Source organism: Armigeres subalbatus, chromosome 1, assembly GCF_024139115.2.
Source record: "Armigeres subalbatus isolate Guangzhou_Male chromosome 1, GZ_Asu_2, whole genome shotgun sequence".
NCBI lineage: Eukaryota > Metazoa > Arthropoda > Insecta > Diptera > Culicidae > Armigeres > Armigeres subalbatus.
Genome location: NC_085139.1, coordinates 262547403 through 262619491, shown reverse-complemented (window position 1 = coordinate 262619491; position 72089 = coordinate 262547403). Strand labels below are relative to the sequence as shown.

The 72089-nt window shown below is 40.8% G+C and overlaps 2 protein-coding genes and 1 long non-coding RNA gene across 3 annotated transcripts; 2 read left to right on the top strand and 1 right to left on the bottom strand.

Moving 5' to 3' along the window:
- Nucleotides 1-22538: 22538 nt before the first annotated feature.
- On the top strand, nt 22539-53049 carry LOC134207170 (doublesex- and mab-3-related transcription factor 2). Its single transcript, XM_062682891.1, has 2 exons — nt 22539-23031; nt 52724-53049. Exons 1-2 carry the CDS (start codon nt 22581-22583, stop codon nt 53047-53049), a joined length of 777 nt encoding a protein of 258 aa, XP_062538875.1. The 5' UTR covers nt 22539-22580.
- Nucleotides 53050-53065: 16 nt separating this feature from the next.
- Nucleotides 53066-68004, bottom strand: LOC134207169 (syndetin). The gene is made up of 5 exons (XM_062682890.1): nt 67663-68004; nt 67284-67583; nt 64872-67115; nt 64695-64810; nt 53066-53704 (listed from the first exon to the last, which is right to left on the bottom strand). Exons 1-5 carry the CDS (start codon nt 67717-67719, stop codon nt 53359-53361), a joined length of 3063 nt encoding a protein of 1020 aa, XP_062538874.1. The 5' UTR covers nt 67720-68004; the 3' UTR covers nt 53066-53358.
- On the top strand, nt 58128-59568 carry LOC134213429 (uncharacterized). The gene is made up of 3 exons (XR_009979456.1): nt 58128-58742; nt 58799-58868; nt 58925-59568. It is a non-coding gene; the product is annotated as an uncharacterized LOC134213429 (long non-coding RNA).
- Nucleotides 68005-72089: the final 4085 nt, after the last annotated feature.

Sequence of the window (72089 nt, the reverse complement as noted above, 5' to 3'; positions counted from 1 at the left end):
CTTGGAAGGAGGCTTCTGAGCCTCTTGAAGGAGGCCTGAGCCTCTTGGAAGGAGGCTCTGAGCCTCTTGGAAGGAGGCTTGAGCCTCTTGAAGGAGGCTTGAGCCTCTTGGAAGGAGGCCTGAGCCTCTTGAAGGAGGCTCTGAGCCTCTTGGAAGGAGGCTTCCAGAGCCTCTTGGAAGGAGGCTTCCTGAGCCTCTTGGAAGGAGGCTTCCTGAGCCTCTTGGAAGGAGGCTCTGAGCCTCTTGGAAGGAGGCTTCTGAGGCCTCTTGGAAGGAGGCTTGAGCCTCTTGGAAGGAGGCCTGAGCCTCTTGGAAGGAGGCTTCTGAGCCTCTTGGAAGGAGGCTTCTGAGGCCTCTTGGAAGGAGGCTTCTGAGCCTCTTGGAAGGAGGCCTGAGCCTCTTGGAAGGAGGCTTCTGAGCCTCTTGGAAGGAGGCTTCCTGAGCCTCTTGGAAGGAGGCTCTGAGGCCTCTTGGAAGGAGGCCTGAGCCTCTTGGAAGGAGGCCTGAGCCTCTTGGAAGGAGGCTTCTGAGCCTCTTGGAAGGAGGCTCTGAGCCTCTTGGAAGGAGGCTCTGAGCCTCTTGGAAGGAGGCTTCTGAGCCTCTTGGAAGGAGGCTTCTGAGCCTCTTGGAAGGAGGCTTCTGAGCCTCTTGGAAGGAGGCTTCCAGGCCTCTTGGAAGGAGGCTCGAGCCTCTTGGAGGAGGCTTGAGGCCTCTTGGAGGAGGCCTGAGCCTCTTGGAAGGAGGCTTCCTGAGCCTCTTGGAAGGAGGCTTCCTGAGCCTCTTGGAAGGAGGCTTCTGAGCCTCTGGAAGGAGGCCTGAGCCTCTTGGAAGGAGGCTTCTGAGCCTCTTGGAAGGAGGCTTCCTGAGCCTCTTGGAAGGAGGCTTGAGGCCTCTTGGAAGGAGGCTTGAGGCCTCTTGGAAGGAGGCTTCTCTTGGAAGCAGGCCTCTTGGAAGGAGGCTTCCGAGCCTCTTGGAAGGAGGCTTGAGCCTCTTGGAAGGAGGCTTCTGAGCCTCTTGAAGGAGGCTTCTGAGCCTCTTGGAAGGAGGCTTCCTGAGGCCTCTTGGAAGGAGGCTTTGAGCCTCTTGGAAGGAGGCTTGAGCCTCTTGGAAGGAGGCTTGAGCCTCTGGAAGGAGGCTTCTGAGCCTCTTGGAAGGAGGCTCTGAGGCCTCTTGGAAGGAGGCTTGAGCCTCTTGAAGGAGGCTTGAGCCTCTTGGAAGGAGGCTTCTGAGGCCTCTTGGAAGGAGGCTTCTGAGCCTCTTGGAAGGAGGCTTCCTGAGCCTCTTGGAAGGAGGCTTGAGCCTCTTGGAAGGAGGCTTCTGAGCCTCTTGGAAGGAGGCTTCTGAGGCCTCTTGGAAGGAGGCTCTGAGCCTCTTGGAAGGAGGCTTCTGAGCTCTTGGAAGGAGGCTTGAGCCTCTTGGAAGGAGGCTTCCTGAGCCTCTTGGAAGGAGGCTTCTGAGCCTCTTGGAAGGAGGCTTCTGAGCCTCTTGGAAGGAGGCTCTGAGCCTCTTGGAAGGAGGCTTCTGAGCCTCTTGGAAGGAGGCTTGAGCCTCTTGAAGGAGGCTTCCTGAGCCTCTTGGAAGGAGGCTTGAGCCTCTTGAAGGAGGCTTCGAGCCTCTCTTGGAAGGAGGCTTCCGAGCCTCTTGGAAGGAGGCTTCCGAGCCTCTTGGAAGGAGGCTTCCGAGCCTCTTGGAAGGAGGCTTCCGAGCCTCTTGAAAGGAAGCCGCATCCTTATTCGGTTCTATGCCCTGATGCTGTGGACAAAATTTCAGCCAAATCGGTCAACGTTTGGGCAGAGCTGAACTCGTTGGAAGTTTATATGGAAAAATGTGTGCAGAAACATCGAAAAAGAGTGATTTGCAGTTGGACGGCACAATTTACTATCAAGAACCATGATAGTCATTTAGTTCTTGTAGAATTAAATACAGAATGTTATGCTGAAAATCGCGAGAAGATTAGAGTTTATTAGGCAAAGATATTAGCATTTTACTAGAGATTTTACTTTTCAAAGGTGAAAGAACCGAAATTTGCTCAAACCCAACGCTCAGAGAAATGCTAATAACTTCGCTGGACCAACTCTAATCTTCTCGAGGTTTTCTGCATAACAATCTGTAATAAATTCTGTAAGATCTGAATGGGTATCATAGTTCTTTATCGTAAATTGTGCCGTTCAACTGCAAATCATTGTTTTTCGATGTTTCTGCATACATTTTTTCATATAAACTTCCAACGAATCTAGCACCGCCCAAACATTGACCGACGACTAATAAGAGGGCGGCCCATCCAAAAATTCAAAAAAGTTTTTTACATACTAATTTGAGCCACCCTACTTCTTGAAAGGAGGCTTCCGAGCCATTTAGTCACGCAATGTTTTGTTCCACACTGTGCTGGTTATGATGGCAGGATTTATTAGGTTTTGATATGATGATTCGCTTTGCATAATACAAAGTTTTGAAATAAAACATTATATAATTATCAATACTTTATCGAAAAGTTTTGATTGGAATTGTTATTACGTATCTTTGTGCCATTACATATACCCCAGGTTAAGAAACACTGCTCTATGAAAACGCGTCTCCAGTAGCCTAGCGAGCAAAGGTGTAGAATTGCCAATTCGGAGATAGTGAGTTCGATTCTCGGTCCGGTTTGGGATGTTTTCGGCTAAGAAACTTTCTCGACACCCTGGACATAGTGTATCCATTGTACTTGCCACACAAGATACAAACTCATGCAAGTGCAGGCATAGAAATGCTTTTAATTAAGGTGAAACCGTTCATAAACCAAAAAAAAAAATACCTCGCATTTTTAGAGGAACCAATCTCGACAATTTATTTATATCGGACTAAGGCCGGAGTAGCCTGTACAATACATAAAAGTTTTCTCATGCTGCCTTAATTTTGTACCAGCAGTTTATGATCGCGAGAAGACCATTATGAAAGCGTTGCGTGAACTGTTAATCCGAACCGATTCAATGGACACGCGGATTGGGAACTACGTTGAAAACCTGCGTAAAATTAATAAAACGTTAAGCGGTTCTCAGCAACAATCGAAGATAGCAAACACCTCGCTGCAGCAAACAACGTTCCTACAAAGCATTGACGAGCTTAAGGCTTGTTCGCGACAAAATCTGGACACATAACTTTAAGAATAAAAATAAACTGCTGTTGGCTTATTTCGGTACGTTTTTCACTTCAAATGGTTTCATTCCTTATCGATGCTTCGATGTATACACGAAACTTGGTGACATTTGAATTTTCTAAGAAATAATACGTGCCGAATGATTTAACATCCTCAGTAGAATCTGTTTCGAGCTCGTATCCTTCTGGTGGCTCATAAAATCCATCTTTGATCAACTCTCTGATGCTTTAGATATTGTCAAATAAGCATCGACATATTTTAAAACGCTTTGAGCAGTGTTCACATGAAAACAAAATGTTTTTAGACAGTTTCTGAATCGAGAGACCCGAATTTCAATGGCGACTGCACACAATTCTTTCCGAACCTACAATTTCTTCGACGCCATTATTCACTACGAACTTGTAACACTTATAAGAAATATATTTTCAGAAAGTACACACATACATTCATCAATCTACGAAATATTTCACTCGTTGATGTTCTTTTTCAAAAGTTATACGTGTTTAAAGGTGTCCAGATTTTGTCGCGTACAAGCCTTAATTTGGATGATGCAGTTGATGATCCTATTAATGGTTCAAGATCGTGCGATGATAGTTCCATTGCACCTCTTCCGTTTGTTGTTGGGAACAATAAACGAGTAGGGGAGAACAGTGCATTATGCACCCGTGGGGCATAATGGCCTCACGCATTAAATCACTCATATAATCTGTTGTAGGCCATTTTATGAACAAATATTACCATTGAAATTCATAATTAGTTATCTATTATTGAGCTCCATTGGAAGAAGTGAATCCCTTCATATTCACTCAAATTTTACGATTTGCGATTTTTCCACCTCATCCATAAGATTTCAATTCAACACATTAAGAAAAACAAACTACCATGCGTTCACTATTTTTTTTACATGCAATTGAGTCATTTTAAACCACCATTCGGGCGTTTTGCTCCACGCCTATTTTTCAAACATTTTTTAAATGCATTAGAAAGTCATGAAAACCTTATTGTTTTGAATAGGAGAACATTGAGAAATGTAGCTGGTTTTGTAAATTTTGCATCTACACGTTGAAATGGTGCGATATTCTTTATATTGATGAAAACATCGAAAAAAAGGATGCATTTTGGACCGTTCTCCCCTACATATTCTTCCAAATCCTGTAAACGTAACCAAGTTGGTTCCACGAGACAAAAACATCAATGACCTTTCGTTCGTGTCATTCAAAGTGACCGTCGGGAAAAAACGTTGCAAATGTGGTCGGTGATTGCTGGTATTGGCCCGAAGGAGTCACTGTTCGTGCGTTCGCGCCTGCTCCAAAAAACGGGTCCGCTGTGCGCCTTCCAACTGTGCAGTAAATAAATACAGCGTAAATTTAAACGTCCCTTGTTTCATCAGGTAAGCTTTTGAATGGTATATGTCTCGCCGAAACTACATATGATTACACTAAATTTAAATTGAGGCTCACCTTTGCAGCTTAGCTTAGCTTAGCATAGACTGACCGTACAAGTATATATCAATGGTTGCTACTCCGTGATTGGTCAGAGCTGGTGCAAATTGGACTTCGATCCAAGTGAATATTGGTGCACGTTTCAGCCGGTGAAGTCCTTACAGTCAGATGGGAAAGGAAGGAAAAGTTAGTGTGTGGTTATTGTTGCTACTAGAGACAAAGAATACCTCTGCATCTCCACAATTATCACGGGAAGGGAGTTGTATTAGTTGGGTGGGGCTATCAGAAACATAGTTCGGGATTCACCGTGGACAGTGATGTGACCTATGCAACTTCTATTTTTTTAATGAGTACGATTTTTTCAAAATAAATAACAGTATTATCATTTCCTTATCTGATCTTTTAAAATAGGTGTTTAATTGTTCACCCATGGTGTGGATAAACAATCGATCGCTCAAAGTGAGCAATTTGAATTTGGACGAAAACGGCAACGTCAACATTATTTTTTCATTGCGAGGATATGCAACGCACATAGCGTTATTTTATGAGTCATCTATGAATACTAACCGGATACTGACGTTCACTCTTGAATGCATAACGTGTGTAAAACAGCCTATAAAGTTGAATAAAAAAACGAACAGTGGGTAATGTCAGTGACATAACCGCTATGTGGACGTAAGACTTGACTTGACCATGCCTTTAAGATACATTATTTAATCAGACTAAGGCCGAAGTGGCCTGTGCGGTATATAAGAGTCTTCTCCATTCGGCTCGGTCCATGGCTACACGTCGCCAACCACGCAGTCTACGGAGGGTCCGCAAGTCATCTTCCACCTGATCGATCCACCTCGCCCGCTGCGCACCTCGCCTTCTTGTGCCCGTCGGATCGTTGTCGAGAACCATTTTCACCGGGTTACTGTCCGACATTCTGGCTACGTGCCCGGCCCATCGCAGTCGTCCGATTTTCGCGGTGTGAACGATGGATGGTTCTCCCAACAGCTGATGCAATTCGTGGTTCATTCGCCTCCTCCACGTACCGTCCGCCATCTGCACCCCACCATAGATGGTACGCAGCACTTTCCTTTCGAAAACTCCAAGTGCGCGTTGGTCCTCCACGAGCATCGTCCAGGTCTCGTGTCCGTAGACGACTACCGGTCTAATTAGCGTTTTGTAGATTGTCAGTTTGGTACGGCAGCGAACTCTATTCGATCGGAGCGTCTTGCGGAGTCCAAAGTACGTACGATTTCCAGCCACTATGCGTCTCCGAATTTCTCTGCTGGTGTCATTTTCGGCAGTCACCAGTGAGCCCAAGTACACAAATTCTTCTACCACCTCGATTTCGTCACCACCGATGCAAACTCGCGGTGGGTGGCTCACATTGTCTTCTCTTGAACCTCTTCCTATCATGTACTTCGTCTTCGACGTGTTGATGACTAGTCCGATCCGCTTAGCTTCCCCCTTCAGTCTGATGTAGGCTTCCTCCATCTTCTCAAAGTTACGTGCCATAATATCTATGTCATCGGCGAAGCCAAATAGCTGGACGGACTTATTGAAAATTGTACCACTCGTGTTAACCCCTGCTCTTCGTTTTACCCTTCCAAAGCGATGTTGAATAGCAAACACGAAAGACCATCACCTTGCCGTAACCCTCTGCTGGTTTCGAAGGGACTCGAGAATGCCCTGAAACTCGAACTACGCACATCACCCGATCCATCGTCGCTTTGATCAACCGTGTCAGTTTATCCGGAAAACCGTGTTCGTGCATTAGCTGCCATAGCTGGTCCCGATCGATTGTATCATATGCGGCTTTGAAGTCGATGAATAGATGATGTGTGGGCACGTTGTATTCGCGGCATTTCTGCAGTACTTGGCGAATGGCAAACACCTGGTCCGTGGTGGAGCGTTCGCCCATAAAACCCGCCTGGTACTGCCCCACGAACTCTCTTGCAGTTGGTGCTAGTCGACGGCATAAAATTTGGGAGAGTACCTTGTAGGCGGCGTTCAGCAATGTGATTGCGCGGTAGTTGCTACAATCCAGCTTATCGCCCTTTTTGTAGATGGGACACACGACACCTTCCATCCACTCCTGCGGCAAAACTTCCTCCTCCCAAATCTTGGTAATGACCCAGTGCAGCGCTCTAGCCAGTGCCTCACCACCGTGTTTAAATAGCTCTCCTGGTAGTTGGTCAACCCCAGGGGCTTTGTTGTTCTTCAGCCGGCCAATCTCCTCCTGGATTTCCTGGAGATCCGGAGCCGGTAGAATTATGTCCTACGTGCGTTCTCCCAGGTCCATCACCATACCGCCATCTTCGTCTGCCACATCGCCATTCAGGTGTTCTTCGTAGTGCTGCCGCCACCTTTGGATCACCTCACGCTCGTTCGTAAGAAGGTTCCCGTTTATGTCCTTACACATATCATGCTGTGGCACGTGGCCCTTACGTGAACGGTTTAACTTCTCATAGAACTTTCGTGTGTTATTAGCGCGGTACAGTTGCTCCGTTTCTTCACGGTCTCGATCTTCCTGCTGGCGCTTTTTCCTCCGGAAAATCGAGTTTTGTCTGTTCCGCGCCTGTTTATATCGTGCCTCGTTCGCCCTCGTGCGGTGTTGCAGCAATCTCGCCCATGCTGTATTCTTCTCTTCCACTAACTGCTCACATTCGCCGTCATACCAGTCGTTTCTCTGATCTGCGGACACCGTTCCAAGTGCAGCGGTTGCGGTGCTATCAATGGCGGATCGAATATCTCTCCAGCCATCTTCAAGAGACGCTGCGCCTAGCTGCTCTTCCGTTGGAAGTGCCACTTCCAGCTGCTGCGCATATTCTTGGGCTAGTCTACCATCTTGTAGCCGCCCAATGTTAAGCCGCGGCGTCCGACTTCGACGCGTGTTGTACACCGTCGAGAGTTTTGAGCGCAGGCATACTGCAACGAGGTAGTGGTCGGATTCAATATTCGCACTGCGGTAAGTGCGGACGTTCGTGATGTCGGAGAAGAATTTACCGTCGATTAGAACGTGGTCGATTTGGTTTTCCGTTTCTTGGTTAGGTGATCTCCATGTGGCCTTGTGGATATTTTTGCGGGGAAAGAAGGTGCTTCGGACTACCATTCCACGGGAGGCTGCGAAGTTTATGCATCGTTGGCCGTTGTCATTCGATACGGTGTGCAGACTATCCGGTCCGATGACCGGTCTATACATTTCCTCCCTTCCTACCTGTGCGTTCATGTCACCGATGACGATTTTAACGTCCCGCAGTGGACATCCATCGTATGTCTGCTCCAGCTGTGCGTAGAACGCTTCTTTCTCGTCGTCGGGTCTCCCTTCGTGTGGGCAGTGCACGTTGATAATGCTATAGTTGAAGAAACGGCCTTTAATCCTCAGCTTGCACATCCTTGCGTTGATTGGCTGCCACCCAATCACGCGTTGGCGCATCTTACCCAGCACTATGAAGCCGGTTCCCAGCTCGTTGGTGGTGCCACAGCTTTGGTAGAAGGTAGCCGCTCGATGCCCGCTTTTCCACACTTTCTGTCCTGTCCAGCAAATCTCCTGCAGCGCCACGACGTCGAAGTTGCGGAGATGTAATTCATCGTAGATCATCCTGTCGCAACCTGCGAAACCTAGCGACTTGCAATTCCATGTTCCAAGCTTCCAATCGTGATCCTGTATTCGTCGCCTGGGTCTTTGCCGATTATATCGAGTCGCATTATCTCTTATATTGTTCGTAATGATTGGTTTTCTAGGCGGCTTATTGGGCCTGCGCAAACCTCCTGTCTCGTCGGAGGGCCGTCGTGTCAGGGCTGTTTAGCGTCCCACCTAACACCAGGACTTGGGCTTGTGCGCTTTGAGCGGCACACGGTCGCTTTGGTGGGGCCTACTTGCGGATACATGCAGCTTTTTATAGAGGTTTAACAGGGCCCACTGTCAAACCCCACCACATCCTAGGCAAGCCCCACAACTCGCAGATGGCCTGGGGAGGGATCGTCAAGCCCTTGGACATAGTCCCTGCTGCCCCCAAAGATACATAATATGTCCAAATTTCTCACATCAACTATTTTGGATAAATAATCGGCGTTGCATACCATTCCTTGGCAAAATCTTCTCATCAAACCGACACAGAAATCAAATCTACCTCAAAAAAAAATCATCAAAAAAAAATTCAGGAAGTATCTGTCCGGTCACGAAATATTAGCCTCGACAGTGGCAACCTTTCCACTGAAGGACTGCCTGAAATAAACCACAAGTTGGCTCAGCAGGGGATGTAGACTGTATCTCAGCCCTTCCACTGAAGGGCCTTCTAATCCGTGCGATAGCGACTGAAGGAGAACATTATTTTTAACGCTTAGAGCCTTGAAAAAGGCTGTTTGCTTCGGCTAAGTATAAAAAGTAAGAAAACAATCTTTCCAAATAACCGCGAATTTCTAGTGATGGTATAAAAAAGACTGAATGCTCTGCGAACGAATGCACTTTTCTTTTATACAACTTAATTTTGAATCTTCTCTGCTTCCCAATTGGTGGGCCAATCAGCTAGTGTCTTGTATCCCGCTTCTTTGTCAGCCAAAGCGTCATCATCATCAACGCGTTCGAGAAGGGCTACTTCTTTTTTACGCTTGTTGCTCGCTGCTGGCGTCTATTTCTTAACGGGACTTTCCGCTAGATACAGGCCAATAAGCCGGGCAAGCGAGCTTAGAATTGCAGTTCAGGTGGGAAGTAGGGTGTTCTTTTCTGAGACAACATTGTTAGTAGTAGAAGGAAGGAAACACCCGGACATGGGATTTCGGGTGATAAGATTTAGAATTGGTAACATGGGACGATCATTCAGTCACGTTCGCTTTGTGTGCGGTCAGTATCAAACAATGTTTTTCTACATATTTTTTATCAATTTGATGAAAAATCGATTGATAGTTTATTAATGTTTGAGCTGTTATCGGTGGTTTTTTATCCAAATAAGATTATGTGAAAGATTTGAACATCTTATGAATCTTTAAAGGCATGGTCAAGTGAAGTCCTTCGTCCACTTCGCGGTTAAGTCAGAAAAATTATCTACTGTTAGTTTTAACGCTATTTATGAAAATCACGCATAAAAATTTATCTCTAGAATATTGGATTTGTGACCCAAGTACAATTTCAGGATTGTTACGACTAAGCGGATTTCGCGATTTTCGCGGATTCGGCGCGGATTTACATAACGATTTTAGGACTTTGTGCGGATTTAGTTTTAGGAGTATTTCAACAAATGAAATTCTATATCTAAGGACGTTTATTTGAAAATTAGTTTTATGTCTATCTAGATGGGCTTTATTCTCGTTAGCAAATGTTTTCTAGAATAAAATTAACGTTTGTAGTTATTTAGTAACATCAATTTTCGGATAATAACAAACCCTGTTTGAATTCCATGGTTACACTCTTGAGCATTGATTAAACAAATGTTATGAGGAGAGGGGCGCCACTTGTTGTCATTTTCAAACCATTCTGAAGCATGGCACATTCAAAACATGTCTGTTGAAGGACATGAACACCCGTCTTTTAAGTGCTTCCGCAGAAATTGTTTTTGATGTTGATTTTGAAAAAAAAATTGTTGAAAATTTTTGAAAATGTTTTCCCGGAAAAGTTTTTGCAGAGATTCCCGAGAAATTCCCGCAAGAATTCACGTTGCGATTTCCTTCGAAGTTTATTTAGCTATGATCACAACAATTTCTGTGAAAAATCCTGAAGATTTAACAACAGATTTTTCGGAAGTTTTTCAGCAGGAAGTCACCAACCAATTTCTGTTAGAATTTCCCAAGCGATTTCTGTAGGAATTAATTAGGGGTGTCCACATACAGTTTCCGAAAATTTCCTGCATGTTGTTTTTGAGGAATTCACAAAAATTTATGAAAAAATTTCCACAGATGTTCTCGGAGAAACACCCGCAGACAATTTTGGAGCGACTTCTTCAGAAATTCCAAGAAGGATCATCTAGATGAGTTGTTATATCAACTGCTTTTTCCTTAATCCTATTTTCAATTTTGTACAAACATGTGTAACGTTGAAGTTAAAACATATACTTAAAATCAGTAATATTATATTATAAAAACGAACTCGAAAAAAGACGTTCACTAAATTGTTGTAATGTTCAGCGTAATATTTAACATTGATATTTAACGTGTATTTGCTTAGAATTTAGTTTTGGGTCACGCGGATTTGGCGCAGAATGGATTTTCATGTCGCGCGGAAATGGCGTGGATTTGATTTTAGTCGGTGCGGATTTGGCGCGGAAAATATTTCAGGATCTCCGTAACAACCCTGCAATTTCTATCCCGAAGGGAATTGAAAGCTTTGATATTGATCTCTATCATTGACTCTCTGAAGAACCGTTTGTTTTTTGGACATACATGCTGCATCATGTGGCTTTTCTTCAGCCTGTCTCGGCTCGACTCTGCTGCTGCTGCCGGTATCTGCTCAGCATTACTGCTTTGTCGGGTCAGTAGGGTGGACTGCTGCTGTACTGGCTAGGTTTCGGCTGATGATGATGGCTTCGATGACTTCATTCCCTGCTAAAAGGTGTGAGTGCTGTTCAATCGATGATGCGGTTGCTTCGCTTGTCCCGGTCAGAATGAAAGGAAAATATCGCGTTGCGCTATTTTATGGCTTCTCGGCAGACCCAGCGGCTGCTCATTCGCTGGTGTTCCGGTTTTGAGAATATTAAATATTTCTTCAATGCCGCTGATCTCCATCATTTTTTTTAAACGACGAAGTTGAGCATTTCCCCATGCTGGTTTAGGCGGTGGCTGTTTTACAGGAACATTTTCAGCTATTGCGCGATTGATTACAAGTGTAAAGAATTTCACACCTTCTTCTACATTCAGTGAGGTGCGAAAATACCGCCAATCAAATTGACTTAGCGTTTGTCTCAGTCTTATATTGGCTTTGCGAAAGTCAAGACAGTCCAGATCATCATCACTCTCGAAGCAGATCGGTACTGGCAAATTGACGTAGGTTGCCAATGCCGGTTGGTCGGCATCGAGACTAATTAGTGGCTCGACGGCTTCATTTATCAAACATTCCGAAACGGCTGGTTCGTTCACCAAAAGAAAATCAAGGAGTCGAGAATTTCTATTAAACACATGATTTAATTGTGTTAGACCATGCAGATTGAACCCATCAAGAAGAGCAGCACAGGTTGGAGATATGCTTGAATGTAGAATGTCCAGAGAAGGCGCGCACACAATTTTTTGCAATTTGGGGGCACAAATATAGGCATTTGTATCCACATATAAATTAAATAGCTGCATATTGAAGACCACACATACATTTTATTTGATTATAGATTCTATTTGTACTCCACGTGGAGAGTGGTTATGTGTGCACTAATAAACACCTAATTCATGAATTAATGGATTTTGGCCTATAAAAATGTGTGAAATTTTTGCAGTGTGATTGAATTTAATTTTAAATATGTAATTGCGTTTTTGAAGAAGTGCATCGTGGCGCAATAGACCGCCGGGAATGCCTGCCAATAACCTACGTTGGGTAAATCCAATTTCCTAAGAAAGCAAAGATCTCATTTCTTTCAGTATAACAAATATATATTTAGAATGTTGGCTCTTTCCTGCTACCGCGGAAAGGAATGGACAAACGTAGGATCATCAAATTCAATTGTGGAACAAGATATTGAATAACTCCGGAATTGAAAATCAGCAGCAGTGATTTCTATATTATAACTTTCCATTGCATTTATCGCATATTGCTTGATAATATTTCAGCTAAATTTATTAGGTGAGACAGAATTGTGAATTCGAGTGAATTTTCCCTGAATCATGCTAATCCCTCTCAGGTTTATAGATCTAAGGTTTGCATCTAATTTGCTTTTCTCCATCGTATACTACATAACCATACATTGAGGGTAATCACACATGGATTAAGAATCACAATTCCCCTGATATGCTAACTTGTTTTTTTATAATCTAGTAGTTCACATAGTAGTAAAAATTAAAAATAAAATATGAACTAAGGAATATGAAACATTTTGAAAATTGATTGGAAAGAGCAAAAACTGCGTCCTGCTTCCGTTAAAGTCAAAAACAGGTAAAACAAAAACGAGTACAATTAATATTAGCATCATTGGTCTCACCAAAATCCCATAAAAAATCAAATGGTTTGTTGATTAAAAGATAAATTGGAATAGACCCATCAAATTTCCGTTTAGCTATCCTCGCCTTGTGAGGTCTGCACGGTACTTTGGTGAACAGGACACCTTCTTCAGCGACAAAATCCGAAACAGAACATCGAATTTCTTGGTGACGACTCATCATTGCCTGCAAAATGTCCGGAAAAACGCTTCGGAGACTCTGATCCAATAAAAAGCCCATACTTGTGTGCTTCTTTACTTGTCCGCTCCATATTACCACTCATTAAAACAGAAAACTTAAAAATTTCAATTTAAAAAAACAGAGATAAAAAAAATCGGTTAAATTACGAAAAAAGCACCTCCGTCTCCAACCATGGCACACTTCTCTTTTCTGCATATGTCAATTAAACACATACTGTGGGTGAACTCTTAAATGAAGGCTCACCTTTACAGTACATTAACCGTGAATACATCAATCAATCTGGTCCTGTTAATTTCCTGATGTCGGCCGGTCTCAACAAATTCGGTGCATACCACTTAGCTGTACTTCCTGTCTTTTCAGGTCAGTTTGACAGTGGTATATGTCCCGCCGAAGCCGAGGAAGATGCTGCACAAAATTTTAATGAAGAAATACATCCCCAGCACTATGAATGCCCAGATGCCGATGCCAGTCATCATTCATCGTTCATACTTGCGGCTCATATTCCGTCTTCAGTACTTCAAGACAACAATCACTCAATGGAATCCATGCTGTTGGCCTATTACCAAAATATAGGCGGAATGAACACCAATCTAGCTAAGGGGCCATCCAGAAACCACGTGGTCATATTTTTGAAGATTTTCAACCCCCCCCCCCCCATGTGGCTTATCGTGGTCATTTGGCAAAACCAACCCCCCCCCCCCTCCCCCACCTATGACCACGTGGTTTTTTCCAAGTACAAAAATTAAAAATAAAACCTTATGTAACTAAAACATATGGTTAATCCGATCAATTTTGAAGATGGACAATTTCAATTGATTCAAAATTAAACTAAACCCAACATGGAAATTATAAATTTTCATGAAGTGGAAAATTTTGATTATGTTATCATGTTGTAATGCGTATCAGGTATTAGGATATCTAGAACTCGCACACCTTCAATGCATCAGGAGGATACAAAAAAATGTGGACTCGCGAATATCTATTAGACTGGCCCAGGATACAAAAAGTTGTCTAATTCCACGGGGCACCCCCCAGGATTGTGTCTTTTGGTGAGAAAATCAATCTCTGAAAATTTCAGCTCAATCGCTTGTTGCATAAGCTGGCGCATTTGATTTGAAGTTTGTATGGGGATTTCAGCCAAAATGTATAGGAAAATACACCTCCGTCACTCATTCGATCTGGAAATTGGTTCTGATTGCTCGATTGACCTCAGAATTGCAAAAACGGCAGTTGGTATGCTACAGAACAATTTCACAGAACATTGTATGATGAATAAATAAACTTTTATATGGGTTTCGGCTGATGCGATTCGATCAAAAAACCCAAAAATACACAATTCAGCTCCTAATAATTAAGCCGAAAATCATATAAAAGTTCATTTAATCATCATGCAATGTTCTGTGAAATTGTTCTGTAGCATACCAACTGCCGTTTTTGCAATTCTGAGGTCAATCGAGCAATCAGAACCAATTTCCAGATCGAATGAGTGACGGAGGTGTATTTTCCTATACATTTTGGCTGAAATCCCCATACAAACTTCAAATCAAATGCGCCAGCTTATGCAACAAGCGATTGAGCTGAAATTTTCAGAGATTGATTTTCTCACCCAAAGACACAATTCTCGGGGGTGCCCCGTGGAATTCGACAACATTTTTTTCTCCCCATAGTAATCTGGGCCAGTCTAATATCTATGATTTAGAAATTTTCCAAAATATCCCTATATTTTTATTTTTTTATTTTTTTATTAGTGTTTTGTTTTAAATAACTATAAAGTTCATCACTGAATATCCCTATAGATTCCTTAGAATATTTGGGACCTTCCATAGCTCTGGAGCTACTGGGAATTCTTAAAATATTAACCTCAGCGAAGCATCTGAACTGAACTCCTACATCGAAAAGTATATCAGAGAATTGCAAATAAAACCTACTACTGTTGTTTCTTTTGAGTAGCATTCTTGTAGAAATTTCAGTATTTTTTCAGAATCATCAATATTAGAAATAAATAATTATAAAATTTTTTTTTTTTAATTGTTCATTGCTAATATTGATTTATTCATGAAATTTTTTTATTTTTTCGTTGAAAATTTTGGTTTTTTATGGAAAATTCTTATTTCGTAATTGCAATTTTTGCTTTTACAAGTGCTAATTTATTATTGTTGTGTGTATTATTGTTCTTTATTGGCAATTTCCTATTTTATTATGGAAAATTTCTATTTTTTCTCTACTAAAGAGATTTTTAATCCAGAGCTGGCTTATCTCTCAAAATTTCTAATTCTTCATTGAAATTTTATTTTGATATCGACTCGTGGAAGCCAATGATGCCATAATAAAAATATTTTCTCGGTCACTCAGATGGTTCTTTGGAATAATTTTTCAAGGAACTTCTATTCCACATCTCGAATATGCTTCAGTCAATGGTCCTTTCATAAGCGACTCATAGAGGAATGGATGTATTATAGACCAATTATTATTTTGGAGTTCAGATCATTCGATTTATCCAATTAACCACATATGAATGATGTATGATATAATATCCCAGTAGGTCCATTGGGTTGATATGACTTCAATTATTATTTATACAAGCTACTACAGACTTTTTAGGTTATACAAAACGTGCTGGAAGTCGCAATGTTTGAACTACTTGATCATTCAAGTCCGTGAACCCAGTGCTTCTAAGGCCCTACAAAGCGAACAAACCTCATAGTCATTGTGCAACTTGCTGTTGATTGGGTATATACCGATGATGAGAACATTGCAAATGTCTTGATTGATCTGGTAGATTCGTGGGCTGAACTTGAGAGCATTTTGAAGTACCTTGAGCATCTCGTATTCCTGAATATTAATCACTGGCTTAACGTTCAGGATGACCCATCTTATCTGACCACCCATCTGTTTAGAATGATTCAAACATTTAAACTTTATTTACACGCTCTTAGAATCGAAATCTTCCCAAGGTTTCGGATATCTGAGTTTTCATGGTCAGTCAAATTTGAGCTCCCATATTTTTTCTGTAAAGCCAATATCTAGATAAACAATTTTACTGAAAAAAATGGTGGCCTACCTCTCTTTTGTGATTTTATAGACAATGTAAAACGCTGGGCATATATGACCCATCACTCCTGAAAAAGTTGAGATTTGTTTTGGAATTCAATTTCAATCGTTATTATAACACTATTTTTTAACCTAGATTGTTTTAGGAATTGAGGAATTGGAGAGTTTTTTTTTTCTGGAACACTGCCACTTTTTTTCCTATCGCAGGAATCTCCTTAGTTCTAAGACCCTTTTATGAATTTAAAAAGCATTTTATTTAGAATTTCATGTTGATTTTTTAAACGCAAGCTTCTCTTTGCCATAACCTTTTTCATGCGCACTACTAGAATTTTGTGCAATCAGAACATTTAGGTGCATTATTATTTTTTTTTCGATCAATTATGATAATTATTAAATATCATAAAAACTAGGCTAAGCCTAAATTATTGCCTAAATTTATTGCTTGGATTAATTTTAAATTCCAAGATCTTCTTAATTTTTAAGAATAATTATTCTGAAGTTGCAAGGGAAACCCTTCGGAATATTGATAAGAATTCTTCGGAGTCTCCCTGGAAAATCTTTAGAATTTCAACGACATTTTTTTTCCGAAATTCTGTGGAAGAGTTCCGAAAAATGTTCGGCAGAAATTTTGAAAAAGTAGAAGAATCCGTAGAAGGATCGGAAATGCGATTTACGATGAAAAATCCAATAAACATTAAATTCCGAAGAATTTCCAATATAATATGAAAAAAAATCCAGCTTACTTTTTTACAGAATCTCTAAAGATTTTTTTCAAAATCCTGGGCAACTTTAATGAATCTTCAAAGGAAATTCTTCTAAATTTCCAATGGTTTTTTTTTCGTTCTGCAAAAGAAATTCTTAGACATTTTTAAAAATATTTCCGATGGAAATTCCTAAGATTTTCCAGTAGAAAATCGAAAAAAGTACATCTGAATCACCAATAATGAATTTCCCGAGGAAATTCCGATGTTTTTACAAGTGGAAATAACGAAAAAATTGTATTTTTGTATGTTGTACTTTTGAAGCATTTCCAGTAGGAATTCCTTAAAAAATTAAATCAAAATTTTAAAGATTTTCTGATATGAAAATTCCTTAAACCTTCTAAATCATTTCCTGTGCATCTTTGCATGGTAAAGATTTAAAGCAATGTTTAGCTAAACCTACAAAGAAATCAAAATGACATCCCGAAGAAGAATGAATTCCCGATGAAATTTTGAAATGATTCCTGGTTAAAATTCAAAAAACATGAACCTTGAGAATTCTAAAGATTTATTCTTTGAAAATCCAAAGAATTTTTGAAGATAATCCATAGACTCTTCCGTGGAAATTCTAAATAATGCCTCGAATAAAAAAATACTTGGAAAATTAAAAAAAAATGTGATAGAACTCACAAAGAGCGTAAAAAAGTATTCCGAAAAATTTTCATTTAAAAATTCCAAAATTGAAAAAAAAATAACGGAAATATCAAAGTGTTTCATGTGGCATTGGCTCCATATTCCAACTGTAAGTTGGTCTGCTTTTCAACTTAGTATATTCTATTAGCATTTTCTCAGTTATAAATTGAAAGCTTTTATATGCCAGCCATTGCACGATTATATATCTTGTATAGCAAGTACGATGGATACACTATACCTAGGGTGTCGGAAATGTTTCCCACCCGAAAACATCCTAGACAGGAACGAGAATCAAACTCGTCATCCCCGGATTGGCAATCCTACGCCTTTGCTCGCAAGGCTAATTGGAGATTGAACATTTTGAAGTGCACTCCTTAAAATGTTCGAAAAACATCTTTTGTAAATGAAGAAGAATTTCTGGTGAAGATTCGGAAGATCTTGTCGAAGAAATTCATTAGAATGTTTTTCCACCGAAAATTATATATATTTCCCACGGGACTGTTTTTAATTTTCAGATAGAATTCACATGGAATTTTTTTTGGAGTTTTAAGAAAATTTTTTCGGAATTAACACTGGAGATGTTTTATTTTTTTTTTTTTCATTATCAATTCGTAGCAAAATTTTTCAGAGAGAATTGTTCAAAAAAAAATTCTGAATGCTAGCACTTTATCAAGATTGTATGAAGTAATGTCAAAGTTTTTACAGGAAATTTCTTTACTTGATCTTTCCTGAATATCCACAAGAAATTCTTTTGAATTTTTCTTCTTAAGATTTTTTCTTGGATTATTGTATAAACATGAACAATTTTCAAAATTGTAGCTGCAGTCCGTTGATGAAAAAGTGTCGGCGGCGTGATGCCAAAAACCATCTGCGGCAAATTTTTTTTAATATTTTTCCATTTTTCCTATCCAATTTTTTTTGTGGAAATTGAGACTGAATCGCAACCTGTTTTTTCGTTTATTTATGTATGGACATAGAATCTTAGGCTAAGATGGTCAAATAATACAGATATGTATCGGCGTTGCGACCGACGCTGCGTTATCGATGTTTCTCGATGCACACCTACGTCTTTTTAACGCTAAGTTTAAAAGACGCTACGTGGGCATCGGCCCTTAGATGCGCTTTGCGTTTAATAATCATTGAATTTTAATGATTTGTATTTTTTACACCGCTATTGTTATTCACCAAAAGTTTTACGTGTAAAAAAAACCACGTGGTTCGAGAGCAAACCCCCCTCCCCCCATGTGGCTTATCGTGGTCATTTTCTAACCCCCCCCTCCCCCCATATATGACCACGTGGTTTCTGGACGGCCCCTAAGTACATCATAGGCAACAGCGACGCCAATTATGATATAATCGCGTTTACTGAAACCTGGCTAAATGTTAGTACTCTATCGAAGCACTTTTTCGGCTCCGCTTATTCAGTACTCCGTTGTGATCGATCATCTTATCTTATAATAGTCTCAAAAGCTCGGGTGGCGGTGTTCTCCCACCGATATTGTCTCGTTACACTTCTAAAATCATTTCCCCACCCAATGGAACTGGAATTGAACAGGTTTGGATAGCTGTATTATTCACGGGCTATATGTATGCTGTGTCCATTTTCCACCTAACCGTGTCAATGATGCTGAGCTTTTTCGTTAGAAAATAATGGGACAGCTTGGGGATTTTTTTTTCTTTGTAAAGGTAAATTTCCCCATCCTATGGAAAATAAAATCGCCAGCGCTAAATTATAGTTTCACCGATTGATCTGAAATTTCGCACAAGCATCATAGAACCCAAGAGGCTTGCAAAAACCATGCAGAAACTGAAAACGAAATTTTGTCCCACCCTAATATATAATACGCGATATGTGACTTTTTCTGCGGAAGGTCCCAAAAATCAGTTTTTTGGGCATAGCTTTTTTTCTATTGTTCACTTTAACCGCATTTTACAAAGTTGTTTGACTAACAAAAATACATGTTTTTGTAGAACATTGCGAAGCTCTATCTCTTAAGAATTTCTGTTCAAGTGTTTTCAAGTGTGTTCAAAAGTTTAGTTTGCGGGCTCAATCACTGAACGGATTGAATTGAGTTCCTTAATTTAAGTGTGAACAGATCAACTTTCAATCAATACCCAAAAAAAATCGTTTGTAAATGCTACAAAAACCCACTGGAGGAGCCACGAAGAATTCTGGAGAGTCTCGTCTCCGCAGAGCGTTGGAAAGCTACAAGAACTACATCAGCATAGTGCGGAAGCAGGTCCATACGGATACCGAGACCAACCATGAATATTTTGAACAAATCTTTCATCGATGTCTTCTAACGAACTGCGGCTGAGGCTTCCGGTCTATCGCAGTACTACAAACGCTCAACTAATACCAACAGCGATATCCAAACAGCTGTCCGTATGTTGCTACATGGAAAGTTAGCACAGTACTTTTTATGAGGTTGCTATAGCCATCACCAAGCATACCAGGTCCAAGAAGAAGCGTAGCTTTCTTTTAACAAGCTCACATTCAAGCTAGATGTTGCCCAGGAATGCAGTTTTAGGAACATGGCCAGTAAGTCAATTAATGGGAGGTAAGTGGTGAAACAGGAAGGTAAGCTCTAATTTTACTTTATTCAATCAAAATTAGTTCAAAGTTCATGCTCCAGTTGATTTGGTAGCACTCTTAATAGCGTAAAGTAAGCACTCTTTACTAAGCTATGCGGTTATCATACTTTATTTATATTAAACACCAAAAGGCTTGGCTATCAACTGATTTATGGAGCAATTGACTTTTATATTTAATGTTTGCTCTTGAACATCGTTTATTTTTAATAATATTGAACAAATTTCTAACGTAAATGAAAAAGTGTAATATGTGATGAACGTCGTGGACACCGAATCCCTTAAAATATTGTGTTAAATGCCACATATATAAGTAACATGACATGACCCGCACTATTCCATTAAGAACACGGACGTATTACCAATTATACAACAGCTGCCCTTGCGAGAAAGCTGTCCCATAACCAGCTAATAACGGTGGCATATGAGTCAATTCCCCGTATCCATCGAATCCTACTTTAGCAATATTTCACATCTTTTCTCTCTACCCAACTATGTGTATCGAAATTGAACAACAGTCGATCGCGTTTGAATCACAAACATGTGCTTCTGCCTGTCGTATTGAGACGGGTTTGCTTCTGCTACGACAATAGAGGCTTGTTTGCAGCCGTTTGATCATTTATTCATCCACTTAGAATTCATTTGTTGATCAAAATCATTATCATATCAGGGGGGAAGGGGAATTTAATTTCTTTTTGCTCTTTTTCGTTTCAGAGAGCGAGCAAAGGCGCTTAAACCTAGGCTATTAGCCAGGGCAAGGCTAATACCTTCGCCCCATCCGAGGAAAATCATCGGCAAGGATAATGGAGTGACATAAATTTCTTAGCAAAGTCACTCCCAACGTATTTCCACAAATTTTCTATCATTTGCTTATAATGATACTCCTAAACCACATACCCTACCCACCATCCAATTCCTTGACATCTATGAGGGCGTCGGTGAGTCGCTGGCCTCTCGTTAAGTAGATGTCATATCATCATTTCCTTCCCTTTCCTAGTAACGGAGAAGATGGGCGTGGCCGGCAATGATAGCTTTCATGTTTTATCATTTTGGACCCCCAATTGGATTTCCATTGAATCCCAAATGGAAATCCATAAGCAATTGGGGTAAGAAAGGTAAAGAATATACACGACAACTATCAGTATGCAATCTACGAAATACTCCGTTACAACGCAACGCAACGCAACGCAACGCAACATTGCGAAGCTCTATCTCTTAAAGTTGAAAACTTTTGTGAGAAATTGTGTTTTTTCTAGGGGTGTTTTTGAATCGTATAAAACACAAAATTGCACGTGAGTTATATAGATTTTAAATGTCCCACTTTTTGCCTTACTCGTACACTAAGTTCATGTAATCTCAACTCCCCTCGTTCGACAAGCCCAGAAAAAATTCTTACGCAATAAGAGTTTGACCCCTGTATCGAGGGAATGCTAAAGGTCTTCTCTCCAAATAAGCACCTGACGTGTGACGTGACATCTTTGATAATTATCCCTCCATAAGGGTTTTCCCTATTTCGGAGATTTATATTATTATAATCACAGACTCAATGAATTGAACATAAGCGAAAACGGTTATGCTAAGCACAAGTGTACTCAACAAGCGACGAAACACGAAACTTGTGAAGCCCAGAGAAGCTTTAAAATTTACTTCGAAATTTCGAATCAACGGAACGCTGAAATGATTCACGATGGAAATCTAAATCATAATCATCAATACCTGGCATTTTTGGCAACATTTTAGGAAATTTCGGAACTTCGCTCCATTAAACTGCCCATGATCGCATATTTGTAACACTCGCATTTTTGTTCAATTTGTAAAAAGCCTGTGAATCGTTCAGAAAGCTCAATTTACTGCATCTAATCCCACAACAGTAGAATAGGCTTTACTATCTTGCTTATCTGTGGTAAGCAGGAAATGATTGACTTTGTGGGGAGGAGTGACAAACGATTTACAAAATCAACCAAAATGCAAATGTTACAAATATGCGATCATGGGCAGTAAATGTATTAAAATATGACACCAAATTTCTTATTCTATACCGGAGAAGGACCACAACAAAAAAAATAGAATAATATTTAGGCAACAGCTCAATTTAGGGGGCATTGTTATGTCAACGATATGCCGTGAAAAGAGGTTTGAGTATATAAAAAGTATCCAACTTAATCATTGTTGACGTTGTTAACTCACTGAACAATTTATTTAATACTCCTAAGGTTCACCTAACACAAATATTGTTAAAATCAAATAACAAAACCAGACATTATACATACCTTTTTCCTAAGGATTTGATATAATAAAATACTCTGAGATTCTTTTTTTCCTGCCACTGTTTCTAACAAAAAACAAACCGCCATCACGCTTTCCCACAAACTCACAGCCTTTAATATAACTCCGCCTCCAATCACCCACGACACAACGCAAAAGCACACTGCGATTAACCAATCACACGCAACGCGTCGTCTTCGCTCAGCCGCCACCAAACCGACAGCATTTTGCCGTTTCCCTTTTTCGCGCTTCCAGAGCGGTGGCACTTGCACCCAACTGTAGCAAACTGCCGCCACGTGATTTCAATAATCTTCATCTCGTCTTTCCGTTCGGATGTGCGTTCGTTACCGATTTTCGAGTTCCATCACATTTGCGTGTCAGTTCAGTGTGTGAGACATGATGGATCGTCTTCGCCGGGATATAACAACGATGGATTTCGGTGGGAAACCCAATGGGGGCAGCTCACCGGAACCGTCGTTGTCCAGTTCGGTGCCGCTGGTTCGGCAGCACCTGCGAACGCCCAAGTGTGCCCGGTGCCGAAACCACGGTGTCATATCGTGCCTCCGGGGACACAAAAAGCTGTGCCGTTGGAGGGAGTGTTGCTGCCAGAGTTGTCTGCTGGTGGTGCAGCGCCAGAGGATTATGGCCGCACAGGTGGCCCTGAGGAGACAGCAACAGCAAACCGTGTTGGGTGGGTCCGGGAATGGAGTGCCGGGAAGTGAATCGATCATATCAAGTGGTGGGAAAGTGCTGAATATGGAAGAGCTGATCATTCAGAAGCAGATTTACAGTCAACAGTTGAAAGGGGTGCAACGTTCCAAGATGGCTAGCAGGAATCTCGCTTATGGTAAGTTAAATTTTAAGTTCAGATCAACTGAAAGTGTTTCAAAAAATGTACGAATATGGCAGCATTTGGGAAAAACTATTCGACACCGTCATTTTATACAAGAACAATTAGATCTTCGGATCAATACATATAGGAATCTAATCAAAACATTTGTTTTATTTTTTGCCTTTCTCGTATACCAAGGTGAAACGAAAAGGCTATAATATATTATATCTCGCTTAAATTTTCAAAAGGACCTAAGTAACATTTTTTTCATGAATTAATTTGAATAGCGCAATCAACAGAACAACATGAAAGCTTTTGATTGCAGTACTCAAATTAATTCATGAAAAAAATGTTACTTAGGTCCTTTTGAAAAGTTAAGCGAGATATAATACATTATATTACATCCATTTTAAAGACGAATTTGTGATAGAATTTTCGGAGACGCATAATATTATACACCAATCGACTCAGCTCGATGAATTGAGATGATGTCTCTCTTTGTGTGTATGTGTGTGTATGTATGTGCTTAAAATAAAACTCACTCACGTGTTTTAGAAACTTATCTTGAACCGATTTCTTTGCATTCGACAGGGAATCGTTTCCCATTGTTTCCTATTAAAAATTGGCCAGATCGAACGATGATGGGAGCAAAAGTTATGGCCAAATACGTTTTCTATGCAATAAAACATGCCGAGAAAATCTCACCCAAACTTTTCATATAGGTATGTAATGCATGAAAAAGGCATAATCACTGCTAGGTGGATCAACTTTTTTTTTCTTTTGAAAAAAAATGAGAATTTTTGAAAAAAATTTATGATTGTAGCACAGAATTTTGTTTATGTTTTAATTGACAATCCTCAAATTCCGGGTTGATTTCTATTATTTTGAATTACGTGATACTCGATTAGAAATGAATGTACAGTATCCCCCCGCTTATCCGGACCTCGCTAGTCCGATGACTCGTTAGTCCGGATCTCGCTAATTCGGAATTTTCCGGATTAAAAAGTATCAACACCCATTTAAACACATTATGCTGTCAGTTTTCAAATTTGTGCTGTGATTTTGTTTTGGTTCATTTGTATGGATTTGACAGTCGGATTAACGAGAGAAACCTCGATAGTCCGGCCATACATTTGTCGGATCAGCGGGGGGATACTGTACCACAAATATTCTTTTTTAAGCCCAAAAAAATAGAGCACTCCTCAGGTTTTAGTAATGGCTTTAGTATCTAATGGCCACTTTTAAAAATAAAACTCCAAATCAACATATCCAAAGGATTATATTATAGGGCACTGCACGGAAGAATTTCGATCTCTTTCGTTCTTTATAAATTTTGACATTTACTGGCCTTGTTGACAAAGCAGTCCGTGCAATGCCCTCTAAGCTCCAATTAGCAGCTTCCCAAACGAAGCTTTAGATCAAATTTATAACTTATTTTGATGTTCAGGAATGGCTTGTTTTGGTTACTTTGGTAGATATCTTTTTGGTCGCTTTAAGGTCACTCCTGACGGAATCCAAGTTTCAAAGTGCTCGCGTTTTCGGGGGCACACCACTCGATACGGAAGCAACGCACAACTGTCATTTGATGCAGCAAAGCTAAATCAACAAAAAATGACAGTTGTGCACCGCCTCCGTATCGAGTGGTATGCCCCCGAAAACGCGAGCACTTTGAAACTTGGATTCCGTGAGGAGTGACCTTAATGTTTTGCCTTTCTCGTATACTAAGTATACGGTAAAGGCTATATGATCGCTCCAAAAACAAACTTTTTATAGAAGGCCCGGAGACCCATAGTGTTATATACCGATCGACTCAGCTCGACGAATTGAGGTGATGTCTGTGTGTGTGTGTGTGTGTGTGTGTGTGTGTGTGTGTGTGCGCCTGTGCGCACCCACTCAAAAAAAATGTCGCTCATTTTTCAGGCACATATCCTTAACCGATTTACTCGCAACAAATTGCATTCGACGCAAGATACTCTACCATTGCTTCCTATTGAAAATTGGGCAGATCGGACTATGGACTCAAGAGTAATGGCCAAAATACTATTTTTTATAATGCACGAGAAAGGCACCATTACCGCTAGGTGGATTAATCAGGGTTTTTTATTATTCTTTCGTGTGTTAGGAATGCTCATTTGCCGTGTAGCGTTACGGAGCCGAAATCATCCCAACAAGCAATTTAAGCTGAATAAGCTAGTTTTTTAGCTGAAGAAGCTTATTTGTCACGAAACAAGCTCTTCTTCAGCTTCCAATGTTTGTGGGGATGTTTTTGATACATTTTCATGATTCTTACACATAGGGTTAGTTTTGAGAAACTGAAAGACTCGTGATTTGGTCGAGGTTAGGCAATACAATAATACCATAGGAAAGGAAGGAAAATTAGGGTGTTTGAATAATTATTAAATTTATTTTATGTCACCCAACATCCCCCCTCCCATTTTTTTTAGTGTTTTTTAATACTGCGAAAATTATGCATCACTTGGTACAAGATAGGTATATCATTCTATTTATTATTTATTCAGACTAAGGCCGAAGTGGCCTGTGCGGTATATAAGAGTCTTCTCCATTCGGCTCGGTCCATGGCTACACGTCGCCAACCACGCATTCTACGGAGGGTCCGCAAGTCATCTTCCACCTGATCGATCCACCTTGCCCGCTGCGCACCTCGCCTTCTTGTGCCCGTCGGATCGTTGTCGAGAACCATTTTCACCGGGTTACTGTCCGACATTCTGGCTACGTGCCCGGCCCATCGCAGTCGTCCGATTTTCGCGGTGTGAACGATGGATGGTTCTCCCAACAGCTGATGCAATTCATGGTTCATTCGCCTCCTCCACGTACCGTCCGCCATCTGCACCCCACTATAGATGGTACGCAGCACTTTCCTTTCGAAAACTCCAAGTGCGCGTTGGTCCTCCACGAGCATCGTCCAGGTCTCGTGTCCGTAGAGGACTACCGGTCTAATTAGCGTTTTGTAGATAGTCAGTTTGGTACGGCGGCGAACTCTATTCGATCGGAGCGTCTTGCGGAGTCCAAAGTACGTACGATTTCCAGCCACTATGCGTCTCCGAATTTCTCTGCTGGTGTCATTTTCGGCAGTCACCAGTGAGCCCAAGTACACAAATTCTTCTACCACCTCGATTTCGTCACCACCGATGCAAACTCGCGGTGGGTGGCTCACATTGTCTTCTCTTGAACCTCTTCCTATCATGTACTTCGTCTTCGACGTGTTGATGACTAGTCCGATCCGCTTAGCTTCCCTCTTCAGTCTGATGTAGGCTTCCTCCATCTTCTCAAAGTCACGTGCCATAATATCTATGTCGTCGGCGAAACCAAATAGCTGGACGGACTTATTGAAAATTGTACCACTCGTGTTAATCCCTGCTCTTCGTATTACACCTTCCAAAGCGATGTTGAATAGCAAACACGAAAGACCATCACCTTGCCGTAACCCTCTGCGGGTTTCGAAGGGACTCGAGAATGCCCTGAAACTCGAACTACGCACATCACCCGATCCATCGTCGCTTTGATCAACCGTGTCAGTTTATCCGGAAAACCGTGTTCGTGCATTAGCTGCCATAGCTGGTCCCGATCGATTGTATCATATGCGGCTTTGAAGTCGATGAATAGATGATGTGTGGGCACGTTGTATTCGCGGCATTTCTGCAGTACTTGGCGAATGGCAAACACCTGGTCCGTGGTGGAGCGTTCGCCCATAAAACCCTCCTGGTACTGCCCCACGAACTCCCTTGCAGTTGGTGCTAGTCGACGGCATAAAATTTGGGAGAGTACCTTGTAGGCGGCGTTCAGCAATGTGATTGCGCGGTAGTTGCTACAATCCAGCTTATCGCCCTTTTTGTAGATGGGGCACACGACACCTTCCATCCACTCCTGCGGCAAAACTTCCTCCTCCCAAATCTTGGTAATGACCCAGTGCAGCGCTCTAGCCAGTGCCTCACCACCGTGTTTAAATAGCTCTCCTGGTAGTTGGTCAACCCCAGGGGCTTTGTTGTTCTTGAGCCGGCCAATCTCCTCCTGGATTTCCTGGAGATCCGGAGCCGGTAGAATTATGTCCTGCGCGCATTCTCCCAGGTCCATCACCATACCGCCATCTTCGTCTGCCACATTGCCATTCAGGTGTTCTTCGTAGTGCTGCCGCCACCTTTGGATCACCTCACGCTCGTTCGTAAGAAGGTTCCCGTTTATGTCCTTACACATATCGGGCTGTGGCACGTGGCCCTTACGTGAACGGTTTAACTTCTCATAGAACTTTCGTGTGTTATTAGCGCGGTACAGTTGCTCCGTTTCTTCACGGTCTCGATCTTCCTGCTGGCGCTTTTTCCTCCGGAAAATCGAGTTTTGTCTGTTCCGCGCCTGTTTATATCGTGCCTCGTTCGCCCTCGTGCGGTGTTGCAGCAATCTCGCCCATGCTGCATTCTTCTCTTCCACTAACTGCTCACATTCGCCGTCATACCAGTCGTTTCTCTGATCCGGGGGCACCGTGCCAAGTGCAGCGGTTGCGGTGCTACCAATGGCGGATCGAATATCTCTCCAGCCATCTTCAAGAGATGCTGCGCCTAGCTGCTCTTCCGTTGGAAGTGCCACTTCCAGCTGCTGCGCGTATTCTTGGGCTAGTCTACCATCTTGTAGCCGCCCAATGTTAAGCCGCGGCGTCCGACTTCGACGCGTGTTGTACACCGTCGAGAGTTTTGAGCGCAGGCATACTGCAACGAGGTAGTGGTCGGATTCAATATTCGCACTGCGGTAAGTGCGGACGTTCGTGATGTTTGAGAAGAATTTACCGTCGATTAGAACGTGGTCGATTTGGTTTTCCGTTTCTTGGTTAGGTGATCTCCATGTGGCCTTGTGGATATTTTTGCGGGGAAAGAAGGTGCTTCGGACTACCATTCCGCGGGAGGCTGCGAAGTTTATGCATCGTTGGCCGTTGTCATTCGATACGGTGTGCAGACTATCCGGTCCGATGACCGGTCTATACATTTCCTCCCTTCCTACCTGTGCGTTCATGTCACCGATGACGATTTTAACGTCCCGCAGTGGGCATCCATCGTATGTCTGCTCCAGCTGTGCGTAGAACGCTTCTTTCTCGTCTCGTCACAGGTATATCATTCATAGACCATAAATTTAACGCCAAGAGTATTTTAAAAAAGAATTAGAGTATATACAGGGGATTTCCAAAATAACTGGGATAGGCAAATTTTTGACAAAATAGATGTGTTGAAACTATGTCAATGTCGATCATACTCATTGGATACAGGAGACATTCAGGGGCTTTTAAAGGTAGGCTCAGAATCCTAAATTTGTGGTACGATTTAGGATAAGTTGTGGTTAAAAACAACATAATATTAGTAACCACAAACAAAGTAGGGTTCTTTCTGATTGGAACCATTTGTAGAAGTTTGAAATCGGAACAGACTCAAGTGAGATATGGCCATATGTTTCGAATCGGTGCCTATCGATAGTTTTGAAAGGGACAAGGCCACAAATCCATTTGAATCAAGCTTTTTGACCGAACTTCCATTATTATTACATTCCAGAAGTCTTCTAATACGTCAAGAATTAAAAACCAACCAAAAATACGGATCCTGAAGTCACTGGGGAACCTGTAGAACGGGACATTTTAGTTTTGAGACCAAAGCTAGTCATTCGACGACTCGTTCCTCATGGTTTTCGATTAGGAAGCGCGATATAAATATAAAATGGATCGTTGACGAATTTGACCGCTTCCAGCACCTACAGATTGTCCCCGGGGAACCTATAGAAGGGAACATTTCAATTTTAGCGCCAAAAATGGCCATTCGACGGTCCCTTTTTCATGGTTTTCTACCAGGAAGCGAGGTATGAATATTAAATGGACCTTTGACGATTTTGAACCGCAGCACAGTGGCTAAAATCGTGTTCTGACCGCGTTTAATTAATAGTACATTTATTATGCAATTTATCGTAATGGTGTCTTCGAGACATTTAATCAGTAAGTTAATGCGCTTTTTTGGAGATATTCAGCTTACTGATCAATCCCCCTAAAGGTGAGATGAAAAATTTATTTTTTCCACTTCACAACATAGAAGGTTTGATTCTTCATTAAAGTTGTAGCAAAAGTTTTCCTGAAAAACTTTGTCGAAAACACCCAGTTTTTTACATTTTATGCTGACAACCCTTTTAAAAATGGGGTTTTCATCATATCTTTTTTATTTTCATTTCTACATTTTCTGCATGTTCTAGAAAGTTTTAGATAATATTGAAATACGTCGTTGGGTGGCTATTGTGACTAGAAAATATGAAAAATAAAAAAGTTGTTACAGTTTTATCGGACTTTTTAGTCATATTTGATTTAACTGCTTCTTGACACCGAGCAAATTGTGGCAGTCAATCTCATACGCATAACAAATTACAAGTAATAAACTTTAAATTAATACCTTAACTGTAGAGTTGTAAGCGAATGTAAGGAATGTTTAATCAAAAACCATATAAGGTAGAAATCAATCACCCTCCACAAGGAGTTGATGAACCAATGCACCATGCGTCTCCATATGATAGTATTCTAAACATGTTCAAAACTTGTTGGCATAAAATGCAATAAATCTTCAAAAGTAATGAAATTACGAACTTGGTGTCTTCGACAAAGTTTTTCAGGAGAACTTTTGCTACAACTCTTGCGAAGACATTTACCTTCCATATTGTAAAGTGGAAAAACATATTTTTCATCTCACTTTTAGGGGGATTGATCATAAGGCTGAATACATCCAGAAAAGCGCGTCAACTTACTGATAAAATGTCTCGAAGAGGCCATTACGCTAAATCACATAATAAAGGTACTATTAAATAAATGCGCCAAAAACACGATTTTAGCCACTGGTCTCAGGGGACATTTCAGTTTTAGCACCAAAAGAAGTATGACTGGTTTTGCTGCCAGAACCAAAATATTCTCTAATACCTTCCCCTTTCTACAGATTCCCCGGGGACAGTCCGTAGGTCCCGGAAGCGGTTCAAAATCGTGAAAGGTCCATTTAATATTCATACTTCGCTTTCTGATAGAAAACCATGAAAAACGAACCGTCGAATGACCAGTTTTGGTGCTAAAACTGAAATGTCCCCTTCTACAGGTTCCCCGGGACATCCGGGACACCCGGGATCCCTAGGTCCCGGAAGCGGTCACAGTCGTCAATTTTAGTTACTTATGGATCCCGTACACCTCCGGTCTTGAAAGATCTCCATCCTGAGCGTTGTCCAGCTATCGCTTTAACCTGTTGCCAGGTTAGATTTCAGTCGACTTCTTTTATTTTTTTATTTTTTTTTTTACTTATTTTATTTGCTAATTATTTAATACATGCATTCATCTCTTAGACTAGGTGTTCCGTGTTTTCTTAAAATATCATCCTTATTTGCTATGTCATATTTTTAGTTATTATTAATACATTTCAATTGCCTCTGGCAGTAAGAATTTTTTTCCTCTGGTTGAATTGAACCATGTAGGAATTACAATGTTTTCAACTTAAACTAAACTTAACCCATTTTATACTAAGGGTACAAGGGGTTAATCGTTGCAATAGAAGATTGCAACGATTTTTGTCTAAAATTGGAAATTATTTTGTTGGACATTTGTTGCAATGTCTCAATATTAGAAAATCTATGAAGTCCATTGGTACTATACCACGGAGGCAACTTCAGAATCATTTTCAAAATTTTATTTTGAATCCTCTGAAGTGCCTTCTTTCTGGTATTGCAGCAACTAGTCCATATTGGCACAGCATACAACATGGCAGGTCTAAACATTTGTTTGTAAATCAAAAGTTTGTTCTTAAGACAAAGTTTTGATTTTCTGTTTATAAGTGGATATAGACACTTAATATATTTGTTACATTTGGTTTGAAGGCCTTCAATGTGATTTTTAAAAGTTATTTTTTGATCTAGCAGAAGTCCTAAATATTTAGCTTCGCTAGACAAATTAATTGGAACCCCATTCATAGTGACAATATGTCTGCTAGAAGGTTTCAAATAAGAAGCTCTCGGCTTATGTGGGAAAATTATAAGCTGAGTTTTGGAAGCATTCGGGGAAATTTTCCATTTTTGCAAGTAAGTGGAGAAAATATCCAAACTTTTTTGCAATCTACTACAAATGACACGAAAGCTTCGCCCTTTGGCTGAGATACCTGTGTCATCTGTGAACAAAGATTTTTGACACCCTGGTGGTAAATCAGGTAAGTCAGAAGTAAAAATGTTATACAATATGGGCCCCAGTATGCTGCCTTGGGGGACACCAGCCCTTACAGGTAATCTATCAGATTTAGAATTTTGATAGTTTACCTGCAGTGAGCGATCTGATAAATAATTTTGGATCAGTTTAATGATGTACAGAGGAAAATTAAAATTCATCAATTTTACAATCAAACCTTCATGCCAAACACTGTCAAATGCTTTCATATTTTTAAATTTTCTAGTAATAGATCTCACTTCATCCAAATTAGTTCCCAACGAAGGGTCAAAAACATTATCTTGATTGAGAATGTCTTCGAAGCTCCGTGTAACCTGATCCTCAATTGGACTAGTGAGACCTAGACTAAAATTATGGGCACTCTCGAACTGCTGAGCATGTTTTTGAGCCTTTTCGCCATTTGTTAATAAAATTTTATTTCCCTCTTTAAGCGCTGGAATTGGCTTTTGAGGTTTTTTAATAATTTTCGTTAATTTCCAAAAGGGTTTCGAACTGGGATCCAACTTCGAGACATTATTCTCAAAGTTGGTATTTCTCAGAATAGTGAAACGTTTTTTTTAATTTCATTTTGCAAATCTCGCCAAATAACTTCCAAAGCGGGATCGCGAGTTCCATGGCATTGCCTTCGCCTCACATTTTCTAAGACGGATCAGTAGCTGAAGATCGTCGGCAATAATAATGGAGTTGAATTTAATTTCACATTTTAATTTGTCAAAGATACGAGCGCATAATCAATATCACTTTTGGTATCCAAAGGAATATCAACATCAAAATTCCTATCGATATAGTACGTTTTATATAAATCCCAATCGGCTCTATGATAATTCAAAGAAACACAAAGTTTCACTGGGATCTCACATAGTATTTTTCTTGAATTGCTTGTTTTTTGTTCCCGCGATTGTTTCTTATAGTAAGTGTCCACTACCAGGGGGCTCGCATAGAGCTCTTTGGTGTGGGGGTAAGAGGTGGGACTAAAAAAAAAAAAAAAAAAAAAAAAGAGAAAGAAAAAAAAAAAAAAAAGTAGAGCTGATTGGATGGTTAATGGCTTCTTGTGAGCTTTCAAACGTCACAGGAAGGTGATCAGAGTTAAAGTCAGCATGAGTTACTAATTGGCCACACAGCTGACTTGAATCAGTTAAAACCAAATCAATTGTTCGAGTGGATTAAAAACAAGTTGGGCCATTCATTTTTCATTTATTTAGTCTACATCTAAACAGATAACACTGAATCAACAATTTGACGCCACAATACACGGTTCGAGGCCGCAACTCTCCATCCTCGGATACGCCCCACGCTCGCCAACCCAAGTAATAATTTCAATGCTTCATAGATTTATTTAAATTTTAACGGCTTTATCGCTGCTTTACTCAATGCCGCGAGATTAGCCTTATTGGAAGACTTGTAGCTATCTTCAAAATCGTAATAAAACGTTCAATAAAACCACAAATGTCAAATGCTTTATGAGCTTATTAGGGGCCTAATGATTATCTTGAGGACTCTAATAAAACCAATTTTGAAAACTGTCATAAAGCCGAATATATTGGTCAAAGACTTGTCTTACGCATAACCTAAATAAAACTTAGTAGTTTTAATTAGGTTTATAATGGTATTGTACAAGAACACAATGTTTATGTTGAACTTCGTGAACTATGGTCAATCGAATGGCTAAAAACAGATGTTTCTGTTCCATGTTCCCCAAATATTTTAAACAAAGAAAACAATAAACACATAAATTTTCCCAACTGGGCATTCGCATTCGCATTCGTATATTTAAGATTTTGTTGTTTATTGGTGAAATTCCACTTCAGAAAATGAAACAGATAATAAAAATCAAGCAAACTATATCCTTTTACGTCCGGTAAATTAAATGGTATAAATGCGAATACACAACGAATGGTGCAATGACCACGACTTGATATAGAAAAGCTTTCAATAAGATGAAATTTGCATAACTGTGGAAATGCTAATTGACCACAAAGTTGAAAAGCAAGCCAAGTTCCAGTTCAATATATAACTATCATGAAGAAGGACCAGAGCCGTAGCGTGGACTCCCGGCACCCTTGGCGATTTTTTTTGTGCCCCTCTCTTACTAAGGAAAAATGTGCAATATTTCACAATCCAATAACATTTCGAATCCCAGATTATAGTTTTATAAATTTTTATTAATGTGATTTTCTTCACTATGTTGGCTCATCTTGTAGAACAGTAAGATTAAAAAGTTTAGTGGATTGAAGATGCTTCATATAACAAGCAGTATATTAGGCGATATGTCCCTGGAAAGTTTTTAAATGTTGTGAGCTTTTACACTAATTTGCAAAACATGGTAAGATATGTTAGGAACTTGGCGTCGTGGATCCTCGTATGGAATCTGTTGGAACATCCAAGCTGAAAGATCATTAAAATAGCTGAAAGTTATTTACTTACAGCTCATAGTGTCCAAATGACTGCTTCTTGCTCTTAATGGAAGGAACTGACGCACTTGCAAGTAAGAATGGGTCTGTCAGTGGTTTGGAGGGACTTTGTTGGGTTAATAAAATCCAACTTTGAAGTGGTCGGAATCGAAATCGGAAGCAGTTGAAATGAGGCTATGAATGCTTTGATAACACATGGCTTGGCACATGTTGTATGTATTGTGGATCAATTTTGCTAATACACGAGAGCTAAGAGAAATTATAATTAAAGTAGTCATTTAAGCAAGGCACATTATCACTGCATATCGTAATTCCGCCAGGTCAATTGCGGCCATGATGATAATTTTTCGGAGTAAATGAAGTTTTTCTGAATGAAATGAACAAATTTGTCTTAAATCTACACCATTCTTACCCTTACCCATACCCGATATAAGTCATTAGCGCAAAAAGTCTTTTACACACCTATGGCAGTAATTGTGCCCAAAAATGGTAACAATCTTTTTGAATATAACTAGACTAGACTTTTTGAATATAGACTTTTTCTTAGCCCCTTGTAACCGGTTCCGAAAGGCTCAGAGAAACCGAAAGTTAAGTTTTGATAAGAAAATTATTTTGAGCTTTTTAGTGGAATGTCTTCACTTGTCATAAGACGAGTTAATACAATCCCATTGAATTCCACCACTTAATTGTATCTTGACAGATACGTATTTCGACCTCAACAGTAAGGCCGTCTTCAGTGTCTCGTACTTGACTCGACTCGACTCGAGTCTTATGACAAGCGAAAGTTAAGACCAAATCATTCGACTTGTATATTTGAGATAGAAGAAAGATTAGATTTCTTGAAATATCTCCGCCATAGACCTTTGGACTTTGTAGTCGGTTTGTTATTATTTGGCCATGTAACGAATAAAATTGTTCTGTTTCCCATACCGTAATTCTTGATTCCGGCGCCCCCTGAGGGCTGGCGCCCCATTTTTTTCGGTTCGAATATATCGCACGTCATCAGGCAAATCTGTCCGCTGTTCAGCGTTAAAAAATGTGGCTCTGGAAGTGTACTGGTGTCCAATTTGACGGATATCTCCTCGTCCATTAAAACGCACCATTTGTGCAGAATTAATCTGTTGATAAACTGATTCGACCCATCGTTGGGAATTTCTAAAGTTTTTCCATATTGTTCAGGTGTGCTGAAAAAGTAAACGATGTCTTTAGATACAGAGCGAAAATTACCAATTTTTGTTAAATTTTAACCTTAAACTATTCATAAAAAGGTGTCCACTTACTTTAATGAACAGTCCTTATCCTTTTTGTACAATACAATAAGAAAAAGCTCCACGGAAAAAAATTCTCTTTTTTGACAGCGGTTTTATGGAACTCTTATGAATAACCTTAAACTTGCTTTAAAGACGATCTCAAGAGTGGTCCACTTGGTCATAACCAGGGTTGCCACATATACAGATATTTTACAGATTTTTGAGGTAAGGCTGTGACCAAGAATCTGTTTATACAGATATACAGATTTTTGAAAAATTTACAGATTTTACAGATTTCTTGAAGATATTAGTACCAAAAATTATTGTAAATTACTTTTATGCTAATCTAAAATTATCTTCTTTTAAGATTAAATAAATTAGATACAGAACACGTGGTCTCTGGAAGGTTCTTAATTGGCAATTCATGCAGATCAATAATTTTGAAATTCGATCAGATTATGTTCCGGAAAATGTTCAGATTATTAAAATATAATCATGTGGTTATGGAAAATGCTCTAAAATAATACTAACAATCATAGATCATATCTGAAATGCTTTGAAACAGTTTATAAATGCCTTTATTCTGTGTGGCTGAATATTAGTCCAATAAAATTGTTCTGCATATGGCTATATTGTATTCGTGGTATATGTTATTCGTAAATATGCCACGTAAATGATCAAATATTAAACCTTGAAAAAGCAAACATTGTTTCTTGTATTCCTTTATTTATAATCCTTGGAAAGAATTGCGGAAAAAAATGCTAAATATTGACATGTCTGACTTGTAGTTCCGCATAGTATTTCCGGACTTTATCTTTTCAAAACTAACTTTATTAACGACGAATTTGATTTGGTTCAGATGGATACAGATTTGCAATACAGATTTTTTGACTTGAGATACAGATATAAAGATTTTCTTGGGCAAAAATACAGATTTAAATGTGGCAACCCTGGTCATAACATAATCTTGTAGCGGTCATCAAGAGGTTGTCATGTAGATTTTAGTTTTATTGCTAGTCTTGAAAATTTGCTCTCCAAAACAGCTAATAGAGTATGATAAAACTCAAAATGTTACTTAGTCGTTTTGCACCTGGTCTGCCCATCTCGCTCGCTGCGATCCACGGAATTTTACTTCCGCAAACGGGTCCAACGTAAAACGAAGGCACGGGTCCTTGCAAAGATCGTAACGGGATCATTGGGTATGAAAAGCGCTGAAAAGCACTGTTGAAATTGAATTAGCTACGGGTAGTATTAAAAACTTCCTTCCGCAAAGAGAAAAATCAACCGCACAGTACAAAAGCACAATGCGGTCTGTTTTTTTCCATAACTAACTTAATACAATAGAAGACGTTGGTGGTGAATGAAACTCAATTTTGATAAAATCCCGTTTCCCGCCAAAATTGCAGCTACGCCCTGGTCTTTTAAATACGATTTTCTCCAAAAATGAAAAAAAGTTCTATACATTGAAAATCTTTAGGGATATAGTAAGTGCACATTTTATTTTTGTTTTAAAAATGTTAAGGTCTTATGTCCGCCAAAAGAAATAAAAACCATCAGTTCAACCTGAATAATCTACGATTGAAATTATTGTTTGATAATGTTTAAGCTTGCATTTTGATTTTAAGTACATTTACTTTACTGACAACAACCCTGCTCACCCTGTATTGTACATAAGGAAGTTATTTGAATATAGTTAAAGTTTATTTTGTGTGAAAGTTTCCTGTGGCAACATAAAGCTGTGAAAGAGGAATGTAAAAAATTGCGTTCTAGAATCAACTACAAATTTCCTAAAACAAATAAATTTGTAAAACAAGAAAGAGTGAAAGTCGCCGGGCCAGACAGCTTGGCACCTCGTAAAAGTCAATCCTCGAGCGACTTGCCTAAAAAGGATAAGCCATAAACCTCTGCTGGCAGTGACTCTGTGACCGACATATGCATCAGATCAAATTTCCCTACATGTAGGCCTACGCACCCAACAAAGGATGCAAAACTAATGTGCATTGGCTTCTGCTGCCGAGGATGCACAGAACATGCACCCGAAACCATTTCGTCTGTCTTCTGATGCGCAACCCGCCAAGTACCTACATACGTACGTATAAATGAATGAATGTGTTGTGTATGTTGTTCTAGGACGATCCTCGCGTAATTTGAAACTATGAAAATTTTCATTTTCCGCTACAGGATCGGTGATCGGATTTCAGGATTCCTCTTTCGTTCGTTCGACGACGGACGGTTGCACGGGTGTTGAGCTGCACCCCGAAAGGCCATTGATTTTCACGCCAGACTGAAGCCGCCAGACAGAGTGGCGCGGCGGCGGATGTGCCTCTCGAGAAGCTGGAACTAATTGAGACAATTACTGTGAAATGGGATAATTTGATGATCATTTCACTTTTGGAAGCTTGACGCGGCATCCACTTATATGATTTTTGTTTTTGTGATCGTAACCTCAATTTTAATCCCACGAGAATCGACATTTGATTTGAAATACGCTTGCTTATGGCCTAGTTCTACCTCTGATGATCATCAAACGGACGGTTGAAATCAAAACTGTTTGTAAACATTATGATTGAGATTTTCCGCCTCAATCCGAGCTCCACAAGAATAGGAAAAATGAATTGTTTTAGGAACGTAGTGCATGTGGAGCGGATCAACGAGAAATCATTCCAATTTGTTGTTTTCCTGCTTTGCGGCGCTAATAAAAGTGTAACATTTGATATCTATAGGCTCTGCCGCGTGCTTTCTCTTCCTCCCACGTTTAGGCGCCGAATCAATTCAGCCAAGCACTTCACCCGTCCATTCCATCCTCCTGCAGTTGCTTCTTCCTTCGTGCGGTATGGAAACATTTGTTTCATTTTAATTAGTGGCTTTCTGTTTTGGGGAAATGACCATCAAAGCAAGAATAAGAATACGGGTTTCGGTGTACGGAGGCCCTGGAGGCCCATAAAAATCAATCTGATTATTTTGTTTCCATGCTTGGGGCGATGCGCGTCAATACATTGATGCCATACCCGTGCTACTCTTGCCATGTGGTGGGGTTTCAAATTCGCGCCGGAAGATAATAATCTGAGATTCAATTGATTTATTATTTGTTGCAATCAGTTGTAGAATAAAGCTGCACCGGCACTTTGAGAAATTGATTTGACTACTAGATGGAAATAAGCCGGCATTGTTCGGAAAGCGCATTGGAAGGCATTCATAAATTACGCTTAGAGGGGGAGGGGGTTGCCTGAAGTGTGACAATCCATACCATTTTTTTAATGATTCATACAAAAAGTGTGACAAAGGGGGGAGGTTGAAAATGGCCAATTTTTGCGTTCGTAATTAATGGATCTTCCCTTGTCTGTTGTGGTTCATGGTTCAAATATCTTATAATGAGCTGATTTCAGCACCGCACTTTTAAATTTTGTTTTCGTAAAATTTGTTCCGAAGAAAAAAATCTAATCGATTGACCCTATTGCGAGTTAAATCGTTATTTCAAATACCTTTATTTTGATTTTAAATGAACGATTTTTTTACAATGTAGGAATCTTTGCAACAGTGCTTCAATGCTCAAAAACAGAAACGACAAGTGTTTTAATTTTAAAACAGAAGATGCAACTTGTCCATATGGTGAAATCTGAAATCTGATCTTCAAATGAAATACAACTACTTAGTCCGAAACTGTTAAAATTGCGTTAAAATAAACGGAACTCCATGCTGCGAGGAAGAACAACAAAAAATAGAACATAAAAGAAACAACGACTGCTTATCCACCTACAGAATACAAGTGCCAAATCTTTGGAAAAAAACACAGAAGGGGAAAATCCCGTGCGATCCCAAATTAATATGTATATTTGTTTGACTGACGGTTGGACATTTATACATACCCCAACCTCGTTTTGTTCCATATTATAACTTAATAGAAAAAGGCGGGTATTGTATACTACACTGAACAAACAACAACTGCCATTCAGAGAGTCGCGCAGTCGGTCCGCGAAGAGCGAGACTTGTTGACGCGGCCCAGCTGGTTCCCCCGACGACTACACTTCGATCGAAGCCGCTGATTGACTGGCGAAGGACTGACAAGATTCCTCTCTTCCTAGCTTATTTTTAAAATCGAGAACAAAATCGGTATCGATTCCCTCCGTCCCGATCCAGATTTCCTCGGATTTGGGGGGGAACCTCGAGGGTTCACATCATAATCGCTCGAGAGCTGCTGCAGTGCGATATAATCAAGACACGTGATCGGGTCCAGATTGTTTCTTTTCTTTTTCCTCCCGCGATGACAGCTTTCAAATCTCGCGCGTCACCCCAATTAGCCACTAAGAGTGTATTAATTATCGCTTAACAAATTTGGTTGATATCTTTTTCATTTTTTGTTGTCTTATTCTTCTAGAACGGCTCTACATTCTAGGAGGTACTTGGCCTACTTCTCAACTTAATGCTCTTTCAACACAGTTATAATCTGGAGTTATAATTTGAAACCTCTTCTATGCCTGCCATTGCATGAATTGATGGATACACACCACCCGAAAACATTCCAGTCTCCAACGAGAATCGAGCTCGCCACCTCCAAATTGCCAATCCTACGCATTTGCTCACAAAGCTAACACAAGGAGAACTACATTTTATCTATTTATTGACTAGTCGACCTGACAGACGTTGTCCTGCATAGTAGGCGAAAATGCGAACTGCCCATGCGAAATTTACATTTTTTATTTATTATCAGACTAAGGCCGGAGTGGCCTGTGCTGGACATAAAAGACTTCTCCATACAGCTCGGTCCATGGCTGCACTTCGCCAACCACGCAGTCTGCGGAGGGTCCGAAAATCGTCCTCCACCTGATCGATCCACCTTGCCCGCTGTGCACCTCGCCTTCTTGTTCCCGTCGGATCATTGTCGAGAACCAATTTCACCGGATTACCGTCCGACATTCTGGCTACGAGCCCGGCCCACCGCAGTCTTCCGATTTTCGCGGTGTGAACGATGGATGGTTCTCCCAACAGCTGATGCAACGCGTGGTTCATTCGCCTCCTCCACGTACCGTCCGCCATCTGCACCCCATCATAGATGGTACGCAACACTTTCCTTTCAAAAACTCCCAGTGCGCGTTGGTCCTCCACAAGCATCGTCCAGGACTCGTGTCCGTAGAGAACTACCGGTCTTATAAGCGTCTTGTAGATAGTCAGTTTGGTACGGCGGCGATTCGATCGGAGCGTCTTGCGGAGTCCAAAGTACGTACGATTTCCAGCCACTATGCGCCTCCGAATTTCTCTGCTGGTATCGTTATCGGCGGTCACCAGTGAGCCCAAGTACACGAATTCTTCAACCACCTCGATTTCGTCACCACCGATAGAAACTCGTGGTGGGTGGCTTACATTGACCTCTCTTGAGCCTCTTCCTATCATGTACTTCGTCTTCGACGTGTTGATGACTAGTCCAATCCGTTTAGCTTCGCTTTTCAGTCTGATGTAGGATTCCTCCATCCTCTCAAAGTTACGTGCCATGATATCAATGTCGTCGGCGAAACCAAAAAACTGGACGGACTTCGTGAAAATCGTACCACTCGTGTCAATCCCTGCCCTTCGTATTACTCCCTCGCCCTCCAAAGCGATGTTGAATAGCAGACACGAAAGACCATCACCTTGCCATAACCCTCTACGCGTTTCGAAGGGACTCGAAAATGCCCCTGAAACTCGAACTACGCACATCACCCGATCCATCGTCACCTTGATCAACCGTATCAGTTTATCCGGAAATCCGTTTTCGTGCATTAACTGCCATAGCTGGTCCCGAACGATTGTATCATATGCGACTTTGAAGTCGATAAATAGATGATGTGTGGGCACGTTGTATTCGCGGCGTTTCTGCTAGAGATGGGCGCTCCGCTCAGGAGCTGTTCGAAAGATTCGCTTCCTTACATTGAGCTGATGAGCCATGGATCTTTTTTAAAGAAGCCCAGCTCAGCAGCTCACTTTAAATTGAAGAAATCGTTGTCAAACACGCGCCTAGAGATACTCCCTCGAGCGTGCGTACTCGAGTACGCGCGCTGTTGTATTTTGTACATTACAAACGAAAATACCACGCTCGCGGTATACAACACAAGCGAGCTTGTATGAGCATTCTATTCCAGTACCGCGCACGTGCATATCGTTTATTATTTGCACCTCAAGCACCATCTAGCCAAGCAACAGAAATCATTTCTGCTGCAGAGAGGAATAAGAAACACACAAGCAAAAATAATCTAGCTTGCCCAGCTTGCCGTCTATTTCTTAACCCATACCCACAGGCTACGAGCGCTACGAACGGACTCACAAAAGATACCTAGTAGTGCGGTAGCGAACGAACCGTACCAAGCAAAAGATCCGAAGATCCGAACAACTCTCAGTTCCGCTCATGTCGTCGTCCAACTCGAAATTGCTGTGACATGGAAGCGACCGAGTCAATCGCGACCGATTCTAGCGAGCGAACCGTGTGGTTCAAACGAACCGAACTGGGAGCTGTGTCTTGCACGGAGCGGATCTTTTACTTGCGACGGGTTTTCCCGCCGGTATACTGCTACATCTACAATCTACATGTGCACTCGGTTTTTTTGTAGCACCGTGCTCTGCACGCTTAAAATCAATAACACAGAGATGTGTTTGCATCACACAAAACGGACCTAATGCGGAACATCCCCTAGATGAGCGACAGTTACACAGGCACAAAAATGCCTCGTACGGTCGTGATAACGGTCCTTTTCAACATGTTAACGTTTGTACAGATTCCTTGTTTCATGAGGAACCAAATACTGTTGAAAATATTGAAATCCAAGCTTCAATAAAACCACACGAGCTATTTTTGTGGCTGTGTAACTATCGCTCATCTAGGGGATGTTCCGCATTAGGTCCGTTTTGTGTGATGCAAACACATCACTGTGTTATTGATTTTAAGCGTGTGTATTTTTTTACTCTCTTGTTTTTAGTTCTCTCGCATTTCGAGAACCAATATAAATGAATGGGCTCGCTTGTATGAAAATGTCAACTACGCATGGTTAGAAGCGCGCGCAAGCAAGGCATTGATTTACTGCACCCAGTATGAAGAGAAAACTTATGACACGTGATATGGTTTATATAGGGGTAACGGCTCAAACCTTGGCCCATTATGCTACGGTTGAGCACATTTATCGTTATAAATCTTCATATATTGCATTTCCAACCAGAATTATTCCACCAGCCAGCTTGCTTACATTTGGTTTTGACGCCAAATAGCAAAAAACGACGATGAATGTCCGCAATATCTCATTTAAACCAGCGAAAGTCTCGAGAGAAATGGACAAAATGTCGGCATCCTTGTCCCTATCAGGTGGATAATTTTTCAGCCCACTTGGGACGAGTGATTGTTGATTTCGAACATACGAAAGATAAAGATGGGTTGCTGTTTATAGTACCAGTTATTTTGCTTGCGTTAAATAAAGGCAGCATGCAAACAAATAGAGAAAATCAAATCATCTTATTGAGCTTGACTTCTAATTGGTTGCATGTAAAATACTACCACACTAATTGTGAGAGTGCGTTTCAGATTTCCCCAATAGCACGCTTACCAGGGACATGCTAACGAAAAAACTATTATATGAATCATTTATTTCCAAACTATTCACCATATTTGCAAGTGAAGAAGTTTAGAAAAATGAAAACTGTATTAAAAACTGCACTTACAAAAAGGCTACATGTACTAGCCCTCATGTTGTGCCTTCAAACAAATTGCATACGTTAATTATTGGCTGCCGCGTAATTTTGAGATTTACTGCTAGTTGAAACCATGGCAGTTGTGTTGCTCTCGCTCTCGCGATACTCTCAAAGAAACTTTTTTCCAAAACGTAAACAATGTTTCAGGTGGGGATGATGCATAATGGAACGTACACACGGTCAAGCAGTTTGACCAACATTGACTCCACCTCTCGTTTGTTCCAACATCCATCAAGTTTTACTAACAGCGGCACGAACAATCAATTTATTCGACCAACAATATCACACACGAACGACCGGAGCGCTAACTTGAGCATCAACCATCAAAAAATATATGGGGGTTTGTGCAACTTCACTACAAATGCTCAAACATGTTCGGCGATCCTTGACTCCACCCCCGACAACTCAAACCAAAATCAAACCGTTTTAATTTTTTCCAACCGAGCCGCCAACTGTCAAATGGTTGTTCGAACAACTTCACACACGTTCCAACAAAGCAGCAACTGAAGCGTTTTCTTGGGGGTGGAGTCAATGTTCGTCGAACTGCTTGACTGGTGTGTACGTAGCATAACGCACTACTGAAGAAAGCCAATTGTAAAACTTATTCTAGGCAACTCCTTGCTTTGTACTGTGTATAAACAGTTATAACTGTGCCAACTACCTGATATTATTACACAATTATTCATAAATACAATTATTGAATGCTTGTTTTTAACTCTGCCTGCATTGAAGTTTTATGATTGGTACGTGCGTTTGATTCCACTCCTCTCTATATCGATCAGATGTTGTGAATCCTCTCAAAACTCTCACGTGTTTCAACTTCCCGAGTTGAAAGAATACTTTTTCGGTATCATTTTACAAATCAAAATACTTTTTGCTAGCAATAATAAATCTAAATTATGATGAAGGTATTTATCAAGTAATTTGACTTGAAATTATTCACATGAAATGACGTTGAAAGTTTATCTAATGAAACATACGATCCATTGTATCTTTCCATTATTAAATGAGAAAATGTTTGAAGGATTCGTGCGAAAGATGATAAAACTAAATATTCTTACACTAATTGAATCATTTATTTGCGAAATTATGAAGAAAATGGTGTATCGAACCACGAAAGGTTGATACTTGAATCGCTTTTGCTTGAATCGTGTTTGGAAGCCGTAAGGTAGGCAATTATTTTTGGTATGTTCTGCGAATGAAAGCGATTATATCGTGATTCGAGAAAAGCATCACGAGGACCCATTTTCAAACTACATGACGTTTTAGGTTGTGGGAGGGTACTTGTCTGAGCGTTAAGGACTTTATAAATTTCAAAATCCTACTATACATGAAGCATTACTAGAGGCTTGGTGTGGATAGAGTTTAGCGTTATGTAATTTGCGAATGAAACTTAACCGCTGAGTGGATTAACTTGTTTTAACAAAAATTCTTAGCAACTGAATCGCAAGCATCGGATATTCTATCTGCAGCTTTCGGTTATTTTCTCCAGTACGGGTTATTGGTGAGAATGTTTTGATTTTAGAGTTTCACCTATACTAACGTAGTGCTACAAATCGAAAGCGCATGCCACCATTTGGCTACGGGTGCCCCCAGTATTGTCCAAAAAAGTTTTGGTTAATTATGTCGCTATACTAATGGAAATTATGAAATAAAAATGATAGCTGACATAGTGTGGTTGTTATCCATCCATCTGATGTGCGAAAGCAGGTATGTTCATTCAGAAAACTCTTTTATTGGGCAAAAGAAAAACTCTAGCACAGCCAGCCTGCATAAGTCAACGAAACATGGCTGCTAAAAAACCGAGTCAAAGTGATTTTTCACGCAAGATAATTGCTTTTAATAGTTTAAGAAGTGTATAAATCTAGAGTTATGAAGCAGATATATGTTTGATACACTTTTCTAAAGAAGCAATGTTTAATACCTTCCTACAAATCGACGTATTATCGCTGAAATATTGATTAATTTGCGTGATGAGCCAATGTTACATCCAGGGCCAACATTACCGCCGGTTACCCTACATATCAGAGACTAGGGACTGAATTATTCAAATCAACGATTTGAGAAACGTTATCAAGGTAACCAACGAAATGTAACTTAGAATTATGAATAGAAAATAATGTTGAGTTAGTTTTTGTTTAGAAATAAATGTGATGATTCTAAATGAACTCCTAGACTTCAAAACCAGATGGTCAGAAAAAGCGTAATAAATGTTATTAGTTTAAAATTGTCTGTTTTTCAATAGAAATTATTACCTCACTATAATAGCTTAACATTTTAAAAATTTCAAGGTGAGGTAAATAGATGAATGATGAATGAATGAATAAATAAATAAATGACACACATTTTTCAAATTTTTGAACAATAATTTAAATTAAAATAATAATACATATTAACAATTATGTTTTAATATATTAAGCATTAAAGAACTGAAGAGCTGATCCAAGGAGCTGACTCTTTTCAATGAGCTGGACGGATCAGATCCACTCACTGCAATGAGCTGTTTTATGGCTGATGTATGGCGAACACCTGGTCTGTGGTAGAGCGTTCACCCATAAATCCCGCCTGGTACTGCCCCACGAACTCTCTTGCAATTGGTGTTAGTCGGCGGCATCAAATTTGGGATAGTACCTTGTAGGCGGCGTTCAGCAATGTGTTTGCGCGGTAGTTGCTACAATCGAGCTTATCGCCCTTTTTGTAGATGGGACACACGACACCTTCCATCCACTCCTACGGCAGAACCTCATCCTCCCAAACCCTGGTAATCACCCAGTGTAGCGCTCTAGCCAGTGCCTCACCACCATGTTTAAACAGCTCTCCTGGTAGTTGGTCAACTCCAGGGGCTTTGTTGTTTTTCAGCCGGCCGATCTCCTCCTGAATTTCCTGGAGATTCGGAGCCGGAAGTCGCATGTCCTGCGCGCGTGCTCCTAGGTTCATTACCATACCGCCACCGTTGTCTGCCATATCGCCATTCAGGTGCTCTTCGTAGTGCTGCCACCACCTTTGGATCACCTCACGCTCGTTTGTAAAAAGGTTCCCGTTTATGTCCTTACAAACATCGGGCTGTGGCACGTGGCCCTTACGTGAATGGTTCAACTTCTCATAGAACTTTCGTGCGTTATTAGCGCGGTACAGTTGCTCCGTCTCTTCACGGTCTCGATCTTCCTGCTGGCGCTTTTTCCTCCGGAAAATCGAGTTTTGTCTGTTCCGCGCCCGTTTGTATCGTGCCTCGTTCGCCCTCGTGCGGTGTTGCAGCAATCTCGCCCATGCTGCATTCTTCTCCTCAACTAACTGCTCACTAACTGCTCATATTCGCCGTCATACCAGTTAGGGACGTTCCGATACTTCCGATATATCGGAATATCGATATTTTTGTTTCGATATCTGATATTTTTGTATCGATATTTTGCTTCCAATATATCGGTCATATCGATATTTTTGCTTTCGATATCGATATATTGAATCAGAACAAAGTACAAAGTACTACAAAATGGATATGAAAGACCGTATTTTTAATGGTTAAGAGGATTCTGTTCCGGTAGCGTGGATGGTGTGAGGTGTGTGCTTCCATCACAAATAGTTTTGGAAACTCGACACTTTGCATTGACGCGCCGTTGTGCAACATCTGTCACGCCGTTGGTCCTTGAAATCTTATGCGAATTTAATTACATATTTGACGTGTTCCTATGATAAATTAGATAAATAAACTTGAGAAATTAGGAAGAGATTTGCGGAAATGGGAGTTTAGAAGAATTGAGAAACATATGAATTTCCTTAAAATATTTCTACGGGTTTTTTGATGAAAATTTTCAATTTCTTTTTGCGTAAATTTTGAAGAATGCCCGTGAAAATCGAAGAGAATTTTCTGCCGAAGTTCAAGATAATTTCATTCGAAGCAAAAAGATAATTTCTCGTGAATTTTTTAGTTAAAAATACTTTAATAGAATGAATTTTCTGAAAATTCTGAATTTTCTTTGACTTCAAAACTTTAAAAAACTAAAACTAAAACTTCAAAAAACTTCCTTGAAAGTTCTGAAGAGATAATTTTCTGTTGTCAAGAATCAGAAAAACCCGAGGAGAAATACAGATAAATTGTCATTAGATTGTAAGAAATTGTCAGCAAATTTCTCGAAACTTCAGTTGATCGCGCGAACGGAAATTAGTGAGGTCAGTATCATGCCGAAAACGCCACCACTACCGTTGAAACTACGACGAACGCCGCCGCCGATGATTGTTGGACTGGCACACTCTAGAAGCAGATTGGATTAAGTAATAGAAAACAAAAGTCATTTCCAATAATTATTGGAAATTTGAAGGGGTGATTCGGTAATACGATAGTAATTGAATAAATGCAACAAATATATTCTAAATATGTTCTTTTAAGAAATATCATATGATTTTCCGATATATCGATATTTTCATTCCAATAAATCGGTGATATCGATACTTTGATTCGATTATCGTATCGAATCAAATATCGATATTTTGAAGTATCGGAACGTCCCTAATACCAGTCGCTTCTTTGATCCGGAGCCACCGTGCCTAGTGCAGCGGTTGCGGTGCTTCCAATGGCGGATCGAATATCTCTCCAGCCATCTTCAAGAGATGCTGCGCCTAGCTGCTCTTCCGTTGGGAGTGCCACTTCCAGCTGCTGCGCGTAGTCTTGGGCTAGTCTACCGTCTTGTACCGGCCAATGTTTAGCCGCGGCGGACGACTCCGATGCGTGTTGATCACAGTCGAGAGTTTTGAGCGCAGACATACTGCAACGAGGTAGTGGTCGGATTCAATATTCGCACTGCGGTAAGTGCGTACGTTCGTGATGTCGGAGAAGAATTTACCGTCTATTAGAACGTGGTCGATTTGGTTTTCCGTTACTTGATTAGGTGATTTCCATGTGGCCTTGTGGATATTCTTGCGGGGAAAGAAAGTGCTTCGGACTACCATTCCGCGGGAGGCTGCAAAGTTTATGCATCGTTGGCCGTTGTCGTTCAATACGGTATGCAGACCAGTGGTGCGAATTCTCAATCTCAGTGACTGAAATTTGTTGAAATTGATACCATATCCTCTTCACACTCACTTCCTAACAGTGAAAACTGAAAATGGTTAGCAGCAACAAACAAAGAAAGAGTAAACAAAAGACCTTTCTTCTCATTACACACGCAGCCCGCAGTGACAGTCCATTCAGTTCACTCGCTGCTGCGTGAATGCGACGGCCCTATATAAATGCATGGGTGAATACTATCACTTGAAAGACAATGACAGGAAATTTGTGCCAAATGATCATCAGCTTCAGCCCGCAGTTGGCAAACCGAGTAAGCTAATCTACTCCTGCTTTGTCTTACTGACTGAAAGACACCGTCATAGGCGAAGAGGAGCAGAGAAAAAACAAAACAAAAGAATCACACTCAGCAGGCATTGTTGATAAATTGCACCACTGATGCAGACTATCCGGTCCGATGACCGGTCTATACATTTCCTCCCTTCCTACCTGAGCGTTCATGTCACCGATGACGATTTTGACGTCCCGCAGTGGGTATCCATCGTATGTCTGCTCCAGCTGTGCACGTTGATGATGCTGTAGTCGAAGAAACGGCCTTTTATCCTCAGCTTGCACATCCTTGCGTTGATTGGCTGCCACCCAATCACGCGTTGGTGCATCTTTCCCAGCACTATGAAGCCGGTTCCCAGCTCGTTGGTGGTGCCACAGCTTTGGTAGAAGGTAGCCGCTCAATGCCTGCTTTTCCACACTTTCTGTCATGTCCAGCAGATTTCCTGCTGCACTATGACATCGAAGTTGCGGGGATGTAATTCATCGTAGATTATCCTGTCGTAACCTGCGAAACCTAACGACTTCAGTTCCATGTTCCAAGCTTCCAATCGTGATCCTTAATTCGTCGCCTAGGTTGTTGCCGATTGTATCGACTCGTAGTTGTTCGTAATGGTTGTTTTTAAAGGCGGCTTAATGGGCCTGCGCAAACCTCCTGTCTCGGCGGAGGGCCATCGTGTCAGGTCTGTTTAACCTCCCACCGAACACCATGACTTGGGCTTACGCGCTTTGACCGGCACACGGTCGCTTTGGCGGAGCCTGCTTGCAGATACATGCAGTTTTTTATAGAAGTTTAACAAAGCCCACTGTTAAATCCCAACACATCCTAGGCAGGCGCCACAACTCGCAGGGAAGGATCGTCAAGCTCTTGGACATAGTCCATGCTGCCCTGGAGATCTGGTGTTATCCCTAAAACATTTTTTTAAGACATTTGGCAGTCCCAAAAAATTTCTTATTTCCAAAGTCAATTTCCTGTATTTTTTTCGAGATAACACCAGATCTCGACGTTTCATGCATTTCTAAGACATTTGGCATAAATAAAATCGATTTAGAAATTTTCCTGTACCCCGATGGGAAATTTTCGTGTTTAAAAAAGTCAAACTTTGTCTGCTTTGATCAAACCCTTAACGTAGTCCGATTAAGCTCAAATTTTGCATGGGGTCTTTTTTCTAGGAGATGAAACTTTTGAGCACTACACGTTGTTGAAATTCGATGGTCAAATTTTTCCCATCCACACATTCCATTGGTACCGCGTGGTTGCAAAATTGGGCCAATGGCACCGACCCGAGATGGTAAATAAATATCGATGAGGTTGGTCCCAAGCAGGCTGAGCTCCTGCTGGACGATAAAAAAAATCGACCGGTGGCTTCGATCCCTTGATTACCACTTTGCAGCAACGATGAAACCCGAGCTTCAAGTGCTGCTCGGAAATGATGCTTATATCCTAAGCAGTATCGTTCTGCAGAATTACCCGCCTGTCGTAGACCTCCACTTTAATGCATCTTTCTTACTTTCGGAAATTCTTCATCTGCATAGGTACTCCGTGTGGCCGCTTTCTGGGATGAAAACCATTTGTTTGGAGACTTGAGCAGTATCCGTCTTTGTGACGATGTTAACTGCTATCTAATTGATCCCCCGAAAACTTCCCCAGCCCGAACTGGAAACTGAGTCTCGCCATCTCCAAGAGAAGCTACGCTGAGCGACTCTTCTATTAGCAGTGTCACTTTCATGTGCTGCGAGTAGTCTTAGACTATTCTACCTTCTTATAGGCATCCAATGTCGAAAGCTTGAAGCACAGGAGACATGTGGTGGTATTCGGATGCTCGTGATGCTCGAGAGGAATTTACCATCGATTAGAACATGGTCGTTTTGATATTCCTATTTTTAATTAGGGGACCTCGATGAGGCCTTATGGATATTCTTCCATGCGAAGAAGGTGCATCGTACTACCATCCCGCGGGGTGGGAATCAAATAATTCACTCTTCCCGATACTCTAAATAAATTGTCATAAACAATGTACAAATACATAGGGTAAATCACTACTTGGGCCTATGGACCCGGTTCCCGGCTCACTGCACAGAAAACTAATGATTTAAACTGTTTGGAAGTCGTAGGTTTATGGTTGATAATTTTTAAAAAGTCTCCCATTTATTTTTCACAATACTCAATATTTTTCTATCACTTGTTTTACTCCTAATTGATTCAATTGCAGAAAATAAAAATGTAGAATTCAAAATTTCACTCTCCGATGCCACACCACTGAGCCGGAGTGATTCTTTCCACTTTTACAAAACGGTATTATCGAATAAACACCTACCTGAAAATCGTCACAGTGCTCGATACATCCATTGCATGAAGCTGTTGATCATCACACCACAATTCTAAACACCCGCACTTCAATTATTCTTATTTGTTCGTTTCACTAGAACTTATTTAAACATACTAGAATACATTTTAAAATGTATTCACAAACCGAACAAAAATTCACCTCGGCCCAAGAACTTCTAGCCGCACCGTGCTGCCAAAAGGCCAGAATTATAAAAATGATCCTTCATCGTTAATAGGAAAATTGTCTAATACGTTGACGTTATCATGTTATTTATAGTTCTCTCGATTTTAAAAGGTGAAATAAATATTGTTTTAAGGTATTTGGAAGAAATTTTGATGAGTTAATATATCTTCTCAACCAAATAAAAATTATTATGAATAATACCATCTGGCATCATGTTGTCGTCGAACGTGCATGTTTTTGTTTACATCGCATTTTCTACCGTCCCGAGAGAGAATGAGAGTAAAAGGTTGAGAGATTGAGTGAAATTTTGCTTAGGCCGGGAACTGGTTTTTGTATGCCGGATTGGGAATCGCTATGACTGAAATGAGTGCTGCACCTCGTTAATTTAAATCAAATAAAAGCTTCTTTGAACGATATTTAGCACGAATAGCTATTTTTAAGCAGAAGTGAACCCCAATGCAGTATTATACAGCCTACAAATTTCAGAAAAAGTTGCTTCCTGTCATAAATATCAATTAAATAATGCAGTCGTACGCATGTTAGGCCGGGAATGGGGTAAGAAACCCTACACAATAAGATACAAATTATTCAAATAATTTCAATTCGTAAATGCTATAAATACCGACGGAATCTCCAAGTCGCGCAAAGGCATTCTGCAGATGCCAGCAAATGTTAGCTGGCTTATTCAACACGTAACGAATTTCGCGCCAACCTTTCTATGGGACTGGCAGCACCATCTCAGAATCGAATGAAACTTGGAGGGCATAACGATTATGGACACTATAGGTTCCATAGACGAGCTGAGGCGAAGGCGAGTGTATAGTCAAACGAGCATGACGTCACGATTGCAATCCAAGCAACGAAGCGTGTGACGTCAAATTCGCGTGGTACACTGTGAAAAAGTGGAAAAACACACTTAATCGAAATGACCCAACCGGGCCTGCGCTCGTCTATGGAACCTATAGTGTCTATAATAAAGAAGTGGTATTTCTAAGCCACTCTGCATACTTAGTTTTTCAAAAATTGTCAAGAGTAACATTTGATGAGGCCTATTTTTTTCATTGTTTTTTTTTAATCGATGTAACTCTAAAATTACAAGACCTACATAAAAGTGTTGTATGGCGGACTATCGTGAAATTACCAGAAGTTTTTTGGAAAAACATCCAAAAAATAAAAAACCGATTTATACACTGAAAAAAAAATAGTTTAAAAAATTAAAATCGATGTTACAAAAAAAAACTCATCTCAGAAATCGATGATTTTTTTTTCTGCAGATAGGTATTTTGATTATCTAACAGGTACAGGTACTATTGGGTAGTCAGCAGCAATGAATAAACAAGACATTTTCAAATTATGCACCGTACGACATCTTCAGGTAATTCAACGGTTATTTAATTCAATTAAACAAACGCTGAGAATAACAATTACTGGGTACAATTAAATATATTTATAAATAATAAATATATTTTTGTGAACGCAATTGTTTTTTAAGTTACTTACAAAAAGTCAAAGAAAAATAAACCCTTTTCAAATGGTGGTCTACATTAATGTGAGATTATTTACATTAATTTTATATTATTTAAATTGCTTTCTTAACAAATTCGTATACGTCCAAAATGTGTCGTTGGTTGATAGTAGGCTGCTGAACCTATATTTGGCGCAGTAGGTATAAAACACGCTGATAAATTTTCACTCAATATGGACATGAAAAAAGTTTTTGCTAGAAAAACTTTTTTCCTTAAATATGTCACAGGAACATTATTCTCAGAAAAGTTAGATAATTAAAATACAATCTGCAGAAAAAATTTCATCGATTTCTGAGATTAGGTGAAAAAAAGGCCCTCATCAAATGTTACTCTTGACAATTTTTGAAAAACTATAAGTATGCAGAGTGGCTTAGAAATACCATATCTTTGTCCCTACCAAGTTTCATTCGATTCTGAGATGGTGCTGCCTATAGATAGTGGAATATATAGATGAGCGAAGATAAATCCTCTGTCTCCAAACGAACTGTCAAACGTGTCTCCAAACGAGCATGACGTCACGATTTCAATGGAAACGTTAAGGGCTGTGACGTCATATGCGCGTGTGCACGGGCAAAAAAATCGACTCAGCCATGCTTTCGCTCATCTATAGATTCTACTATCTATAGTGCTGCCAACCGTTGGTCGAATTGGCGCGAAATTCGTCACGTGTGTGATAAAATTACACACGACATTTTTGAACGCTCGTCGAAAAACAAAATGACCACATAAGTTTTTTTTTGTTTTTTACAGACTCTCGCAAATTTGCCTCATTCTTCGAGTCACCCGTAACGGAACGAATCCGGAAGCGACGGGCCTTTGCCGACAGTCGGCTTATGAGTGCCCCAATACTGATGGAAATGCCCAGTCCACCACCACCAGCTTACATCGCACCTCCAACGTTCATTCCGCTGAAACCACTTATTTTGCCACCGCTGGAGTTCGCCCAACGAAGTCTTCATCTGATGGAACATGCCTCATCACTTTCGATTTCACCATCCTCAGCGTCATTATCGCCACCTGTTTCCAACAAACCGAAACTATCGTTTTCCATAGAGTCCATAATAGGGGTCAAATAAATGATACAAGTGCCAATTCGTTTCCATTTTTGTTATAATGTATATTTTATTTTTCACCTATTTAATGTACATAGTTTTGTTCTGTTAAAAATAAACTTCGAGAATATATATTCCAAATAAAATTAATATTAATAGAAAACAGAGATTGCTCTAAACATGATGTCTTTTTTTTTCGACCACAATGGTAGTTGCAGATTCTTGTAAAGAATAAATAAATTCACCTAAAAATTATGGAACCAAAGTCGAAAACCACAGATAAGTATGAGAGAGAAACAATTTCGATAGCTTATGTCATATAAAACAATACTTTTAAGATTCTTTGTTCTGATCCTGCTCGCGCTGTTGACTATCGCCACCCCCTGCACCAGCCTCCACCAATGCGAGCAGCCTTTGGCGCAGCTTCTTATCGCTGCTGCAGGCGCACTGTACCAGTCCGGTGAGGTGCCGCACCGAGTAGCCCCGGTTGCAGCCCTCCCTAAGCCACTCCTCGAGTAGATCTTTCGGGAGATAGTACGCCTTGATGTACTGCTCAACGTAAGCCCGATGGTCCGGGTATTTGCTACCGGAGATGATCTCCAGAATCGAGATAAAGTGCGTGAAGTCCAATTGCATCAAGGCTCGACCACCGGCAGAGCATTTCTTCGCGTTCGAGAAACTGAAATCAAAAGTAAATCGGATTTTATTGGCCATTGTTGAATCTGGTATTTTTGACGTAAACTATGTACGTCTAAGAGGGTGTAAAACGGAAATTTCAAAACTGGGGACTGTCTTAAAATTATGTACGATTTCAAACATTAATAGCGCCTTTATCTTTCGATGGATTTTTGAGACTTATATATCAATCGACTCGTAAAGTCTCGACTCATATTGAAACTTTTGATTATCAACGTTAAACTAAATAATAAAAATTTACATAAAGCGCCGGAGAACCGGATGGATGCTGTCATCAAATAAAAAGTAGAATCACAAAATTTACCGACAGCAAGGTATAGCCAACGGAATTCAAAATAATTTTAAAAATTACGAGATGATTTTATTTTAAAAATGGATTATTGCACGAGATTAGAAATTTAATAAACTTCAAAAATAGTACCTTTTCCATCGCCTTTTCCGGGATCGATTCGAGAAAAACATTTATTATCACGAACAATAAAAAAAAAACAAAAAACCTGACTTCCCTCACAAGTCATCGACCAAAAAAAAGAGAAACGATGATATCCTGCAGTATCACACACCGCAGCTGGTCGGACGCTCGGTGGCAAGCGAGCCTCTATTGTCATTGCAAAAGCAAACCCGCCTCAATACGACAAATAGAAGCACATGTTTGTGATTCAAACGAAACCGACTGTTGTTCAATTCTGATACACATTGAGATTCTCACGTCCGAATGTGTGAGTGGCGATAAAAGGAAAACAAACACTCCTAGATGGTGCTACTCAGCAAAGTTTGGGTAAAAATGAGTATATTTCCATATATTTTTTGACTCCTTCGCAACCATTGTGATGACTCGATCAATTTTGAGGTTATGAGCAGAAGGAAAACAAACATGTATTTACACATGCCGAATTGCACATCAGTGTGCGAGCGTTAAACGTCACTCATCTCTATAGTTGGGTAGAGAGAAAAGGGTGTGAAATGTTGCCAAAGCAGATTCGATAGATACGGGGAATTGACTAATATCCCATCGTTATTAGCTGGTTATGGAACAACTTCTCGCAAGGGCAGCTGTTGTATACTTGGTAATACGTCCGTGTCAGTGTTGGTAAAACCCAAAATCTCAAAACTCATGTGAATCATCCATCAAGCGTGAGTTGATATACGATATACGATATACGTTGATAATGATATACGAATGCAGAAATGGTAACTTGGCTTAGAAACCTCGCAGTTAATAACTGTGGAAGTGCTTAATGAACACTAAGCTGCGAGGCGGCTCTGTCCCAGTGTGGGGATGTAATGCCAATAAGAAGAAAAAGATAGATAAGGAATCTCAAAACTAAAAAGTAGTTCAAACATGAACCTTTTTCATCATATTTTTAGTGTAGGTTAGTTAAGGTTGAATTCATGATTAGGAAAGAGAGGGATGAAACTTGATTAAGTTTAATTTCAGAAATGTGGGCCTGTTAATAGCGCAACGTCGACCAGCTAGATTCACACTCCAAAATCGACAACTTCAACAATCAAACCATGATCAGCCACACCTGTCGCACGATAGGGGGATTGCGGAGTCTTCGTTAGATGTATTTGACGTGGAACTGAAACGTAAATATCGCTTTCACTATAAGAAAACGTATGAGATTTCTAAAACCTTAACAGTCGCATAGATTTAAACTAAACAAGTGAATTATTTGATTATTTCTAGAAGGTAGCTAATGCTTCAATGAATTTGTTCTTAAATGCTAATTGTTCTAACTATAAATAGGTCCAGCCTAACAGGGAAATTAAAGTGAATTCGCACAGTATATTCCATGCCACGTTCTAATAATAGGGTGAGATGAACACCTAACATTTGTAATTTGTTATGCATTATTATTTAATATATTGCTACATGGTCAAGGTTGCTCGCTCCCTCGAATACCCCTACCCGATTGCTTAGGATACATCCTCGGTTCAGGAAGGAATAGTAAAGATCATTAAAAGTGAGTGTAATCCAAAATCCAATAATATCAGTCATGTTAACAATATTATGTTATTCAGGAATTTATAACCTTTATCACTAACTTCGGTGAAATAAACGTTTATAAAATCACGATCTGCCTGCTGTATGCAACAGGGCCTTTTTATAAATTTATACCGCAAATAAAAAGTTTTTTTCTTATATGGTACAGAAAGGTTTTTTGAATCTGTTGAACCCATTTATTCAGTTCATAATCATTCATTATAACATAGTGCACTTTATGTGCGAATAAGTATCAATAGTTATAAAAATGCAAGCAGTAACAGTGGGAAGCATCGACCAATTTAAGTACTTACTTTAACCTGTTAAATAAAAAAGAGATATTCATTCCACTTACGAAAAAAAACGATAAAAAAAATTACAAATTGTCTCAACTTTTAACAGGTCATTTCTTCACTTTGTCTTTCTGTGGCTTCTTCTTGTTAAACTTCTTTCTTGCTTTGTTTTCCTGCGGTTTCTTCTCCTTGTACTTCTGTGCCGTTGGTTTTTTCTTCCTGTCCTTTTTCTTAGCTTTTTCTTCCTCATTCTTAATCAGTCGGTCTACGACTTCTGGTGATGTAATGACCTCCGCTCCAGTGCAGACTCCCCAGCCAACACAAAGTCGCATATGCTAGCGAATAAGTGTACAAGGTAGAGGCGATATAGGCGCATTCCTCCATTTGACTGCAGGCAAAGTGCACGTATATAGCCTCCACTTTGTACACTTATTCGCTAATATATACGATCTTTTCGAGAACAGGATCTTGCTTAACATGATCCAACAGCATGGCTTCAAACGAATTTTCAGAAAATGAGCTCTGGGGCCTGTAGCATAATCGAAATTTAACTAATAATATTAGTAGAGTAGCTTGAAACTTGTATTTTTCTGTTGCATAATGAATCTACAAGTATGAATTTACAAGACTAATATTACAAGTAAACCGCACTAATAATATTAGTGGAATTTACAAGTAACTGTTGCATAGAGAAAATACAAGTAGAAATTATTAGCGTTGGCTTGTAGTTTCTTTTACAAGTATGAATGGTGCTGTAATTTAATTTACAAGCAGCTTTTTTTTTATTTTTTAGCTCTGCAAAACAATTATGCATTGTTTAATTGTTTTTAACAACTTAACAGAGAAAGAAACTATTATTCTAGTTGCTTCAATTTACCATATAATGAAATACTGTGCACTAAGAATAAATTTCTCGTTCCAATATAACACTGAGAATTATGAAAATTTTCAAATGACTTTGGATATAGTAGAAGTACTTTAAGCACCTTTAAGGCTGTGAACCATTCCACCGATTCGTTTAACTTTTAGTTAAAATTTGACAGTTTGATGGTTATTTTCCCATCGTGGTTAAAATTTTACTCCGAAGCCGACCCATTTGAGTTTTGACAGATTGATGGTTATTTGAAGCGAAATGGATTTGGCGCCAATTTTCTTGCGAACAAAGTTTAACTATCGAACTGTCAAATCTAACCATGCTCCGGAGCAGGGTTATTTTTAACCACGGCGAAATAACCATCGAACTGTCAAATTTTAAATAAAAGTTAAACGAATTGGTGGAATGGTTCACAGCCTAAGTGCTGACATCAAGTATTAAAATGGAGGAGCGCTAAAGATCATTAAATTATACAGTACACAGAAACCCAAAACTACTTAAAAGTGGGTTGTTTAGCTCAAATCCGTACTTTGGACAAATAACCCAATTTTGAGTGAAATGAGCTTCCTAACACTTAGTAGTTTAACTTAATCCCTTTAAGGACCAATTTCTTCACCTCCGCTTAACTTTTAAGCGGTGCTTACCCATACGCTTAAACCTGGTTTAAGCACTAAGCGGAGGTGAAGAAATCGGCCCTAAAACATATTAACCAAAGCTGAGTTTAGTTTACCCAAAGTTCACTTTATTCATCTCAAAATTGAGAATATATTAATTTACTGAAATTTGTATTATTGTAGTATTATTGTATTATTATACTAAACAATCTCGTTTAAGACCATGCATATTGCTTTATGTTTGACAACAATCATGGGAAAGAAAAGAAAAACGGAAAAACTACCTAAATTCTGAGTAGAATTTATTACGATATTTTCATCAGTTAGTATTTTGAACTAAAAAAGAAATCGTCCAAATTTCATAATCGAATTAGAAGCAAAACGTAAACCCACACAAGTCTCACAATACACGTAAATTAAACTCTCTTCAAAACCCCAAAACAAACAATTCTAGCGGGATTCGATTTGTCATGGAGCATACGTTCGCGTAACTTACAAATCGCCTGGAAACTGTAATCCGTCTTAAACCGTGGAATCAATAAATTTACAGAGAGTGTTCCATGCATACCTATCGCAGTCAAAATATATATTCTATCCACAAATTTGCAAACAAACGTAAACAAACCGTATACCTCCGCATTGACAGTGAACTGTCGGATGAATTTTGACAGGTAAATGAACCTGACGGACTTGTAATTTCAACTTTACTTGTACTTGTAATTTGTTGACTTGTAACTTGTAACTTGTAGCTAATATTATTAGTCTGATTATGCTACAGGGCCCTGGTTTGCGATTTCCGGTTGTTTGCTAACCCCGGATGTTGATTCATTCAATACTTGCGGTGGAGGAAACTCCGGAGGATTTGGTACCGATATGGTTGGCGATGCTGGATGTTTCGACATCTTCACGCCGTAGTTTCTGCGCTGCCATCTGATAACAGCGTTGTCGTTGTTGCTACTATAGCCGCGACTGGCAACACTTTCTCTTCGAACCAAATGACAGCCAACGTCATGAATATGACACATGAAAGCCATCTTTGTAAACATAACGAACAAACGTGATAGTGCGGTTAAACGAATTGTTTCTTAAAAGTTAATTTCGAAGCTTATTACAAACAAAGGTATTATTTAATAGGTTAACATACATGAACTTATCTGCTAACATGAATTTCAAATCTACTAGCTAAAATACCGCGAATCCGTGAGATTAGTCCGATTCATAGTGCGTGAATTTGCGCTAACATACAGCTTGAGGTAGGTTAGAGTTTGCAATATCTTGCCTTTGTAAAATATTTCTATCTGTTAAACAGTGGTCGTTAAGCAAGGAATAGACTCCAAGGAGCTCACTAAATTCGATTAAAATCGAGGGAACACTATTTTGTAAGTAATTATTATTAACAGATGTAACGTAGGGCTAATTTTGTTATGAATTTCAGCTTGAAGCGCTTAATAAAACTTGCTATCAAGAAGAGTGTTTGCCTGTGTAGTTCTACGAGAACAGTCGTATTCCTGTTTCAGCGGCTTGAAAACACAGAGATCCATTGACTGTAGAAGGTGGTTAGTGTGCAAGGGAAGCTTTAAAATGACAACGTTTTCTTTCAAAGCCAACTCGATGATGTCCAGCGAAACATGTGAGGAATGACCATCATAAATCAATACCACTGGACGAGCTTTTCCAATTCCAGTCAGAAAACTTCGTCGGAAATAATTGGAAAAAAATACTGCTCTCCATTCAAACGTTTTCAGCAGCAGCATACGTCATGCCAGAGAATTCATCTTTTTCCTTAGCCATCCAGCTGTCCCATAGATTTTTGCCTCGGAAGATGATAAGGCGACCAAGCTTGTCTCCGAACACATATCCTTCCATGAGAACAGTGTAGTTTTCCCTTCCGGGGCCTGCAGTCAGCCTGTTTGCAGCCCTTCCCTTGGCACCGACCACTTTGATGCGACTTGGATTCAAACAAAAGCTTGTTTCGTCGATATTGTAGATTCTCTCTGGAGGAACGTTACGAGTAACCTCTTTGAGTAGCTGAAAATATTCGGAGATCACGAACGAATCAGCAGCTCGTTTCCTGGCAACTTCGACCGACTGTGGCTTGTAGTGGGATAGTACGTGCCGTCGCTTGAAATTCTGGAAGAAATCGTCTCCTGGAATGTCGTCCTTGAACGGCGTCTTGATAGAGTTATTCTTCAAAAACTGAGCCATATCAAAAATTATTTCCTTTTTGCTAAGACCATATCCCTACTTCTCTATAGTCTTGATACAAGATGCCATCCTTGCTTCCACTTCGAAAGGAATGGCAGTAGATCTGCCTCTGGAGCTGCTTTTAATTCCGCTCAGCCCTTTGATGTTCCGGAACAAAGTAGGTTTGGGTATGTTGTAGAAACGAGCCGATTCTGCTAGTGACATTCGATTGTTCCGCACGGCAGCTGCAGCGTCATTTAGTGCTTCCTTAGAATATGTGGACAACGTTTTACGGATGTATTTACGAACCATGTTGAATTCTGGATTGAGACATTACTTTTAATTGCAAAAATGACGTTTTGATTCGTTGTTTCAACTTGCCCCGCATTACTCATTTCTATTTGCCCCGATAGGATGAAAATTCGGAGCAATTTGAAACGCACAAAATCTAAGGAATTAACCATTTCTTCCATCGATTTTTCATAAGCATTAAGCTTGTATAACATTGAATGATGACTTACCGTGAAAATTTGATGAAAAATCACTACCAAACAATAATAAAAGACTTATTGCATTAGGCTTTCAGCGATCGTGTACGTACACGCACGTTTCACTCACACTTTTACTCGGTTTGTTTGCAACCACGAGCAGCTGTCACGGCAAAATCAAATGGGATTGTTTGCAACCAAGAACAAGCGATCGTGTTGGTGAGAAATGTCGGCGAGACCCTAATTGGCAAACTTAAAAGGTGGGTTGAATTTTACGAAGGACGAAAAGTAAACAATGGCAGGAAGTGGGTTAAGTAGTTGCAATATTCCGGGAAAGAAAATCAAAAGGTGCGTTTAGGGGATCCGTATGTTTAAAAAAATAGCCAGAGCATTCGGCCATTTCCGGTATAAATTACAGCTTCCGTTTCAACTTACCCCGCATTTCAACTTTCCCCGGTGTACCTTAATAAATATATTTCCAATGTAGATAATCAAAAGTCTAACCCGGTGCTCCAAACTATTTTCAAATACACATGATTTTGAAATTTTTAAAATTATTTAGAGAATTGCATCCCATATCTCGCGGGGGCAGCAGGGACTATGTCCAAGGGCTTGACGATCCCTCCCCAGGCCATCTGTGAGTTGTGGCGCCTGCCTAGAATGTGGTGGGGTTTGACAGTGGGCCCTGGTAAACCTCTATAAAAAGCTGTATGTATCCGCAAGTAGGCTCCACCAAAGCGACCGTGTGCCGCTCAAAGCGCACAAGCCCAAGTCCTGGTGTTAGGTGGGACGCTAAACAACCCTGACACGACGGCCCTCCGACGAGACAGGAGGTTTGCGCAGGCCCAATAAGCCGCCTTTAAAAACAACCATTACGAACGACATAGAAGATAATACGACTCGATACAATCGGCAACGACCTAGGCGACGAATAAAGGATCACGATTGGAAGCTTGGAACATGGAACTGCAAGTCGCTAGGCTTCGCAGGTTGCGACAGGATAATCTACGATGAATTACATCCCCGCAACTTCGACGTCGTAGCGCTGCAGGAAATCTGCTGGACATGACAGAAAGTGTGGAAAAGCGGGCATCGAGCGGCTACCTTCTACCAAAGCTGTGGCACCACCAACGAGCTGGGAACCGGCTTCATAGTGCTGGGAAAGATGCGCCAACGCGTGATTGGGTTTCAACCAATCAACGCAAGGATGTGCAAGCTGAGGATAAAAGGCCGTTTCTTCAACTATAGCATCATCAACGTGCACTGCCCACACGAAGGGAGACCCGATGACGAGAAAGAAGCGTTCCATGCACAGCTGGACCAGACATACGATGGATGCCCACTGCGGGACATCAAAATCGTCATCGGTGACATGCACGCTCAGCTAGGAAGGGAGGAAATGTATAGACCGGTCATCGGACCGGATAGTCTGCATACCGTATCGAACGACAATGGCCAATGGTGCATAAACTTTGCAGCCTCTCGCGGAATGGTAGTCCGAAGCACTTTCTTTCCCCGCAAGAATATCCACAAGGCCACATGAAAATCACCTAATCAAGTAACGGAAAACCAAATCGACCACGTTCTAATCGACGGTAAATTCTTCTCCGACATCACGAACGTCCGCACTTACCGCAGTGCGAATATTGAATCCGAACACTACCTCGTTGCAGTATGCCTGCGCTCAAAACTCTCGACGGTGTACAACACGCGTCGAAGTCGGACGCCGCGGCTTAACATTGGGCGGCTACAAGACGGTAGAATAGCCCAAGAATACGCGCAGTAGCTGGAAGTGGCACTCCCAACGGAAGAGCAGCTAGGCGCAGCGTCTCTTGAAGATGGCTGGAGAGATATTCGATCTGCCATTGGTAGCACTGCAACCGCTGCACTTGGCACGGTGCCCCCGGATCAAAGAAACGACTGGGATGACGGCGAATGTGAGCAGTTAGTGGAAGAGAAGAATGCAGCATGGGTGAGATTGCTGCAACACCGCACGAGGGCGAACAAGGCACGATATAAACAGGCGCGGAACAGACAAAACTCGATTTTCCGGAGGAAAAAGCGTCAGCAGGAAGATCGAGACCGTGAAGAGACGGAGCAACTGTACCGCGCTAATAACACACGAAAGTTCTTTGAGAAGTTGAACCGTTCACGTAAGGGCCACGTGCCACAGCCTGATATGTGTAAGGACATAAACGGGAACCTTCTTACGAACGAGCGTGAGGTGATCCAAAGGTGGCGGCAGCACTACGAAGAACACCTGAATGGCGATGTGGCAGACGAAGATGGCGGTATGGTGATGGACCTAGGAGAACGCGCGCAGGACATAATTTTACCGGCTCCGGATCTCCAGGAAATCCAGGAGGAGATTGGCCGGCTGAAGAACAACAAAGCCCCTGACCAACTACCAGGAGAGCTATTTAAACACGGTGGTGAGGCACTGGCTAAAGCGCTGCACTGGGTCATTACCAAGATTTGGGAGGAGGAAGTTTTGCCGCAGGTGTGGATGGAAGGTGACGTGTGTCCCATCTACAAAAAGGGCGATAAGCTGGATCGTAGCAACTACCGCGCAATCACATTGCTGAACGTCGCCTACAAGGTACTTTCCCAAATTTTATGCCGTCGACTAGCACCAACTGCAAGGGAGTTCGTGGGGCAGTACCAGGCGGGTTTTATGGGCGAACGCTCCAGCACGGACCAGGTGTTCGCCATTCGCCAAGTACTGCAGAAATGCCGCGAATACAACGTGCCCACACATCATCTATTCATCGACTTCAAAGCTGCATATGATACAATCGATCGGGACCATCTATGGCAGCTAATGCACGAACACGGATTTCCTGATACGGTTGATCAAAGCGACGATGGATCGGGTGATGTGCGTAGTTCGAGTTTCTGGGGCATTATCGAGTCCCTTCGAAACCCGCAGAGGGTTACGGCAAGGTGATGGTCTTTCGTGTCTGCTATTCAACATCGCTTTGGAAGGGGTAATACGAAGAGCAGGGATTAACACGAGTGGTACAATTTTCAATAAGTACGTCCAGCTATTTGGCTTCGCCGACGACATAGATATTATGGCGCGTAACTTTGAGAAGATGGAGGAAGCCTACATCAGACTGAAGAGGGAAGCCAAGCGGATTCGACTAGTCATCAACACGTCGAAGACGAAGTACATGATAGGAAGAGGTTCAAGAGAAGACAATGTGAGCCACCCACTGCGAGTTTGCATCGGTGGTGACGAAATCGAGGTGGTAGAAGAATTTGTGTACTTGGGCTCACTGGTGACCGCCGAAAATGATACCAGCAGAGAAATTCGGAGACGCATAGTGGCTGGAAATACTTTGGACTCCGCAAGACGCTCCGATCGAATAGAGTTCGCCGCCGTACCAAACTGACAATCTACAAAACGCTCATTAGACCGGTAATCCTCTACAGACACGAGACCTGGACGATGCTCGTGGAGGACCAACGCGCACTGGGAGTTTTCCAAAGGAAAGTGCTGCGTACCATCTATGGTGGGGTGCACATGGCGGACGGTACGTGGGGGAGGCGAATGAACCACGAGTTGCATCAGCTGTTGGGAGAACCATCCATCGTTCACACCGCGAAAATCGGAAGACTGCGGTGGGCCAGGCGCGTAGCCAGAATGTCGGACAGTAATCCGGTGAAAATGGTTCTCGACAACGATCCGACGGGAACAAGAAGACGAGGTGCACAGCGGGCAAGGATGAGGTGCACAGCGGCAAGGTGGATCGATCAGGTGGAGGACGATTCGCGGACCCTCCCCAGACTGCGTGGTTGGCGAAGTGCAGCCATGGACCGAGCTGAATGGAGAAGACTTTTGTGTATTGCACAGGCCACTCAGGACTTAGTTTGGTAATAATAATAATAATAATAATAATAATAATGCTGTTTGTGATTGGGAAGGCGCATTATTTAAAATAAATCTGTTCTTTGCAAGACCAACTTTCTATACAAAAGAAAGCTGATCCGAAAAGAAATTTCTTCGATGTACAAAACAGGCAGAAAAATCAATCGCAACGATTTCATTGCGTTATCCAACGTCTACCCTTTTTGCTCAAATTCTGAACACTCGAGTTTAAATGACCATTTTGGCTTTATTCGTGTTATTTTTTCCATAGTATCTTGAATTCCTTTGTGTTCTTGATCCTCAGTGCAAACAACTGATGAGATTTTTAATTTCTGGGTGCTAAAACGCCAGTGTTCCGAAGATGAGTCAAGTTCAGCATTTGAGCAAAACGGTACCTTGCGGTCGTGTCTTCTATACAACTCTCCTGATTTTTTTTTTTTTATAGAAAATGACACTGTGTGGCAAAATTGCAGCTTTCGAATATGAAAGGCTTTTTAGAGTTTTTAGACATAGGGCATTGTCTTAGCAGGTCTTAGCCAAACGAAATAAGATCAAGGTTGCCATAATTGGTCCATCAAAACAGCGCGGGCCATATGCTTTTTACACGCGCAACGAAAACGAGACAAACACTGTGCTCTGACATGAATCAAACAAATACTCACCCTTCCACCAGTAGGTGTGTCAGCACGTGCACGAAGCAATCCCAGAGAGATTCTTTTGGAATGTTAGCCTGCTGTCCGGAAAGTTCCTCCAGTCGCATGGCAAAGTGTTGTACCCCCTAAAAGCAACAAAAATCAGTACTCCATCACTGAAGAGCTTTACCCTTCTCGATTCCCTACCCGATTGATCGTATCCACGTACGAGCTGTGCTGCACGTTAACGTGGTTGATGTCCCACTTGACCTTCCCCATGGCATGCAAAACGTTTTGAATATCGACCACCCGAGCGGTAACGCACATATAGACGGGCTTACGCACGTCCGGGGTATGCGCGGCGATTTCCGCCAAGTATCGACGCAGCTGTTCCTGTGCCGCTGCATCGGAGGACTGCTGGTGTAGCAGCCCCCCTAAGTACTCCTCCATCAGGCGGAACTGGTTGATCAAGCTGAGACAGCTTTCGGTGGCGATGATGCGCTTCTGTAGGCCGTACATCAGGTCCGCGTTGGCCAGGTCCTCGGAGATCATCTCGTCCGACAGGGGCCATTTGCGCAGTTTTGGAATGATGGTGGACTGGATTCGAGTGAGGATGCGTTTTAGCGATGGGGAGTAGAGGTTGTCTCGTGGAACCGGGAGATCCCGCGAGAACAGCTCGTGCACTGAGTACAGATAGAAGTCGAGGAGTTCCGTCATGGACATTACGATATGCGGCGCGATAGAGTGGAGCAGCTTGCAGAAGTACAGATAGCGACCGATGCAGCGAAGTACGGTCAACGACGTGTTGGTCACAGTCAGGTGGCTGTTTGGGGGTTGCGAGGGAATGTTAGTGGTTGGGGGTGGATGCTTCTGTTTTGCTTCTGGACTTTGGTCGAAGTAGGTTTCGTTGTTATCGCTGCTGTCCTCGGAGTAGTAGTAGGAGGATTCGTCGGCGATGCCGGCGAGGATGTCCTCTTCTAGCATGGTGCAATCGAAGCCACCATCGAAGGGGGAGCTTTTTTCGGTGAACCGAAGAAAGTAGCCACAAGACCCATACAGGGAACTCTCGTCCTGCGAGTGTACGGAGGAGGTGCTATTGATGGGCAGGTTGGATTGCCCTATTCCAAGAGGGTCGACGGATTTGTTCTCTTGGCTCGAGGAGCGTCCGCCGTTCCGGACAGTCCCGTTTTGGTTTTTAATTAGAGCGTGTTTGAAGTTCTTGTACTCTTGCAGTTGGCTAACATCGGTGAAGCTTCCGATTGGGACCCATACTTCGTGGTCGAAGAAGAGACCGATTTCTTCCAGACAAGCGATGTGGTAGCGCCGAAAGAATTCGACGCTTTGACGCTGCATGTGTTCCATTAGCTTCTCGGATGCATCGTCGCAGAACTCTATGCCAACCTTCTTTAGTCGTTGGACAATCGCAAGGATCTGGATGAAGTACTCGTACTTCAAGGAGCTTAGCTTGGTACTGTTGATAAAGATGCAGATCTTGGACTGGATGTCATTCCACAGCCGGAATTGTCCCATCTCCAGCTTTTGTTGGATATATTCCTCGTGAAAACTCTCGTTTGACTGTTGCTGCTCTGAATCCTTCCGCTGCGCTTCACGGCCTTTTTCAAATAGTTTCTGATTCTGATGCCAGCATCGAACCTGATAGTATGAAACTAAGATCTTCCAGAAAGCTCGACAGAGATCCGTCAAGCAGTGAATGTACTTTTCGCAAGGTACATTCTCGCACATTTGCTCGAAAGTTAACTTCTGTTTGTTATCTTCGAGACTTGCTTCCATGTGCTGCTTTAGTACGGTAAAAGCCGCCGTGTGAATCGACGAAATGAAGTTCATGTGGAGTTGGTCCATTGCTATCAACTGCTTTTCCAACAACTTGTAGGCTTCTTGCAGCTTGCTGTACTTTTTCGCATCAAACCCAGCGGGGACTTCGTTGAGAACCGCTTCCAGCTGAATCTCGCTCATCATCAATGTGTCCTGAAGCTTAGTTGACAGAGACTCGATGCAGTTGTACTGCTGGAACCGCTCGGAGAGATTTTTGTTCTCCAACAAGATCGCAATCGCACCGCTGTAATCGGCCTCCGAGAGGCGTTTCTGTAATCGTTGATCGATTGACCGCATACTTTTGAGCGCATTCAGTGTTTTGAGAAGATTTATCAACGTTTGACGCTTCTTATACGCTGCCAATATCTCCAGGTTGGTAGTGGTCAAAAGCTTTTTGGACCCATCCATATGCTCCCTTGTAGTACGGCATTTGGCAATTGTTTCCCTCAGCAGCGATTCCGTTTCTTGTATGCGCTGGAACTCCTCATTACAAGCAGGTCGCTGTTCCAGTATGAGCTGCAGGACCTTCTTCGATATCACTTTGTGCTGCTGTTTTAGCGTTCCCATCGCCTTCTCGATACATTGGCAATTCAGCAATCCATCGGTTTCAGACAATTTCTGTGAAGAATGAAAATTGTGGATTACCAAAATGTTTGTATCAAACCAACTGCTATTAGATTTCTGCGTCTGTGTGTCTCTTTGCAAGCAATCATGGTGCATTAGTGAGGAATCTTGCTGCAATTATCTAAGCACCTTTAAGATCAAACATATTAATATATTGCTTACCTTCAGTTCGTGAAGCCCAGTGTTGCTTCCGCTGTCGAAGTAAATAGCTTCCGTGGATTCTAAAATTTCCTGATCCGACAATCTCTGCGAGTCCTGATTTACTCCGTCGATCATATCTTTCCTCTCCTCTTCATCATCGTCGTCATAAAAGGAACAATAATCATACTTGGACGATGAGGCGGCCGAGTTCCTTCCGGATGAACCCGAACCAGGCACCGAAGAATGCTTCTGTTGCGGCTGAACGCCACTATGCTGGACATAGTAATCCGTAAAGCCCATCTTGGGAATCTTCACATCTTTCTGCAAAACCGAAAGTCCACCCTCCCCCTTTATTAACCACCCACACAAAGAATTACTTCAGTGCTTCGATAAAACTCACCTTCTTGTTGATCAGATCCAGCACCTTGTATTTGATTTCCTCCACTTTACGATCCATTGTTGTTGGCGGGGCCGTCGGCACTGGATGGATCGATCAAACTCGGAAGAGAAAGTTGTCATGAATCACACGAATAACACTGCTTAGCACCTCTCTGCAAGCTGCTGATGATGCCCTCCGCCCTTGCTACAAAGGCATTTTCCACTCTTTCCGCTCCGCTGACTGCACTAATGTTTGCACAATTCACAACCACCGATTCCCGCACCGTGCCGCACACAATTTCACTGGTAAAATCCGATGCCGTGCGGATAAACTACTCAGCGATTTAAAACGCGTTTAAAATCCAGCCCACACGCTTAGTTTACTCTACCTATTTATGGGTACTTGATTCACCCATATTTGAGTATACCATAATTATGGGTGAAATATACCAATAATGTTAGTAAAGTTTACTTATAATGTTGGTAAAGCTGCTTCACCCAAATATGAGTAAATGAGTTTACCCATATTTGGATGAAAAATAATACATTTTCGTTCCTCAGTCGAGAACATGGATACCGGGTGTGCTCCTCGCAGTCGTGTTATTAATTCCTTCGTTAATTTGGAATGTATTGTATTTAAAGATCTTTTTTTTCATTTACTGGTGAGTATTCAATTAAATAAGTAACGACAATGGTCAGGAACATTTTATTTCTAATTTTTACGAACATTTCCTTTCGCAATTTCAGATTTTGATTTCGGCCGGAAATCGACCACTGGGAAATCGCAGGCTGTAACAATGGAAGTTACCTTGCGAGAACTTGCGAATAAATTCATCATACAATGCAAAACAGGAAATTCAGTGGAGTTATTAACGACTGCCAGAATGAAGCGAAGGATGCGATTTCAAATAAACCATTCTATCTATACGGTGGGCTGCAGATTCACGTTAGTGCTACCGGTCAATCATCAACTGGTCGTCGGCCGTGGAAACATAAGCTATGCCCAGAATAAGATGCAACATTAGTGATATAAGCAGTAGGTCTTCAGCAACGAGCGCAACAATATACTGCTTTCGGAAATAATAACAGTTTCGGCTTCTCCAGAAGGTTTTTCATCGCAACATTTCCTATATGTATTACATACCAGTAATTCCTTGAATAATGATCCTATTTAGTTCATTTTTCCATATTAAAATTGCTTAAATAAAGATAATTTTTGTCACGTTATTTTATAAACATTTTTATTTCGTATTAACAAAAAATCGGAACTTACAAAATGCAATTTTTTACCCCTAATAGAAAAGACTCCCTAAGTAAAAGATCAGGAAAGTACCTAAATTTGGGTAATATTCACCTATAAACTGCTCCTATAATGAAATACCCAAATATCGGTAAACGGTGATTTACCCATATCTAGGTATGTGCACTTTTTGGGAATTTTAGGTACTCTTCACCCATATTTGGGTGAATTGAAGTAAGCGTGCATATAGGCAAAAATTCCACAAAGTGTTTCGAGAAGCACAGAAAAGGTCACGCACGAAACGCATCCAGCCAGCGGATCGTGAGTACGCGGGGGCAGGGATGCCAGATACAATTTTTAAATGTCTGTATCAATCTCAGCAAAATGTCTGTATTTGTCTGTATGGAGTTTAGAAGGTACAGGTATTGGAAAATTATTAAAAAACCATGCGCTTTTGACAACGTAGAATATCGAGGTTTCAATAATCAAAAAGTCGGTGTAAGACTTAGTCGAGTCCAAGTACGAGATACTGAAGACCTGAGACCTGAAGACAAGTAAGGTTGCTGTTGAGGTCGAAATACGTATTAATGAAGTTACTGTAAAGTTACAATCAAGTGGTGAAATTAAATAAGATAATACTATCTCGTCTAAGGACAAGTGAAAATATTCCACTAAAAGCTCTGAATAATGTTCTTATCAATAAATATGTTGTTACATTAGCATAAATTAATTATTTACGTAATTTCCCAAAAATTGGGAAGTTGGGAAGTCCAAAAGAGTTCTGTTCGGAGGAGAGTCACAGAAGAAATAAATCCGTTTAGAAACCCGAAGAACGGAACGGACATCTTTTGGGTTTACAAACGAAGAACCTTTGGTCATTCAAACTATTTTGGCTTCTAAACGGAACTCTTTTTGAGTTTTCAAACCAATACCATTTGCGCTTTCGAACAAAATCCTTTTGGCTTCCGAACGGAATCTTTTTAGGCTTTGCAATCCCAAATATAATCCGTTGTACAGAGACAGAAAAAAATATCCAAAAGCCTAGATGGCTCCCTCAGAGTTCTAAAAGTATTCCTTTTGAAAGTCTAAAAGGAATCCGTATGAAAATTGAGTTCAAAATAATTTCGTTCAGAAGCTCAACAAGGTTCCGTTCGGAAACCCAAAAGAATTCTGTTTTGGAAGTCCAAGAAAATTTCGTTCCAAAATATAATAGAATTCCTTCCAGAACCCTAAATAATTTCGTTCGGAAACCCAGAGAAAGGACTTGTTTTGAGATTTTTTTTTGTATTCTGAACGGATTTCTTTTTGGGATTTTGAAATTCTTTAGGGTTTTCGAATCGATTCCTTTTGCGCTTCCGAACAAAATTCTTTTAGGGCTTCGGTAATAATTCCCATAAGTATTCTAATCGAAATCCCTTATCCAGAAGCAGAAAAAAGATTCCATTCACAAGCCCAGAACGCTCCAATCAAAAGTCCAAAAGTATTTCTTTCGAAAGTCCAAAAGGATTCCGTTCGGAAGACCAAAATTATTCCGTTGGAAATTCTAGAATGATTTTGTTCTGAATCCCATCAGAATTCCGTTTGAAAGTCCAAAGGGATTTCTTTGCAAAGCCCAGAGTGATTCCTTTCGAAAGCCCAAAAGAACTTCATTCATAAGCTCCAAGGGATTCCTTAAGAAACCTCAGAAGGATTACGTTCGGAAGTTGACATAATTTTGCACGGAAATCCGTAAGAACAGTTATCTTTTGGGTATCCTAACGGAATGCTTTTATGCTTCCGAATGAATTAATTTTGGGCTTCTAAATGGAATCTTTTTAGGGCTTCGAATAGAATAAAAGAATATTTCTGTTTGGAATTTTAAAAGGATTCTGTGTAAAATCCAGAATCCCGTTCAGAAGCCTAAAAGGCCGCACGCAGAATTCCAAAATGATACCGTTTACCTTATAGAATTCCGTACGAAATCCCCATAACGATTTTGTTTGAAAACCCAAAAAAAACAAGGATTCTGTTTAGAAGTTCATAGTTTTTGAAAACCGAATGTCTGTAAAAGTCTGTAACTTTAATCAAAAGTCTGTATAATGTCTGTAATCTGTATGATGTCTGTATGCAAGTCCAAATGTCTGTATAAATACAGACATGTCTGTATGTCTGGCATCCCTGCGCGGGGGTGTTTTGTTGACACAATTTTGACAACTGCGCGGACATATGCCCTGTGAGTTTGTGCTTCGGTGGATGAAATGGAACCATCGAAACAAACGAAAAAGAAACTTGTGCGCAACATTCCAAAAAGCCCTACACGGAGAAACACGTTTACTCATTAATGGGTACTTTTTCTTTGCTATCTCTGCACTGTGCCACCAAAGTACTCTTTAATGGGTAAAAAAGTACTCATTATGAAGTTAAATAGTTCAACTCATTAAAAGAGTAAAGAGCATTTACTCATTAATGAGTAAACCGCTTATACGTCAAATTAGCGAGTGATTTTTACCCACTACCACCAAAAAGTTTGACCAGAAAATGTGTGAAATTTACCCTTTATTATTTTCAAAAAGCATCTTATAACGATGGGATGTAAATAATTAATTTTTCAATTCATTAAACACTGGAATTATTCGCAACCATTTTATTTACTGCATAATAAACATAATTGTACATCAAAAATTATACCTTTTTTGCTAGCTTAAGTCGAGGCGTAAGTAGCGCTTTTTCACTAGTAAGTAAACTAAGCCATTCCGTTCATTCCCGGCGTTAAATCTGAACAAATCGATGCGCTTTCCGTTAGCGGATCCAGGGATTCGCGGGTATGTAGATCCCTCCTGCTTTCCTCCGTGATTTTCAGCTAACATTGTATTGCGTTGCACCCTTGGTAGCACCTACAGTTCCTGACGCGGCGTTCCGCCCTAAAACGGCAAGGGGTGTGTTCTCCTCGGTGTTCTCTGGCTTGCACATTTTGACAAATGCATAGAAGAATAGTTTGCTGAAATAATGAAAAGTTAGTCTTTAATTTTATCCTGCAAATCTAAATAAAAACGAAAAAATACTCACGCTAATTCCGTTCGCTCGAGATTGGTTCGCAGCTTTCCGCGTTTATTTACCATCAAGACGTCAAGTTGATTTTCACCCATTAATGGGTAAAATCAGTTTCCTAAGAAATGGGGTAAAAATACGCATTATACAAAATTTTAAAGTACCCATTATTTTGACAGCTT

Excerpts from the sequence above, each read along its gene's own strand:
- LOC134207170 (XM_062682891.1), top strand. The coding sequence starts at position 22,581 with ATGATGGATCGTCTTCGCCGGGATATAACAACGATGGATTTCGGTGGG. Across the intron at positions 23,032-52,723 it reads TAGCAGGAATCTCGCTTATG|ACTCTCGCAAATTTGCCTCA; the intron begins GTAAGTTAAATT and ends TGTTTTTTACAG.
- LOC134207169 (XM_062682890.1), bottom strand. The coding sequence starts at position 67,719 with ATGGATCGTAAAGTGGAGGAAATCAAATACAAGGTGCTGGATCTGATC. Across the intron at positions 67,116-67,283 it reads CTGGGCTTCACGAACTGAAG|AAATTGTCTGAAACCGATGG; the intron begins GTAAGCAATATA and ends CATTCTTCACAG. Across the intron at positions 64,811-64,871 it reads ACGTGGATACGATCAATCGG|GGGGTACAACACTTTGCCAT; the intron begins GTAGGGAATCGA and ends TGTTGCTTTTAG.